General features: G+C 43.4%; 1 protein-coding gene across 1 annotated transcript; it reads right to left on the bottom strand.

The window, feature by feature from the left end:
- Nucleotides 1-770: 770 nt before the first annotated feature.
- nars1 (asparaginyl-tRNA synthetase 1) lies at nucleotides 771-48,919 on the bottom strand. Its single transcript, XM_070867665.1, has 15 exons — nucleotides 48,793-48,919; nucleotides 39,031-39,113; nucleotides 38,869-38,934; nucleotides 36,003-36,095; nucleotides 30,236-30,325; nucleotides 28,104-28,182; nucleotides 26,202-26,272; nucleotides 25,798-25,884; nucleotides 20,971-21,192; nucleotides 19,097-19,296; nucleotides 17,569-17,704; nucleotides 17,205-17,318; nucleotides 11,251-11,382; nucleotides 8,372-8,503; nucleotides 771-1,210 (listed from the first exon to the last, which is right to left on the bottom strand). The coding sequence occupies exons 1-15, from the start codon at nucleotides 48,836-48,838 to the stop codon at nucleotides 1,079-1,081; spliced, it is 1,683 nt and encodes a 560-aa protein (XP_070723766.1). The 5' UTR covers nucleotides 48,839-48,919; the 3' UTR covers nucleotides 771-1,078.
- Nucleotides 48,920-72,089: the final 23,170 nt, after the last annotated feature.

Genomic DNA, 72,089 nt, shown 5'->3' on the forward strand with positions numbered 1-72,089 from the left:
TAAAAATATTTAGGTTAAAAACTTAATGATATAACATTATAGTTAAGATAATTGCTTCAAACCTCTTATGCCTATCAATTAGAAACCCAACATCCAAACACTCCAGGAAAGAGGCAAAACCTGTCTAACTGCCTGGAATGACTTTGTAAATTGAACAGCAGGCCTCACCCCATCCCCCTCACAGGCTTCAACCCTTGCAGGAGTATAGTTCCACCTTGTCCTTAATGTGTGAGCGAGGCAGGGTGTTGGTCGGCTACTCAATCATGGAGGAAATCATAGCCAAGCCAAATGGGGGTCATCAGGCGATGTCCACAGATGCACTTTCTAGCAGGGGCCGGGGGGGGGGGGGGGGCGGGGTTCCACTGGACAGCAATCAGAAAGGGGAATGCTGGCTGAATTTTCTCTGAACTCTAGAATGCGATCAGCTAATCTTGAACTGACCAGGAAGTGAACTTGGGACCTTCTGGTCTGTATGGCTTAGTGTTACACTGGCAATGCCTTAAACTTACCAGTTAAGTTATTGGGATAGCTGCACCTGGTTCTTTCTGAATGACTCCAAAGAAACAAACATGTATATAATGTGCTGAAGAGGGGGACAATTTTCATAGTGCTATAAACAAATCAGTTTTAGGATACTGCAGCAATAAACAGCATCCTTGTAATGCATCCTTTATCTGTTACAAAAATGTCATTAGTAGTTAACTATGCATGCTTTCCAGAGACTATAATGGAAAAGGAAGTTCACAGAAAAATAAAATCCATGGACAGAACATTGTTCAGCATAATTTATTGTTGTTGTAAATCATAAACATGGGTATTCTGAAAATTACAATTACATATAAAGACAAGGGGGCTCACTGGTGACAAACATACATTGTTTTCCAGTGTTTAAGTCATTCTTAAAATACAGATAACCAAAAGCAGGGGTACAGCTGAGCATCTCTACCTGAAATTATAGCCCGTGTCTTCAGATGCAGATGGATCTGCAGTGCATTTTCAACAATTTTGATTTTTTTTTTTAAAAAGAGGCAAAGTACATTAAATTCATTTTATTTTGCAGTGTTGCACCAAGCAGATGTTATGGTTTACAACGTTGAACAAAGCGTGGGTACAAACATACATCCCGAATATGGTGTCTGTTGAGAAGCCATGTTAAGAAACGTTCCAGACCCAAGCCATAACCACCATGAGGACAAGTGCCATATTTACGCTAGGAAGAAGAATATCAATAATGAGTGTAACAGGAAATGCAAAAATCAAAGGTCAACCAAACAGGTTCAACAAGTTATTCATCATGTAGCCACAAGCTTCTACTAGAATTTTGAAGTGCATGTTTCAAAGAACAGTGCTCAAACCCTTTAGTCCAAATTTCATTTATTTTTTAAATCAGTAAATTACATTCATGAATATAAGAACATAAGAAATAAGAGTAGGCCATACAGTCCCTCGAGCCTGCTCCGCCATTTAATACGATCATGGTTGATCTGATCATGGACTCCGGTTGCTGCCCGCTCCCCATAACCCCTTATTCCCTTATTGGTTAAGAAACCTGTCTATCTCCATCTTAAATTTATTCAATGTCCCAGCTTCGCAACTCTGAGGCACCGAATTCCACAGGTTTATAACTTTAAGAAATTTCTCCTCATCTCAGTTTTAAATGGGCAGCCCCTTATTCTAAGATTATGCCCCCTAGTTCTAGTCTCCCCCATCAGTGAAAACATCCTCACTACATCCACCTTGTCAAGCCCCGTCATAATCTTATACGTTTAGATATGATCATCTCTCATTCTTCTGAATTCCAATGAGTAGAGGCACAACTGACTCAACCTTTCCTCATAAGTCAACCCCCTCATCTCCGGAATCAATCTAGTGAACCTTCTCTGAACTGCCTCCAGAGCAAGTATATCTTTTCTTAAATATGGAAACTAAAACTGCACACAGTATTCCAGGTGTGGCCTCACCAATACCCTGTATAACTGTAGCAAGACTGCCCTGCTTTTATACTTCATCCCCTTTGCAATAAAGGCCAAGATTCCATTGGCCTTCCTGATCACTTGCTGCACCTGCATACTATCCTTGTGTTTCATGCACTAGGACCCCCAAGTCCCACTGTACTGCAGCACTTTGCAATTTTTCTCCATTTAAATAATAACTTGCTCTTTGATTTTTTTTTTGCCAAAGTGCATAACCTCACACTTTGCAACCTTATACTCCATCTGCCAAATTTTCACCCACTTAGCCTGTCTATATTCCTTTGCAGGTTTTGTGTGTCCTCCTCACACATTGCTTTTCCTCCCATCTTTGTATTGTCAACAAATTTGGATACGTTACAATGGGTCCCTTCTTCCAAGTCATTAATATAGTTGTAAATAGTTGGGGTCCCAACACTGATCCCTGCGGCACCCCACTAGTTACTGATTGCCAATCCGAGAATGAACCATTTATCCCGACTCTCTGTTTTCTGTTAGTTAGCCAATACTTTAACCATGCTAATATATTACCCCCAACCCAGTGAACTTTTATCTTGTGCAGTAACCTTTTATGTGGCACCTTGTCAAATGCCTTCTGGAAGTCCAAATACACCACATCTACTGGTTACCGTTTATCCACCCTGTTCGTTACATCCTCAAAGAATTCCAGAAAATTTGTCAAACATGACTTTGCCCTTCATAAATCCACGCTGAATCTACCCGACAAATATGCTTTTCCAAATGTTGTGTTACTGCTTCTTTAATAATGGACTCCAGCACGAGCTGCTCCAAGCGTGTGACGTTTTTGAGATGGGCGACTGGGTGACGTTATCAAACCCTGGTCGCCATTTTGGAGTGTGGGCAGGAACATCGGCAGCACCCAGGTACAGAGGAGTGGGAAGTTCGGGCAGATGAGCGGCAAGTGTTTGTGGCGAGATGCGGTGAATGTTTGTGGCAGAGAAGTGGTGAGAGATCATGGCAGAGGTGCGACAGATGAGGGTACGGGGCCCAGAAGAACTGAGGGGCCCAGGAGCAGCACAGGCCAGCCCACACTGCGATATGTGCACGCTCTAGGTCAGTGCAGCAGAGCTGGTCTCCAGTCGTCTTGGTTTACCCTTGCCACTGGACCAAGACCTAGCTCTATCAAGCCTGTGTGGTGGCTGGTGTGCAACGGTCACCACACGTTAAAAAATTCACGCACAGGCATCTTCCATCCCCTCAATTGTAATTCGGGATTGGAACATCGGGTCCTTCATCGAAATACCTGTGAACTCGTGGAAGTAAGTCATCCTCATTCGAGGGACTGCCTATGATGATTATGAATGGACTCCAACATTTTCCCCAACCACAGATGCTAGGCTAACTGGTCTATAGTTTCCTGCTTTTTGTCTGATTGCTTTTTTAAAATAGGGGCATTACAATTGCAGTTTTCCAATCTGCTGGGACCTCCCCAGAATCCAGGGAATTTTGGTAAATTACATCCAATGCATCCACTATCCCAGTCACTACTTCTCTTAAAACCTAGGGTGCAAGCCATCAGGTCCAGGGGATTTATCTGCCTTTAGTCCTATTATCTTACTGAGAACCAGCTCCTTAGGTGATTGTGATTGTGTTAAGTTCCTCCCACCCCCAACACCATAGCCCCCCCGACTATCCACTTTTGGGATATTTTGAGTGTCCTCTAATGTAGACTGATACAAAATATTTGTTCAGAGTTTCTGCCATCTCCATGTTTCCCATCACTAATTCCCCAGTCTCGTCCTCTAAGGGACCAACATTTACTTTAGCCACTTTTTTCCTTTTAATATACCTGTAGAAACTCTTGCTATCTGTTTTTATATTTTGTGCTAGTTTATTTTCATTGTCTATCTTCTCTTTCTCACTCATTTTTTTTTTTAAGTCATTCTTTGCTGGCTTTCCCAATCTTCTGTCCTCCCACTAGTTTTGGCCACTTTGTATACCCTTGTTTTTAAAAATTGGACACCATCCTTTATTTCTTTAGTTAGCCATATTTCTTTGGCTATATTTTCTCTTACACACTTTCCTCCTCACTGGAATATATTTTTCTTGAGTTATCAAATATCTCCTTAAATGTACACCACTGTTCATCAACCGTCCGACACTTTAATCTATTTTTCCATTCCACTTTAGCCAACTCCGCCCTCATACCTTTGTAGTCTCCTTTATGTAAGCTTAGTACAGTGGTTTGAGATCCAACTTTCTCACCCTCCATCTGAATTTGAAATTCAACCATACTATGATCACTCATTCCAAGGGGATCCTTTACTAGGAGATTGTTTATTAACCCTGTCTCATTACACAGGACCAGATCGAAGATAGCCTGCCCCCTGGTTGGTTCCATTACATAATGCTCAAGGAACCCATCCCTTATGCGCTCTATGAACTCTTCCTCAAGGCTATCCTGAGCAATTTGATTTGTCCAATCAATATGAGGTTAAAATCATCCATGATTATTGCTGTTCCCTTTTTACAAGCCCCCACTATTTCTTGGTTTATAATTCGACCAAGAGTTGAAACTGTTCGGGGGCCTATTAGACTTCTCCCACCAGTGACTTTTTCCCCTTATTCCTTATCTCCACCCAAACTGTTTCAACATCCTGATCATTTGAGCCGATATCATTTCTCACTATTGCAGTGATTCCATCCTTTATTAATAGAGCTACCCCACTTCCTTTTCTTTTGTCCTTCCGAATTGTCAAGTATCCCTGAATGTTTAGTTCTGTCTTGGTCACCTTGCAACCACATCTCTGTTATGACTACCAGATCATACCCATTTCTAACTATTTGTGCCGACAGCTCATATAATTTGTTACAAATGCTGCGTGCATTCAGAGAGAATTTTTAAAATGTGTTTTCTTACCATTTTCTCCTGCTATGGCCCCAGTTTCTGATACACTTATGTTTATGGATTCTGTCCCGCTCTGGTTTTCGTTTCCCCCAATACTACCCTGCTTTATTGCCTTCACCTTGTTCTTTGAGCTTTTAGGTTTTTGCTCACCTGAACCCTCCCCCTACGAATTAGTTTAAAGCTCTCGCTGCAGCCCCAGTTATTCAGTTCGCCAAGATCCTAGCCCCAGCACGTTCCAAGTGGAGTCGACGGAACAGCTCCCTCTTAGCCCAGTACTGGTGCCAGTTCCCCAGGAAACAAAACCCATTTCTCCCACACCAGTCTTTGAGCCACGAGTTTAGCTCTCTGATCTTATTTAATCTATGTAAATTTGCTCGTGGCTCGGGTAGTAATCCAGAGATTATTACCTTTGTGGTTCTGCTTTTTAATTTGGCCCCTAGCTACTCATAATCCCTTAGTAGAACCTCCTTGTCTGTCCTATCTATGTCACTGAATCACGACAACTGGATCTACCCCCTCCCACTCCGTTCCTCTCCAGCCCCAAGGAGATGTCCTTAACCCTGGCACCGGGCAGGCAACACAGCCTTCAGGACTCACGCTCACGGCTGTAGAGAACTATAACTATCCCCCTAATGATACTGTCCCCTACTACTAGTTTATTTTTACTCCCCACATTTGAATGGCCTCCTGTACCATGGTGCTGTGGTCAGTTTGCTCATCCTCCCTGCAGTCCCTGCTCTTGTCCACACGGAGTAAGAGCCTCAAACCTGTTGGACAAGAGCAAGGGCCGAGGCTCCTCCATCACTACCTCCTGGATCCCCATACCTTCCTGACTCGTAGTCACACCCTCCTGTCTTTGACCGCTAGCCAAATCTGAGTTAGTTCACCCAAGGGGTGTGACTACCCCCTGGAAGTGTCCAGGTAACTCTTCTCCCTCCCTGATGTGTCGCAGTGTCTGCAGCTCGGACTGCAGCTCATCAATGTGGAATCGAACTTCCTCGAGCTGCAGACACTTACCGCAGACCTCAATGGGATCCACCAGCTCCCATATAGCTCACCAAATTTCTTTAAAGGCTTCAGCTTGCATCTTCCAAAGTCAGAAGGTGGTGGGTTCAAGCCTCATTAGGATGCTTAAACACATAATCTAGGTACAGTTATGCATTGTCGGAGGCACCATCTTTCAGATCAGACATTAAAGCAAGGCAAGTCAGCCTATTCAAGGATACATAAAAGGTCCCATGGCACTTTTCAAAGAACAGCAGGGAGTTCTCCCAGACTCCTGCACAATATTTACACCTTATTTACCACCAAAAAAAATTAACTGAGTCACAGTTAGGGTACAACATATAGGTCTGGTCACATTACAGAAGTTATGATTCCACGAGAGGGTACAGAGGAGATTTACGAGGCAGTTGCCAGGACTGGAGAATTTTAGCTACGAGGAAAAACTGGATAAGCTTGGGTTGTTTTCTTTGGAAGCGGAGGGGAAATTTAATTGAGATGTATAAAATTATGAAGAGCCTAGAGTGTATGGAAAGGACCTAGTTCTCTTCGCGGAGAGATTAACCAGGGGCCATAGATTTAAAGTAGTTGGTAGATTGGAGGGGAGTTGAGGAGCAATCTTTTCACCCAGAAGGTGGTGGGGTCTGGAATTCATTTGAAACGGTGGTGGAGACAGAAACCTTCATCACATGTAAAAAGTACTTGGATATACACTTGAAGTTCCATACAGACCAGGAGCTGGAAAGTGAGATTAGGCAGGATAGCTTCTTTTAGGCTGGCACAGACACAATGGGCCGAATGCCGCCTCTTGTGCTCTAAACTTCTATGATTCATCTCATTGAAGTTTGTAGGAACTTGCTGGCTACAAACAACTTGCATTTATATAGCGCCTTATGGCTGCAATGCTTGCGCACATAACAGCAAATGTACTTCAAAAGTAATTCATTTGCTGTGAAATATTCTGGCATGTTGCAAGAATGTAAAATATGTTAATAAATGCACACGTTCATTTTTTTTAAATTCACACAGATTCAATCCCCACTCTGCTGTGGGGCCGGGGCTAGCTGTTCTACATTTCACCTTTAGCTTCAGTGCTCTTAGGTTGCGGGAGAGGGAAAAAATGTCCAAGGGTCTTGCTTTTGATTGTTGCCCACTGACCAGTTTTGGAAGAGCACAGGAATGAGTGTCAATTGATGACAGGACATGGCTTGGCTGTAATGTCCCGAGAACTGCCAATGATCACTGCACCAAAAAAAAAGGCTTGCACTTGTGTAGCACCTTATCACAACATCTCAAAATGCTTCACAACAATGAATTACTTTGCAGTGATTATGGGATTCTAGGTGTGCAAATTGCCAACTTTTCCTTTGCAACAATAAACAGCAGAGAGACAAACAATCAATTTATTTTTGGTGACAGTGTTGTCCAGGGCATTGAGTGAACTCATTGCTTTAAAAAAAAAAATGCATCTCCCAATTGGACAACTGGAACATGAAGTAGGGACTCATGTAATAGTACAGTGTGCCATCAGTACTGCACTGAAGTTTTACACAAAATTACAAGCTCAAGTCCTTGAGTGGAGCTTGAGCCTGCAACCTCCCTCCTCAATTAGAGGCAAGAGTGTGGTAAAGTGGCCCAAACTGACATGGTGTGTACCTCACACACCAAGATTAGCCACTTTGGTAAAGTACCAAAAAAATAACATACACTCATGAAACTGTGACCTAGTAAGAAATCCACATCTTCAGGAGAGGGGAAGGGACAGTTACCAGGAAAATGAGAAAAATAGACCCACGTAAAATTAAGCCGATCAAATTAATAGTTCACTTTTAGGGAGAAAATTCAATGTTATAAAAATTTCAGAGAAATCTAGAAATTGAAAATGAAGATCCAAATGAATAAAATCAGGACCACAATATTATTACACAGATTTATTTAAATTAGTAGCAAACAATTACAGTTATACCAATTTAAACCTTTCAATCTCAAATTGGTAAAAGATGTCATATACCAAGTTACTGGATTGTATTTTATTCAACTGGGAGAGGGGTGAGGGGAAGAATACACTTTTGTTTTTCATATGAAGGCGGAGGTTGGTAATGTCCTGTCATCAATTGACACTCATTCCTGTGCTCTTCCAAAACTGGTCACTGGGCAACAAAAGCAGGACCCTTGGACATTTTTTTCCCTCCCGCAACCTAAGAGCACTGAAGCTAAAGGTGAAATATAGTACACCTATCACTGGCCCCACAGCAAATGCACCTTATGGTGCAATACTAACCTAAAACAGGCCAAGGAGTTCCCAGGTTTGTTTACTAGCCCCATGTCAAGCAACATAGACATTGGGGCCGGGGGGGGTTTTCACACAAGCAGCACTTGCACATATATCCAGAAAATGGGTGCTCGCAGATGCTCACAAAAAGAGTCAAAAACAAGAAATGTAAAGGATAGTCCCCTAAATCTCCCTGCGAAGAAAAAAGGCTATGGACTTCATTCGATAAGTAGTCTAATAAATATTATTCCAACTTACCTGGTCAGTGTACCAGTAGTACGGAGTGGGATCAATGCCTTCACGTTTGTAACCTTCCAACAGCTCCTCGCTGTCCCAGATACGCATCGACCCTCCCACAATCTCACCGACATTTGGCATTAGCACGTCAACCTCACAAATTAAAAGGAATATTTAATATTAGTACAGCATTTTAAATCTGAAAATTTCCAATATTCACATTTTATTTTACAAGCAGAAAAATCTACTGCAATGCCACTGGCATCTTTAACATAGATCTTTTAACTACAAAATGCAGTTGCTTTCCAACAGAGTTTTTTCCCCCTTCTGTTTCGTAGACACTAGCAACCCACCCGTACTTTATTCAAGTGCCCATTCTTCACACAAGGACCTCAAAGGTGCGTGGTGATAAGCTATTCTGAGTGGGAGGAACTTGGAGACCAATTGGTCCTCATTCCACCTCTATATATGAACGCTTTCCAGCTGGGGTCACTCAGTAGTGATCATCAATGTGAAGCCTGATATTTTTCCTCTCTACTCTAGGGGTGCCAAGACAAATGGTGAAGCCCTTACTGCCAATCTAATTGAAACCAACTCACAAAATAGACTAGGAATCGAATCTGGGACCTTTGTAGTCTGTATGGTGCAGTATCACACCAGATGTATATTTATACTTCAAAATTCACTGACTGCAGTTGAAGTAAGTTGGTGCATAATTAAAAACAAAAATACCTTGTTCTTCTGGAAAAAAAAAAGTATCGTCAGAAAATGCACAAAGATGGTTTCTCCACTGGTTCAGGTATAAATGCACTGCACAGTGCGTTATTAAGCCATACAGAGCAGAAAGGTCACAGGTTCGAACTCGGTTACACACCAGGTGAATTCAACTAGAGGGATAGCAAGAACATTACAATTGGCCTCAGCTAAAGAACATAAAAATCAGTCAGGTTTCCTGCTTCTTTGGTCTAGTGACACCTGCTGGAAAGTGCTCATGTATGTTAAGTGGGTGAGGCCAGGATCATGTCCTCACTGTTGAGTTTCGAATATGAAGAATTGCCACTTAGTTGCGTGAAGGGGGGAGCTGACACCACTCGAGACAAATGCCTTTACGAGGAGAAAATGAAAACAAGAAAATGTGAAGAAAAGCTTTTCAAAAAATGTCACCATTGCATTCAAGCATTCACATGACAGTTTCCACATCCTCTCCTTCAGAGACTGCCTAATTCCACCGTTGCAATGTCATCCATATTTACTGCTATCCGAGTACATCTTTCACCGAAACCCTCACTCATGCCTTGATAACCTCCAGACTCAACTATTCCAGTGCTCTCCGAGCAAGACTCTCATCCCCCACCTTTCATAAACCAGCTCATTCAAAGCTCTGCTACCCATAGCCTCGTCCACACCAAGTCACACTCACCTATTATACCCATCCTTGCATACCCATTCGTTCCTAGTCCCCCAATGGCTTAAATGTAACATTTTCATCCGTGTTCTAAACCCTCCATGACCTTGCTTCTCCCCATCGCTGTAATTTCCTCCAGTCTGCCGACCCTTCGAAAATTCTCCATCCTCTTACTCTGGCCTCATGTGCATTCCACTCCCCCTTTGTCTCACCACTGATGATTGTGCTTTCACCCACTTAAATCCCAGTCTGGAACTCCCATTACAATCACCTCAGCCTCTGTCCTCCTTAAAACCCATCTCTTTGGTCACCCCTCTCAATTTCTTCTTCTTTGGCTTGACTTTGGATTTTTCATACACTTCTGTCAAGCACTTTGAGCTATTTTACCATGTTACACAAGAACGTAAGAAATAGTAGGAGTAGGCCATTTGGTCCCTCAAGCCTGCTCTGCCATTCAATAAGATCATGGCTGATCTGATCTTGGCCTCAACTATACTTTCCTGCCTGCTCCCCATAACCCTTGACTCCCCTAATGATCAAAAATCTGTCCATCTCCACCTTAAATATATTCAATGATCCAATCTCTATAGCTCTCTGGAGTTCCAAAGATTCACAACCCTAAGAAATTATTCCTCCTCATCTCCGTTTTAAATGGGCGACCCCTTATTCTGAAACTATGCCCCCTAGTTAAGGTACTCGGGTACCTTATGCCCGGTAGTTCTAGATTCCCCCATGAGGGGAAAACATCCTCTCTGCATCTACCCTGTCAAGCCCCCTCAGAATCTTATGTTTCAATAAGATCATCTCTCATTCGTCTAAACTCCAATGAGTATAGGCCCAACTTGTTCAACCTTTCTTCACAAGACAACCCCTTCATCACAGGAATCAACCTAGTGAACCTTCTCTGAACTGCTTTCAATGCAAGTATATCCTTCCTTAAATAAGGAGACCAAAACTGTATGCAGTACTCCAGGTGTGGTCTCACCAACACCCTGTATAGTTGTAGCAAGACTTCCGTACTTTTATACTCCATCCCCCTTAGAAGGCCAACATTGCATTCGCCCTCGTAATTACTTGCTGTACCTGCATGCTAACTTTTTGTGTTTCATGTACAAAGACCTCCAGATCCCTCTGTACTGCAGCATTTTGTAATCTCTCTCCATTTAAAATAATAATTTTCTTTTTTATTCTCCTACCAAAGTGGATAACTTCACATCTTTCCACATTATACTCCATCTGCCAAATTTTTGCCCACTCACTTAGCCGGTCTATGTCCCTTTGCAGATTGTGTGTTGTCCTCGCAACTTGCTTTCCCACCGATCTTTGTTGAAGGCATTATATAAATATATTATTGTTGGTTGACATATGATGGCAATGAAGTCAAACATCTCAAATGTAATTTCTTCTTTACATACAATTTGACAACAGTAATTTTAGGATTGGCTTCAAATACACTTCCATGGTCACTTCATAATGCAAAATCTAAAGCACTCACAGATTCGGTAAGCCGGCAATCCTCTGGGCAGCGCTGCATGTAGAAGGATTTGATTTCAGCAGGAAAACGACACAGGAGTATTGGCTCATTGATTGCATCAGTCATCAGTCTCTCTGGAGCCTCTGGGATATCCTGTGACAGAAAGCCATAAGTGTTCATCTGAAGTATTAATACGCTGCTATTAAAGCAACTTGGATATCTGCATACATGTACATAACTGTTTGAACACTATTCTTTGGCCGAGAAGAACTTTTGGGAAAAATATCACGCATTGGGAATTAATTGTGCTTTTGGAGGATCAGATTGGACTTTAGAATCACCCAGATCAATAAGATTACTTGTGAACTACTCAACTGGAGCAGCGTCGAGGAGGTGCGTGGAGAGGCCGATAAAAGGCACAGTAGGGAGTCCGGGGCCCAGCGTCGGGAGCAGCGTCGAGGAGGTGCGTGGAGAGGCCTTTAAAAGGCACAGTAGGGAGTCCGGGGCCCAGCGTCGGCGGCAGTCGGGAGCAGCGTCGAGGAGGTGCGTGGAGGCCTTTAAAAGGCACAGTAGGGAGTCCGGGGCCCAGCGTCGGCGGCAGTCGGGAGCAGCGTCGAGGAGGTGCGTGGAGAGGCCTTTAAAAGGCACAGTAGGGAGTCCGGGGCCCAGCGTCGGGAGCAGCGTCGAGGAGGTGCGTGGAGAGGCCTATAAAAGGCGTACTTGTGCAGCCACAGGGAGAAGGCAAAAAAGAAGTAGAAAGAAATCAAAAGGTGACGTCACAGCCAAGAGGGTGAGTGATTGGCTGGTGATTGGTGAGTAGTTTTTCTTTTTTCTCTTCTATATCAGTGAGTAACTTTTAACATTGTTGTTGCCAATTTAAGTGTATCTAAGGGTTAAGTCATGGCAGGAGAGCTCGGTCGGGTGTTATGCTCCTCCTGTACCATGTGGGAACTCAGGGACGACACCAGTGTCCCTGACGACTATATTTGCAGGAAGTCTGTCCACCTCAAGCTCCTGACGGTCCGCGTTGCGGAGTTGGAGCTGAGGGTGGATTCACTCTGGAGCATCCACGATGCTGAGAATGACGTGAGTATCACGTGTAGCGAGTTGGTCGTACCGCAGGGAAAGGGTCCACAGCCAGATAGGGAATGGAAGACCAACAGGAAGAGCAGTGCAAGGAAGGTAGTGCAGGAGTCTCCTGTGGTCATCCCCCTGCAAAACAGATACACTGCTTTGGGTACTGTTGAGGGGGATGACTCATCAGGGGAGGGCAGCAGCAGCCAAGTTCATGGCACCATGGCTGGCTCTGCTGCACAGGAGGGCAGGAAAAAGAGTGGGAGAGCAATAGTGATTGGGGATTCAATGGTGAGGGGAATAGATAGGCGTTTCTGCGGCCGCAACCGAGACTCCAGGATGGTATGTTGCCTCCCTGGTGCAAGGGTCAAGGATGTCTCGGAGCGGGTGCAGGACATTCTAAAAAGGGAGGGAGAACAGCCAGTTGTCGTGGTGCACATTGGTACCAACGACATAGGTAAAAAAAAGGGATGAGGTCCTACGAAACGAATTTAAGGAGCTAGGAGCTAAATTAAAAAGTAGGACCTCAAAAGTAGTAATCTCGGGATTGCTACCAGTGCCACGTGATAGTCAGAGTAGGAATCGCAGGATAGCGCAGATGAATACGTGGCTTGAGCAGTGGTGCAATAGGGAGGGATTCAAATTCCTGGGGCATTGGAACCGGTTCTGGGGGAGGTGGGACCAGTACAAACGGACGGTCTGCACCTGGGCAGGACCGGAACCAATGTCCTAGGGGGAGTGTTTGCTAGTGCTGTTGGGGAGGATTTAAACTGATATGGCAGGGGGATGGGAACCAATGCAGGGAGACAGAGGGAAACAAAAAGGAGGCAAAAGCAAAAGACAGAAAGGAGATGAGGAAAAGTGGAGGGCAGAGAAACCCAAGGAAAAGAACAAAAAGGGCCACTGTACAGCAAAATTCTAAAAGGACAAAGGGTGTTAAAAGAACAAGCCTGAAGGCTTTGTGTCTTAATGCAAGGAGTATCCGCAATAAAGTGGATGAATTAACTGTGCAAATAGATGTTAACAAATATGATGTGATTGGGATTACGGAGGTGGCTCCAGGATGATCAGGGCTGGGAACTCAACATCCAGGGGTATTCAACATTCAGGAAAGATAGAATAAAAGGAAAAGGAAAAGTAGCATTGCTGGTTAAGGAGCAAATTAAGGCAATAGTTCGGAAGGACATTAGCTTGGATGATGTGGAATCTATATGGGTAGAGCTGCAGAATACCAAAGGACAAAAAACGTTAGTGGGAGTTGTGTACAGACCTCCAAACAGTAGTAGTGATGTTGGGGAGGGCATCAAACATGAAATTAGGGGTGCGTGCAATAAAGGTGCAGCAGTTATAATGGGTGACTTTAATATGCACATAGATTGGGTTAACCAAACTGGAAGCAATACGGTAGAGGAGGATTTCCTGGAGTGCATAAGGGATGGTTTTTTAGACCAATATGTCGAGGAACCAACTAGGGGGGAGGCCATCTTAGACTGGGTGTTGTGTAATGAGAGAGGATTAATTAGCAATCTCGTTGTACGAGGCCCCTTGGGAAAGAGTGACCATAATATGGTGGAATTCTGCATTAGGATGGAGAATGAAACAGTTAATTCAGAGACCATGGTCCAGAACTTAAAGAAGGCTAACTTTGAAGGTATGAGGCGTGAATTGGCTAGGATAGATTGGCGAATGATACTGAAGGGGTTGACTGTGGATGGGCAATGGCAGACATTTAGAGACCGCATGGATGAACTACAACAATTGTACATTCCTGTCTGTCGTAAAAATAAAAAAGGGAAGGTGGCTCAACCGTGGCTATCAAGGGAAATCAGGGATAGCATTAAAGCCAAGGAAGTGGCATACAAATTGGCCAGAAATAGCAGCGAACCCGGGGACTGGGAGAAATTTAGAACTCAGCAGGAGGACAAAGGGTTTGATTAGGGCAGGGAAAATGGAGTACGAGAAGAAGCTTGCAGGGAACATTAAGACGGATTGCAAAAGTTTCGATAGATATGTAAAGAGAAAAAGGTTAGTAAAGACAAATGTAGGTCTCCTGCAGTCAGAATCAGGGGAAGTCATAACGGGGAACAAAGAAATGGCGGACCAATTGAACAAGTACTTTGGTTCGGTATTCACTGAGGAGGACACAAACAACCTTCCGGATATAAAAGGGGTCGGAGGGTCTAGTAAGGAGGAGGAACTGAGGGAAATCCTTATTAGTCGGGAAATTGATGGGATTGAAGGCCGATAAATCCCCAGGGCCTGATGGACTGCATCCCAGAGTACTTAAGGAGGTGGCCTTGGAAATAGTGGATGCATTGACAGTCATTTTCCAACATTCCATTGACTCTGGATCAGTTCCTATGGAGTGGAGGGTAACCAATGTAACCCCACTTTTTAAAAAAGGAGGGAGAGAGAAAACAGGGAATTACAGACCGGTCAGCCTGACATCGGTAGTGGGTAAAATGATGGAATCAATTATTAAGGATGTCATAGCAGTGCATTTGGAAAGAGGTAATATGATAGGTCCAAGTCAGCATGGATTTTTGAAAGGGAAATCATGCTTGACAAATCTTCTGGAATTTTTTGAGGATGTTTCCAGTAGAGTGGACAAGGGAGAACCAGTTGATGTGGTATATTTGGACTTTCAGAAGGCTTTCGACAAGGTCCCACACAAGAGATTAATGTGCAAAGTTAAAGCACATGGGATTGGGGGTAGTGTGCTGACATGGATTGAGAACTGGTTGTCAGACAGGAAGCAAAGAGTAGGAGTAAATGGGGACTTTTCAGAATGGCAGGCAGTGACTAGTGGGGTACCGCAAGTTTTGTGCTGGGGCCCCAGCTGTTTACACTGTACATTAATGATTTAGACGAGGGGATTAAATGTAGTATCTCCAAATTTGCGGATGACACGAAGTTGGGTGGCAGTGTGAGCTGCAAGGAGGATTCTATGAGGCTGCAGAGCGACTTGGATAGGTTAGGTGAGTGGGCAAATGCATGGCAGATGAAGTATAATGTGGATAAATGTGAGGTTATCCACTTTGGTGGTAAAAACAGAGAGACAAACTATTATCTGAATGGTGACAGATTAGGAAAAGGGGAGGTGCAAAGAGACTTGGGTGTCATGGTACATCAGTCATTGAAGGTTGGCATGCAGGTACAGCAGGCGGTTAAGAAAGCAAATGGCATGTTGGCCTTCATAGCAAGGGGATTTGAGTACAAGGGCAGGGAGGTGTTGCTACAATTGTACAGGGCCTTGGTGAGGTCACACCTGGAGTATTGTGTACAGTTTTGGTCTCCTAACCTGAGGAAGGACATTCTTGCTATTGAGGGAGTGCAGCGAAGGTTCACCAGACTGATTCCCGGGATGGCGGGACTGACCTATCAAGAAAGACTGGATCAACTGGGCTTGTATTCACTGGAGTTCAGAAGAATGAGAGGGGACCTCATAGAAACTTTTAAAATTCTGACGGGGTTAGACAGGTTAGATGCAGGAAGAATGTTCCCAATGTTGGGGAAATCCAGAACCAGGGGACACAGTCTAAGGATAAGGGGGAAGCCATTTAGGACCGAGATGAGGAGGAATTTCTTCACCCAGAGAGTGGTGAACCTGTGGAATTCTCTACCACAGAAAGTTGTTGAGGCCAATTCACTAAATATATTCAAAAAGGAGTTAGATGAAGTCCTTACTACTAGGGGAATCAAGGGGTATGGTGAGAAAGCAGGAATGGGGTACTGAAGTTGCATGTTCAGCCATGAACTCATTGAATGGTGGTGCAGGCTAGAAGGGCCGAATGGCCTACTCCTGCACCTATTTTCTATGTTTCTATGTTTCTATAAACTGAATAAAAAAGGGCTCATCAAATCTCATCTGTCTACAGACCATATACTCTCTTTTTTAATTATTTCTTCGAGATGTGGAGGACACTGACAAGGTACCTTTTGCCCTGAGGTCTGTAAGAGTCAACTGAAGTCAATTGTAGGCCAGACTGAGGTGGCAGGTTCCTTCCCTGAAGGACATTATTGAACCAAGTGGGTTTTAACAACAATCTGGTGGCTTTTATGGTCATTTTCTGGTGCTGGCCCACAATTTACCAGATTTATTGAATTCAATTTCACAATGTGTTATGGTGGGCTTTGAACTCATGGGAGGGCGGAAGGGTGTGGGGGGGGGGGGGGGGAAATGATCAGCCGGGGTTCCACTCCCCATTACCATCCAATAACCCTTACAGGAAAATGCACATACGAGGATGAATGTGAGCTCAGCTGTGTTCTCCCCCCAACTCCTCCTGACACTTTGTATAAGTGGATAAATAGAAAATGGTCACTTGGATGAGGGGCTGGAGGCTGCCAGTACTCTGCCAGAGATGCCACTTTCAGGATGGAATAAAATTGCAACAAAAAAATTACTTCAAGGATCTAAAGGTTATTGGCCTCAAAAGACACTATTATTCTGCTTCTTGAATTCCTGTTTGATCCTTCTGTGGTTGATTACAATCTGGTAAATTACATTGTGAACATTAAATGAGCAAAAGGAATGCATTTACAGCAACAATGTAGAGAAATATATTGAAATCAGCACCTAGAAGAGAAAACTCAATCTGCAGGTAACCATATTTGTGAGCCATTTAGCAAAGCTACAAAATTATGTTTTAAACACAAATTTTCTTCATTCATGTGTCCTTCAGAAATAATGAGAAAAAAAAATGCAATTTCAAGCAGAAGCTATCAAATGCATAATACCGTCCCTGAAAGGGAACTGCAATTTCAACACTGCTTCTTGGAAAGGACCCCACAACATGCACAGCAGTGCTTCAGTTATTGTCTAAACACTTTCACCCTATGTAACACTCCCCTGCTCCCTACAATAGCAAAATGGTCAAACCCTAGAAAAAAAATATTACTTCTCCAAATTCATAGAAGGTTCCATCATCTTTCTTAACATCATGCTCTTTGAGCCACGTGATGGCCGCTGTGTAGTTCATTCTTCTGAAAGGGCGTTGGGGAGGCTGGAAATCCTGATTTTAAAAAAAATTACATGAATAAAGGAAATAAATGAATAGAGTCTTCAAGATGGCGTGCAACATTTCAGTTAATCTAAATTTGTTTTTGCAAACACATTAAAATTTATCAGTCAGTTTTGCAAAATTGAGTTAATATGCACTTTTTTTGAAAGCTTACTTTACATAGATGTTACTATATAAAACTCTAATATACAGCTGCATAGGGTGCGTGCAACATCAAATATAATACACATGGTTTACTTACTGGGTGCAATTCACGCACAAGCTCCCCATAGGGTGACTTCAGGATGCGGTCAACCACATCGCAAACAAGGTCCTCCAAACGGTTGAGAAGATCATCGAAAGTAATGAATGGACATTCTGCCTCAACGTGAGCATATCTGGAAATTTTAAACAGAAAATTTTACGCCATTTTGATTAAATTCTCCTGCATTTATAGTTCCCCCAAAAGTTTATCCACTGAGTATATGAGCCACAAACAGCATGAAGATCCCATTTTGATCTCCAGTCTATGCTCAGTTAGCTGGGAAACGTTAGGGGCATTATAAGCTGATCTAGGGGCATTATAAGCTGATCTGGGGGCAGGTGCAGCCTGGGTTTGTAGCAGCTCCTGGTACCTTTGTGTAAATGGCTTGTTTTCCCCATGTAAACCCAGCCTCAGAAAGCTCTTTGACCAAGATACCACAGCTCAGAGATAATCGGCCCCAAAGATCTTCTGCAGCAGTGCCCTCGGGCTGAGATAATTGGTTTCCAATAACCAAACACATCTCCCTTTTGTGCCAGATATGACTCAAGCCACTGGACAGTTTCTCCCCCTCAAACTCCATTAACTTCAGTTTTACTCTGGCTCCTTGGTGCCACACTGGGTCGAATTAAGCCTAGAGTTCAAGGGCAGTCACTCTGACCTCATCTCTGAAATTGAGCTTGCGTCCACATTTGGACAAAGACTGCAATGAGAGATCACAAAATAGTGCTCACTCAGATTTAGTAAAACTAAACAAGACTTGGCCTGTTTTCAGACTGCACATACTGCCCCATTAGTCAGGCTCAGCATTTGGCAGATCTCCAATGTTAACGTTATACCTTGAAAACCCCAGGTAATTGTGTTTGATGAAATAGTCTAGAATAGAGTAAATGGATGTCCTCTTTTTTGACTTTGTACTGCATCAAACAATTTTAATAACATTTCAGTTATTGTTGGATACCAGCCATTGTATTCTTAAAGACATTCTTTTTTGTCCCCGAATGTTAGAATACATTAACTTAACTACATGGTTCAAAAGCTATTTAGGCAAACAATCCAAAGTAGTCCACTTATTACAGTAGGCATTTCATATTCTGGAAAAGACACAATCTGCCTCCATTTGATAGAGCACTCCACTGGACTGAGAGCTCATTCTATTCAAGTCAACAAATAGATTTGAAAAACAAAGTACATTGCTCGTGACTTTCTATAGTCTAATCACAAAATAATCAATAGATTGCTTACAAAACAGATTGTTACATAGAAAATATTGTTTTGTGGCAACATCATTTTCACTTTGAGGTAAGACAATAGTGATAAGTGCGTGCAACGGTGGTAGAAAGATTTATATTTTTTGGGCCATTTAACACCAGCCAGAAGTTCAGTAAGTTTCAGTTTCTAGCTCCAACTTTCCATAAATTATACTCTTATAACTCTGTACTGGTTTTACATCCCACAGTCTCTAATTTAGAATCAGTGCTGGTCCCTGTTAATTTGCTAATGTACATAGTGAAGAAACACTACTGACTCTGCAAGGTGTCTGCGTGTCCGAGACTGTTCGGCGCGGTAGGACTGAGCGATACAGAAAACATCTCCAAGGGAAGGGATGCAGGTCTCCAGATAGAGTTGAGAAGACTGTGTCAGGAAGGCCTCTTCACCAAAATAGTTCAGTTTGAATAGTGTAGAACCTCCCTCAACCTGTGTCTGGACCAGTGTAGGTGGAGTAATCTGCAATCGAAAAATAGGTAGTCAACTAATATAATTTGTATGTAGAAGGGAAAAAAGTGACTGTTTGAAATAATAGCTCACTGCGCCAGATTACATTGGTTATAGGTGACTAACTGATCACAAATCAGAAACATGCACGTTACAAAAGGGCTTGAACTGTGTGTTGGAACATTCCAGTGTTCTGTTAAATGTATTTAATTCTGCTTGATTTGCAATGTCACCAAAAGCCAGTGATTGCATTGTAGCCTGGAACATTTTCAGATGAACAGAACACTACTGGTGCAAGTACATGCTGTTCGAGTGATGGGATGTGAATCTTTCACAATTACCTACAGAGTAGATCCACAAACCGAGTCATCTGTACAAAAGCTAACAGCTGCAAGGCATTTCTTACATATCAATCTATGTTGCTCTATCATCATAGGCAGTCCCTCGGAATCGAGGAAGACTTGCTTCCACTCCTGAAGGGAGTTCTTTGGTAGCTGAATAGTCCAATACGAGAGCCAAAGACTGTCACAGGTGGGACAGATAGTCGTTGAAGGAAAGGGCGAGTGGGATTGATTTGCCGCACACTCTTTCCGCTGCCTGCACTTGATTTCTACATGCTCTCGGCGTAGAGACTCGAGGTGCTCAGCGCCCTCCCGGATGCACTTCCTCAACTTAGGACGGTCTTGGGCCAGGGACTCCCAGGTGTCAGTGGGGATGTCGCACTTTATCAGGGAGGCTTTCAGGGTGTCCTTGTAGCGTTTCCGCTGCCCACCTTTGGCTCGTTTGCCATGAAGGAGCTCCGAGTAGAGCACTTGCTTTGGGAGTCTTGTGTCTGGCATGCGAACTATGTGGCCTGCCCAGCAGAGCTGATCGAGTATGGTCAGTGCTTCAATGCTGGGGGTGTTAGCCTGGATGAGGATGCTGATGGTGCGCCTGTCCTTCCAGGGCATTTGTAGGATCTTGCGGAGACATCATTGGTGATATTGCTCCAGCAACGAGGTGTCTGCTGTACATGGTCCATATCTCTGAGCCATACAGGAGGGCAGATATTACTACAGCCCTGTAGACCATGAGCTTGGTGGCAGTTTTGAGGGCCTGGTCTTCAAACACTCTTCCTCAGGCGGCCGAAGGCTGCACTGGCAGCGGTGTTGGATCTCGTGGTTGATGCCTGCTCTTGTATTTCATTGTACTGATACTGAATCAACTTCGTGACTGATTGATTAAAAAAAAAAACAGCATCTATCTGCCTCAATCAAGAGGCAGTACATGGTGGAAAGCAAAACGAAGCAAAAAAAATGATGCCAATACATACATTTTCAAGTCAAGTCAATCAATTTTCTCAAATTAACACCAGAGACTCTTTCTATTCTTTGGATTATCAGAATTAAGTTGTGATCACATTATAATACTTTCGTTTTTTGACTGTATTAGTGCAAACAAAAACACAAGCCTTGCAACTTACTCTAAACTATTGTATTTTCAGAGTCAATCCCACTTATTACCATGTCCTGCTTTCAATAGTTATTTTCCATGGAGTTTGCAACAGTAGAACAGCATGGAGGTTTTCAACCCAGAGGAGCGACAAGATATTTCAGTATCTCAATACAATATGATTAAAGTCTCTGGTGTTAATTTGAGAAAATTGCAAATACTACAAATAAAGCATGGAAGAAATAAGAAGCATACTTCAAAGTAGCCATTGTCAAAGAAATGGTCCCTGAAGCACTGCACCACAGCAGAGCGCACTTTAAAGATCTTGGACATGTTCTCTCCTCGGAGCATCATGTGACGGTTGTTGAGCTGCACATCCACATCAGATTCTTCATTGATCAAGTTATCTGCACCCCCAGCTGGAGCCAAACCAATCAGTTCCCAGTAATCACAAACCAATTCATGCCCTCCTGGAGCCTGGAAAAGACAAGTGTAGTCAAGCACATCAAATGGGGTAAAAGTGCACAAGTGCTAAATACTGACTCTCTAAAATTCACCATTTCTCAGCCAAGCTATTAGCTTCAATTTGCACTGAGGTTCAGGAGATAGGAGGAAGCATTGATACATCAGGACATCCCAAAGCATTTTGCAACTGTTGGATTACTTTTGAAGTGTACTCACTTATGTCAGCAAAAGTAATTTAATATTCAAAATATTCTGTTCAGAATGAGGATGCAATCAATGGTTGGAACAAGTTACAGGCAAAAACTAAATACTTTATTAAAACATGTTTTTAGTAAAAGATATTAAATGGCAACCTTTCTTTCTCCACCCTTCTCCTTATGGCACAGGCTAAAGCTGGGGACATTTCCACAAATTCGGCCCACCCTTTGGTACCTCATCCAAATGGTCATTCTTTATAAGAGAGCCTCGACAGTGAGCATTAGCAAGGTATTCAACCAAGTGGTGAGGTCATCATTGATTGGACCAATCCATTCCTAACAATGTCCACTAGGAGTCACTAGACAGTGAGAATTCTGGTTCATAGAGAATGTTGACAGCAAAGGAGGAGTCAATTTGGTCTATTGCACCTGTGCAACTTTCTGAACGAGCTATCCATTTATTCCCCTTCCTCGTATACTTCATTTTTACTTTTCTAATTTAAATATATATATTTAAATATTTTTTTTTAAAATCATCATATATTCTGCTTCCACCACTGTTTCGGACAGGGCATTCCAGGTCCCAACAACCCTTTGCATAAAAAAAATTCTCCTAACCTATGTGAAGTGATGGATTTTAGAAGAATGAGAAGAGGCAATAAAAACTAAATGGTACAATTTTAAAAAGGGGTGCAGGAACAGAGACACCTGGGAGTTCACATACTTTGAAGGTGGCAGGACAAGCTGCTAAAAAAGCTTTATAAATACAGAGAGTACAAAAGCAAGGAAACTATGTTAAACCCTTATAAAATCACTGGTTGGACTCAGCTAGAGTATTGTGTCCAATTCTGGACACCACACTTTGGAAAGGTCGTCAAGACATTGGCGCGAGTGTGGAGGACATTTATTAGAATTTTACCAGGGATGAGGGGTTTCAGTTACCTGGGGCCCAAATTTGGCCCTCTGGTTTTTTCCGCGCACCTCTGAGCCCCCCGCCGAAATTTTACCTCAAAAGCAGCGCCGAAAAAACTCCCTGCAATCATGGCCGATTCTCGGGCCATCTGTGGAGCTGGCGTGGCGTACAATGGAGGGGGGGCGGAGCTAGGTCCCGGCGCTGAAAACAGTGCCGGGACCTCTGCACATGCGCGCTAGAGTCTGCACCCGTGTGCAGTAGCTTCTGGCAGGCCATTTCAGCAAACGCAAGCTGCAGGTTCTGTGGGAGAGGCCGAAGCACTCTCTCCCTAGCCCTGGCCGAATGGGCTCCCTTCTTGGGTGAGCATCAAAAGACTTCTGTTGTAGAAATAACAAATGGGAAAACAACATCGGGCGATGAGTTCACAGGTACAACACCAAGAAGAATATTGTGACAAAAACCCTGATAACCTCCTCTTTCTCTTTATATGGTGCAAGCATCAAAATGGAGAATTCCAAATCCGTGAGAGTATATTAAACCATGGGACTGGGTGATCCAGTGGATTGGCACATTGTCCTTTCACCTCTGGGACCAGAGTCAGAATCTAAATGACAACATGAACATTTTCCCTCTCTGCCAGCTGTCAGGAACTATGTGAAATGAGTTTTGCCAGCACCAATCTAGTTCCCAGTGTGGAAAATGTTACTGTTATTGGTGATTTTCTGCAGTTGTGGCCAAGGTACAGTACGAGAGAAAATTACTACTTTGGTCTTGGTGTTTTAGGTGCAGGGTTCCTTCTATTTTATTTGTTAATTAATTGCTTATTACTTTTTGTGCTTTGTTTGGTGCTTGGTGATGCTTTAAATGTAGTTACTTGCACCGATTCCTTAACTGTAAGTAAGGTCTTTCTGTGCAGATAAAAGTGGATACATACGTTGCCCAAAGTTAGTTTAGTACAACTTTTTTCTGGCCAAATTGGCATAAATGGTGCAAGTGGCTGGGAACATCCCCTTTTGAAAAAAAAACTGACCTAACAAAAACCTAAATCACTTACACTGGCGCAAATTAAATAGCCATATTTGCAACTAAAAAGATACACCAGAAAAATCAAGTTACACCAAAAAAAAAGTGCAACTCATGGGGAAATTTGAGCACTTGTAGGGAAGCTGGGGTTGTTCGCCTTAGAGCAGAGAAGGTTAAGGGAAGTTTTAACAGAGGTGTTCAAAATTCTGAGGAGTTTTGATAAGAGTAGATAGGGAGAAACTGTTTCCACTGGCAGGAGGGTCAGTACATCTTGGCATGTCTGGTTTACAACTACACTGGGCCATTGCATACTTTTAGTAAATTCTATTTTTTTTTTCTTTAGTTGCTCCTGCACTTTGCAATATCCCTCATCACAGGCACACCCATACTTGTTAAATACATTATATTTCATACCTGTATAATACAAAAAGAAAAGACTTGCAATAACATAGTAACTTATCACAATTCTCTAAAAACTTATCAGTGCTTCAATAACAATGAACTACTATGAAATGAAGTGATTGCTGTTATCAATCAAACTAGTCAGCCAATTTTCCACATAACAAGATCCTACAAATAGCGATGGCCATTTCACACATTTGTGTGGTGTTGGTTGAGGGTGGACTGTAGGATTGTTCTTCACACAGAATCATGGAATCTTTTAACATCCACTGGAATCACTAGAATAGGCAGATATGCCTTTGGTTTAATATTTCACCCAAAGAATGCCATCTCTGACAATGCAGCACTCACTCAGAACTGTGCCGAGTATCAATCCAGATGTGGTCAAACCAGCTCTTGCCCTCTAGTTATAAAGGCTAACAATCCATTAGCCTGTTGGATTATATTTAGTATTTTACAACTATATTTTAAGTGATGTGCATGCAGGGACCCCGAAATCTCTTTGGACCTCTACTGTTTCTAGCTTTACACCATTTAAAAAGCACTCAGCTATGCCTTTTGGCCTAAAATGGATGATCTCAGACTTATCCGTGTTGAAATCCATCTGGCACAGTTTTGCACACACTTACTTAATCTATCAATTTCTCTTTGTAATTTTATGCTTCCGTCTACACTACTTACTATACTACCAATCTATGAGTCAACTTGGATATATGGCTCTCTATTGCATTATCTAATTCATTAATATAGTGAATAGTTTAGGCCCCAGCAAAGATCCTTGTGGGACACCACTCGTCACTTTCTTCCAATTCAAGTACATACCTATTATCCCTGCTCTCTATCTTCCAATGAATCTCTTAACCAGGTCAATTATTTGCCTTCAATTCCATGAAGACAGTCTCATACCTTACTGAATGCCTCCTGGAAGTCCATATAAACTACATCCATAGATATTCCCATCTACTATATTAGTTACTGCCTCAAAAAATTCAATTAGGTTCGTTAGATATGACCTACCCGTTACATATCCATTTTCTCTAATCAACTCAAATTTCTCTTAAGTGCTCAGTCACTCTGTCTTAATTAGATTCCAATAACTTCCCCACAACAGATGTTAGACCAACGGGTTTATAATTTCCTGGTTTCTCTCTCACCTTTATTAAATAATGGAGTTATATTTGTAAATTTCCAATTTAAAATGAACAATTTCTGAATTGAGAATGTTTTGCAAGATTATGCCTAAAGCACCTGCAATTTCTTTACCCACTTCCTTTAAAACCCTGGGGTAGAAACCATCAGGTGCTGGGATTTGTCAATCTTCAGCACCATTATTTTTTCTAATACGGTTTTCTTGCTTATGTTAACTTTAGTTAAGTTTCCCTTGAATGCCAGGTATATTATTCTCTTCCTCTCCTGTGAATACTGACAGTCATTATCCAACAGGTCTGCCAGTTCCTTACTAGCATTTGTAATATTACTCGTATCTGTTCTTAAAGGGCCCACATTACTTTTGACTACCTGTTTTCCTTTAATATAATTGTAAAAACTTGGTGCTAATCTTGATATCCCTCAAGTTTTTCATATTCCTTTTTGCAGCTCTTAGTATTGTTTTTGTCTTCCTTTGCGGTTCTTTACATCTATCCCAGTTCTACACTATTCATTCCACTTTTGTGTGCTCTTTCCTTTAGTTATTTTATGTTTTGTCCACCATGTGGGACATTGCAGAAAGTGCATACTGATGAAACATTAATTACATATAATGGAGGATATGTGCCTTTATGGACCGTTAAGTGCAATATTTCTTCAGACTGCAGATAAGAGACTGCACCCACAAATGTTTCCAAGTCCATTATTTCTCTAATGTACCTTGTTTATGCCACTTTGTTGGAATTTTCCATTGCCGTAATTTATTCCACCAATATTATAAGGATACTAAATTCAGGTGAGGTTAATCTTTGAACCACTTGAAATGAAACATTGTACACCCACGTTCGGAGGTCGGCTCTGGTTGAGCAAGAAAGACTAAATTGTCTTTTTACATTCCTACATTCTTATGTTCCTATTTATTGAAAATGTCTTTACCATCTTGCCTTCTGGCACAATTTGCAAGGTTCCATAAACTGCAATGGAGCTCTCGGTCGATAGGACTAGTCCATTGTAGCATTGACACTGAAGAGAAAGAGAAAATATTACATTAGAGTATCTAAGACATTAAAATGCCAGAATTTAAGATTTCTCACAATGAAGTTCTTGGAGCAGAGAAAGACAGAAATGGAAATTGCTTAACATTTGTAGCGAATCTGTAAGCTAATTCAACCTCAACACATTAACATTTTGCATTATGCAAACAATGCTTTCAGGGTAAGCACTCATAAGGCCACAGCAGCAAAAAATCTAGATGACCAGTGGGACTCCCACACTTTAAAGAATGATAGAACATTTAGTGAATTGTACTTGAATGTTTTTGAAAATAAAACATTAATTACCAGCTCATCGCTGAAGATACATTGCAGAAATCCTGTGCCATCACGCAGAACAACAAACATCAAGTTCTTTCCTGTTAAGATAAATATATGTTCAGATTTTCACTGAAGAGCTGTCGTTGATGAATGTCGTCAACAGTTATTTTGTCTTGCTTAGTTTAAAAAGGAAATTACATTGAAGTAAAATTAATCATTGATCACTGGCAAAGGAAAGAGATTGTTTTACACAGGAGGTGCCAGTGCTCATATTGCAGACTAAAATGTATGACTATATCAAAACTGAGAAAACACAGCATAAAGTATGCAAGAGTAATAATACTACTGATTTTACTTTCAAAACATAACTTTTCTTTATAGCTATTTGTAGATTTGTATAAAACTACAGAATAATTTTGAAAAACAGAAATGGGAAACATCTGGGTCCTCCTTCCCATAACATTACAGCATGGAACAAACTTCTAGCCCCTTGAAAATACATGTTTACTTTTGATGTTGCATTGGCACAGCACATTGGAGTAATTCCAACATACAGCACCATGGAATATCTCCCCATGTCCAAAGTCCCGATCTTAGATATGCTACTATTGGGAGCTGAGCAAAAGGCCAGAAGCTTCAGACAATAAAAGGGGAGAAAACTGGTTTGAAACAGAGTTATTTTTCAGACCTCTTAAATAATTTCAAAGCAAAAACACAGGCAGAAGTCTTGAATCAGGGCACTCACTTGGCTGCAAGAGGCAACACAGGTAACCAACAGAATGTGCAAAGGGACAAGGGACTCTTGCCATAGGCAAAAAATATATTTTTTACTTTTGAAGCCGACTGTAAATTTGGTTCATTTAATTCTCCAGTTGGTAAGATCTAAGCCATTCTATCGGAGAATTTAGAAAAATGTTTTGTTGACATTGTTAAGAAAATATTTATTGCCCAATGTCTGATTAATCCAAGATGGTGATAGTGGGTCTTCTCCCTGAACCACTGCAGTCCTTATGCCGATGGTGCTCCAATGATGGTGTTAATTGGGAATTCTAAGATACTGACCCAGCATTGATCAAAGACCAGACTGATACCCACCTGATGGGTGGCAAAATCCAAATCATCCTAACCTACTCAGCTTCCTAGAGGGCAGATCAAAACCAACTATACCAGTTTGCCTAACCACCATAGTATACAAATCAATGGGGCATATCATGGGAGAAAAGATCTTCTCCCCCACCCCCAAAACCCCTAGCTGGTAGCAAGAGGGGAACTGAGAAATTTATTAAATTATGTTTCAGAAAAGTAGTAAAAGCTTAATGCTACTTTTTTGGAGTTGAAGAGTAGGTGATCCCCATATAATAGCCAAGACTTCAACCACTGCATACACAATGATACCAAGTTTCAAATCTGCAGTTTAATGAAGATAGCTTTAAAGCCGAAGTAGAACTGGTTGGGGCCCACTTACAAGCTTTCCAGATGGAACACTCAATGAAATCAGATGCCTCTTGGGCTTGAGATATCTAAATATGTTTGGAGTACAGATTCTATCCCCAGTGTACACCAGGGGCTAAAAATTCACCAAACTTGCATCTGTTTTTTTTGCGATATTTCGCTATTTTTGGCAGAAAACGGTGCGGCAGGAAATTCTGAGAAGTCTTGCGGCAGTGCTTTTCAAATACCGTGGGAGAGAAGAGCACTGCCATGCAAGACTCAAAGTATCACTTTTGCCAAAAATTTAGCTCTGAGAGCACCCGTATTTAGGACGAAAAAAAAACACCAAGGAAAAAAAGCTGCATTGCAGCCCTTGGATCAGCGTATGAACACCTGCAAATTTCTAGCCCGAAGTGTGCTTGCAAACGCAATTGTTATGCTGCTAAACATCCCTTTCCTAGGACTAATGTAAATTATTCCAGAAGACAGAACACACACCTTGTCTACGTAACCTGTGGACCCAGCCAAAAAGCTTCACTCGTTTCCCTCTATGCGCTTCTGTGGTTTTGATTTTTATCTATGAACGTAGCAACGAAAGAATAATTAAACATTTCAATGAAGAGAACATATCCAATATTGACCCAAAACACAACTTAATAAAAATTACAAATAATGTAGATACAGTATTACTTACTGCAGGAGAAAATACAGCCAAGAAAAGCTCAGCCTTGGAAGTGAAACAAAAAAACATGCCCTTCAAAAATAGAGACTAAAAATAATTGTTCTGATTTCACTGCATGCTGTTGTCAGGGTTTTTAAGTTTCAGGACAGAGCACCATTAGTGTCATCCAGGGCCTGATTTGTTGTGCTTTTATTTGCTCTGCTTGCTGGGAAAGGAAATTGCAGATAGTTGTAACAATAACTATACATGGCAAACTGGGGCTTCTCTCCCAAAGATAGCAACTTATGCTGGGGTATAGTTCCATGGTTAGTATTTCTTCAATTGTTGTGCCCAGATGTTCTGAAATATCATGATCATTCCTACTTACTAATCTGCATCAAAAGCTGGTGCCCCAAACCAGCCATTTTCTTCCTCCCCACACTGCTGACCCCACTAACTTCTGCACTGCAGAAGTTGCATCTTCAATGTGATCAGGAGTCAGCTTTAAAGTGCTTAAATACTCTACATTTTTACTGTAGTAACAAAGCAAAAGCTCTTAAGTAACTTAAAAGCCAGATGCTGGTCATCACAGGGAAATAGCTTCTGCTTGACAGGGATGTGTTTCCATCGAAGGTGTTTCCATAACTTATTTAAAGTGCAAACAGGAAACACTGTCTAAGGTTTAAACAAGAACAGGTTTCCTCAGCAAAATATGGAAGCCCTTTACCTTTTGTAAAGCCATCTGGGAGAGGAAAGGAATTTATGGCTTGGAGCATTAACCTCTTTCACCGTTCTCTCCTTCCCACCACACAAGTCTGTGCTTTTCTCCCCTTACCGCTTGCCCACCTCAAATTCCAGTAACAACAATTTGTATTTATACAGCGCCTTTAAAACATACCAAGGTGCTTCACAGGATAGCTATCAAACAAAATTTGACACCGAGCCATACGAGATATATATCAGGGCAGATGACCAAAAGCTTGGTGAAAGGTTTTAAAGAGCATGTAAAAGGAGAGGCGGAGAGGTTTAGGGAGGAAATTCCAGAGCTTAAGGTCTAGGCAGCTGAAGGCATGGCCACCAATGGTGGAGCAATTAAAAATCGGGGATGCGCAAGACGACCAAATTGGAGGAGCAGAGATCTCAGAGGGTTGTAGGGCTGGAGGATGTTAGAGATAGGGAACGACTTCCCCAATGCAGTCAGCCCCACACCCCAAGCACCCATACCTTCCACCCGTTGCTGCTCACCGCGCCCACCTGACTGCCAGAATTACTGCCTATCTTTGCTCCCTTCTGCCTCTCCCACATCAAGCACTTGTGCCTTTCTTCTATCCCGAGTAAGTGTTGTAAAGAACTTAGATCCAATTCCACAGTCGCAGCCATGAATGGCTTTTTTCAGTGGCACAGTGCAACCCACAGCCACTGGATGTACCCACCAGGATATTCTTCCCAACACTCCAATACCCAGAAACTACCCCTGCCTAATGTTCCCACATCTTCCCAGCATTACCCTATTCAGAGTGTTCTAAAAATGGGAATTATAACAATCCTTTATGACAATAATAAATTAATTGCTTTATTATTTAAATTGATCATGTGCCACTTGTCTCAATAAGCCCATTAATAAAGTAACAGTTTGGCACTTTACTTTGGTTGACAAGTACTATATTCATTCCTAAATTGTTTTGCTGAATAAACCTTTAAGTTTTCTAATTATAAACATTGATTTGATGTTGAATTAAGCAGCATTGGAGGTCACAATTTCTTTATTATTTACTTTGCTAAGTTGAAATCAGGGGAACCCCACCCCTCCCCCTCAAAAATCAGAAGGTTATCCAATATATAAATATGCAACCACATGGACTAATAGGACATTGCCCAAGGGTACTGCCGAGTTGAAATATTGTATGCAATGTTAATATATCAGCTATAATGTACAATAGTCAATTTCTAATTATGTATTGCCAATTACCTGATGTGGCTCTTCAAGACCAAGATTCAGTTTAATAACTATTTTTTTGGCGTCTTCCAGATTCTTCTCCCGACGCAATGCATCTTCCAGCTGTTAAAAAGAAAACAGATTTTGCAATAAGATCTGTTACTAGAAAAAAGTAAAATGTATACAATTCTCCCCCTCCTTACAAAAAAATTAGCACCATTAATTCCATAGAATATCCAACACACCCTAACCGAAGCCATTGGGTTCTACATAGTACGTAGAATATACATCACAGAAACAGACCATTCGGCCCAAATAGTCTGTGCCGCTGTTTATACTCCACACAAGTCTCCTTCCACTCCAGCTACCTCAACCCAGCCCTTCAACATACTTTCCTATTCCTTTTTTTCCCCTCATGGATCATCTAGTTTCCTTTTGAAAGCATCTAGCCTATTTGCCACAGCCACTTCCTCTGGTGGCGAGTGCCACATCCTGATCACTCTCTATGTAAAGAAATGTCTCCTTATTTCCCTATTAGATTTATTAGTAACTATCTTCTATTTATGGCCCCCGTTTTGGATTCTCCCACAAGGGAAAACATTGGGCTGGAAATTCCCCAACCTTGCACCCGGTTTTTTGGTGGAAAACAGCAGACCAGAAAATTTGGTGAAGTCTTGCTCCGGCGGTTTTTAAGTAATGCTGGGGAGCGGACCGCTGGCATGCAAGACTCGAAAAAGCGCTTTCGCCTAAAATTTGGCTCGCAGCGCATCATAGATAGGACGAGAAAAAACACCCAGGAAAAACCTGCGTTGCAGCCCTTGGAACAGCGGTAGGTATGAAGACCTGCAAAAAGGGCAAGTTAACATTTTTATTTTGCAGCAATTCGATAGTTAACTGTCTTGTGAATGTTCTGACTTGTCATTTTTTTAGGGTGTTTTACCCTCTCCCTGGGCCCAACTCGCAGTGGTATTGGCCTTGGAGAAATGTTGCAGAGAATTTCACGGTTTGCGCCATGAATGCGAGTGCAATGACGATTTTTATACCCAATGTTAGGCTTCGTAGCAGTAGCAGAGTCTTAGCAGTATTTTTGGCAAAAAAATAGCACCATGACCAAAACTGGAATTTCTAGCCCATTCTCTCCACATCTACCCTGTCCAACCCATTCATTATTTTAAAGACCTCTATCCAGTCTCCCCCAAGTCTTCTCTTTTCTAAAGAAAAATGCCCCAACCTGTTCAATCTTTCCTGACAGCTGTAATCTCTCAGTTCTGGTACCAACCTTGTAAATTCTTTTTTTGGCTTTTTCCAGTCTTCTCACCTTTTTATAGTACGAGGACCAAACTGTGCACCTGACCAGGGTCCTAAGTTTAGCATAACTTCATTACTTCTGAATTCTATGGGGTCAAGTTTCGGCCTGAGTTGCTCCTATTTTTTTTGAGCCACTAGTTTAGAATGGAGTATCTTAGAAATTGCAATTCTCGGCATTTAGTTTGCTCCAGTTCTAGTCAGTTAGAACAGTTTTGTTTTTCCCAAAAGGGGGCGTGTCTGGCCACTTCTGCCTGTTTTGCAAGTTTAGGCAGTGAAAACTTACTAGTGTAGATTTTTGCACGCTCAGAAAAACCTGTCAACACTTAGAAATCAGGCGTAAGGAAGAGAAATGGGGGGGGGGGGGGGAGGCGAAGAGGGGTTTACAAACATGAAACCCATCACTTTTACAAATAATAAGCCATTAATAATAAATGCTAAATCAATAAAATCAAAAAAAACATTTTATAAAATTAAAATCAATAAATAAAAAATTAAGTTTCTACTCACCGACTGCAGCACCCAGAGCACCCCAACAGCGTGCAGGGGCGGGGGGTGGGGGAAGAGAGAGAGAGAGAGAGAGAGAGAGAGAGAGAGAGAGAGAGAGAGAAAGAAAGAAAAAAGGTAGGGTGGCGGGGGAGGCGAGAGAGGGGGGGGGTCTGGAACATTCCAACAGCAGGGAGAATACCAAGGTAAGTTTTAAGCGCGGAAATCAGGCGTGGCTCGCAGGGCTGCGCTGTTCTAGGCGCGGCCCAAAACTTGACCCTTATATCACTAGATAGAAATCTCAATGCATTTTTAATTGCTTTGCTAAGCTGCAATGCTGCTGTTAATGATTTGTTCTGCTGCATCCCTAGATTTCTTTGCTCTTCTACCTCATTCAGTTTCTTATTTTGTAAGGTGCCGGTGATATTTCATTTACCTACCAAAGAGACATCAAGCCAAATGTGTACTGCATATATGATGTGGCGCATAATCTATAACGTATGTGATATTGACTATACTTCATTCATGACTGCTAATCAACAGTTATTGAGCCAGCTACTTATGAGATACCAACTACATCAAATGCAGCTGGATCACAGAGTTTGCATATCAGGTTACTAGTTGAAATTATGGTGCCATCTCCTAACAACTGTGACATCATCTTCATGAAAAACCAAAATTATGTTGCAGAAATGTTATAAAATCTTGTTAAACTTTACTCAAAAGAAGAAACTAATTATATAGGAATTTTTAAATGAACGTCATGTTGCAGATTCAAACTACAAAGAAAAAAGCATCACTGAGGCTCTATGGGCCCAAGTTTCGGGCCGGGCCGCGCCACCGACCTGGACGCCGTTTTTCGCGCTCGAAAGTGCGCCGAAAGAAAACTCCAATATTCTCCGGCTCCTCGCAGGTGTTCAGCAGCTTGGCGCGGCGCGCACAGAACAGCGGGAGGCGGAGCCAGACACTCGAGCCGATTCTACAAGTAGTGGGGGGCGGGCCTAATTTAAATAACGCAACATCGTGCAGGCAACCCTGCGCGAGCACGTTGGAGCGTGCGCGCACGTGCAGTGGGAGATAAACATTGGCACTCAGCCATTTTTAAAGGGACGAGAAAAAAAAGTGAAGATTTGTCTCGTGGACCCCTGGAAAGGCTTGTGATTTAATTTTAGTGATTTGTTTTGCATAATACGTGTTGACGACAATGCAGCATCCATTCTGCAAATTTAAGTTTAAAAGTGTCTATGTGGCTGCCTCTCCCTGTCCTAAGGGCCTCAGTCTCCCTTGCAGCTCGAAGGCTGCTTGATTGCTGTGTCTTTGGCTGCCGTCCAGTCACTGACTGTGCCCCTATCCCGTGGCCAAATGGCCTCAGTCCCCCTCACAGTTCGAAGGCTGCTTGATTGCTGTATCTTCGGCTGCCGTCCAGTCACTGACTATGCCCCTATTGCGTGGCCGAATGGCCTCCATCCCCTTCGCAGCTCGAAGGCTGCTTGTTGTTTCTTCGGCTGCCGTTCAGCCACTGATGGAAGGAAGGAAGGCCTGCCTGAAGCACCGCAGCTCGAAGGCTGCTTGCTGCCGTCGAGACACTGACATCACCCTATCTCCAACATGGAAGGCCTGCCTGAAGTACTGCAGCTGCTTCACACAGGTAGGAACATGGAATATTTAATCTTTGCTTTGTTTATAAATTTTTATTCAGATTGAATCTTTATTTGTATAAGTATGACTGTTGAATGATTGTAGAATTTAATTACTCCCCCCCCCCCTCGTTCCCTACGCCTAATTTGTAGCCTACGCCTGATTTTCTAAGTGTAGGCAAGGTTTTTTTGAGAGTACAAAAATCTTCACTTACTCCGGTCTAAGTTAGTTTTGAGTAAGTTTTCACTGCCTAAACTTTGAAAACAGGCGCAAGTGGCCAAACACGCCCTCTTTTGAAAAAAAAATTCTGTTCCAAAGTGAAACTGTTCTAACTGACCAGAACTGGAGCAAACTAAATGCCGAGAATTGCAATTTCTAAGATACTCCATTCTAAACCAGTTGCTCCAAAAAAAAAAAAACAGGAGCAACTCAGGCCAAAACTTGGGCCCTATATTCTGATCCAACAGAAAGGAGGGGGCACTGAAGCTCTCCACCAAAAGCAAAACCATTGTGGCATAAAAATGGCAACCTACCTAGAAAGAGTATGGAAGACAAAATTATAAAGAAAGTCACAGTTCTGATCGAGAGAAGGCCACAAGGTAGAATATTAGAATATTATATTTAAGAAGCATGTACAGCAAAAATAAACCAATGTTAACACAAGAAAACACTAACATTTAGGGTTGGCCAAGGCCTTTCCTGAATCTTATTCTAGGTTTTGCTTTAAACAATAGCTAGCTGAGGCTTACCTTTTCCTCAAAGTATTCTTGCTTACTTAATAGATTCAAGAAATAATACGCTCCACAATTTTCAATAATAAAGCTCTTTACCTTAAAGCACAGATTCTACAGCAAACACAGCTGCTATTTCCACATTATTCTACAGGTATTCACAAACCAAAACTTTAAAGTTGAACTTGACACATTGCAGAAATGTGCTTTGCTAAAACTAGACAACTGAACTCATAGCATCGCATTTCTGGGAACTGCGTTTTTCCAATTTTTCTTACTCCAATCCTCAGGAGTGCAGTATTAATGTGGAGACTAACTTAAACTTCAACAGTAGAAAGGAAAACACCAAGAGATCAAATGATTCATAAAGGTTTATGTGGCGGCTGCAGCAAAATCTTATTAAAAACAAATTCCTTTTGCATGGTCATCTGAAGTGTAGAGAAAACTAATCGCAGAAAAACATTAATTCAATTTTCCTATTTTATCCATCCTTCTGGATGCAGTACTGCCGATTAGTACTTATTTATGAGTTTTGCAGTGTGAACAGGTACCTTTAGGATATCAGTCAGGTTATCCAAATTCACTTCACTTATTGATAGCAATAACTTTCATTCCATCAGTACAAGTTGGATTCAAACTAATCCACCACTGATTAAATATTTCTCCATGCAACAATATTCTGTCTGAATTAAAAGCATTAACCTTGGCTCAGTGGTAGCACTCTCACCTCAGTCAGCAGATCATGGGATCAAGCCCCACTCCAGAGACTCAAGTCCATTATCTAGCCTGACACTTCAGTGCAGTACTGAGTGAGTGCTGCACTTTCGGTGCTGCTGTCTTTCGCATAAGATGTTAAACAAAGGTCTGCCCTCACAAGTGGGCATATAAGATAACGTAGCACTATTTGAAGAGTAGCTGCGTTCAGTATCCCGGACAATATTTTTTTTCCTCAACTATCATTAAAAATTATTTTCTAGTCATTTATCTCATTGCTGTTTATGGACAGCGCTGTGCGCAAACAGTGACTACAATTCAAAAAAGTATTTAATTGGCTGTGAAACACGGAGATGTCCTGCAGTCATGAATGCAAGTTATTTTTTTAAGAAATTAGGTTAAATTCTACAAGCTATCCTGGCCACAAGTTTCATCCTCAACCAATTATCACCAAAATAAGCATCAACCTCATTTGGAATATTTTGGGAAACAGTACACAAGTAACTTGAGAAATGGGATAAGGTAAATGTAGCTCATTTGGGAGGAACAGGTGACTTTGAGCGTATGGTTACCAAAGCTTTCCACTTCTAGGGGCTTTCCTTACCTCATGTCTGGGTCTGATGTAGATTAATTGATAAAAGATTTAATACGATGATTGTCAACAACTTGATTAATGTATCATGCGACTGTCAGGATGGGAGAAAGCGACGTAGATGGACTGTTTTCATCTAGCAATTCTTGTGTTATTTGCTGAATGTACAGAACAGCTGTTATACTGCCTATACAACAATCATTACATTTCAAAAGCACCTTCATATAGTAAGGCAATATACAAAGGCAAGTACTGAACTAATTTAAATTCTGGACATCCAGTGCAGGAAAGGTGTAAATGGGGAGAGTACAAAATGAATAAAGATTTTTTTTACCTCCTTTTTTTCTTTTGATTCGTTCTTCATTTGATCCCGATGCCAGAGCTTTTTAATGCTTTTCATCTGCGATTTTGATATGACTTCCCAGCGCTTAAAAATAAATTAAAATGTTAAGTGCAGTCTTGTGATTATGTACCATAGTAGTATAGCAATGTCACCAAATGTTAAATGTAGTCTTGTGATTATGTACCACTAATAGTACAACGATGTCATCAAAAGTAAAAGGACAAATTTCTAGCAGTGCAACCATTCCTTATTCTCATCTTCTCAACCTGCAACTTGTGTGACTTAACAATTCTCTTCCAAGCAAACTAAACAAATAAACTAAGACTTCCAATATGAAGAGATTCCTTGTCAGATTTTCTTTTTGGAAGTGGATGACCAAATCTGCAAGCCATATTCCAGAATTGATCTGTACAATTGGCAATTCCATGACCTTCAGATGCATGGCAGTACCCAGTTTGCCTTATAACTGCATCACAATAACTAGCTGATTTCAGGGCTATAATCAAGTTGTCATCAATGATCAGCCATGATCTTATTGAATGGTGGTGCAGGCTCAAAGGGCCGAATGGCCTACTCCTGCACCTATTTTCTATGTTTCTATCCCCAATCATTTCAGACTTTACACCTCCAGTGGGAATGGCATGGAATCTTTGCTTTGATTTCTGTACCGTTCACTCTTGACATAAATTTTATATTAGTTACTTTAGTTGTAAATTTTAATGGTGTCACCTCTTTAAAGGAAGTAACACATTGGGCTCAAGTTGCTCCTATTTTTTTGGAGCAACTAGTTTAGTATGGAGCATCTTAGAAATTGCAATTCTTGGCATTTAGTTTGCTCTATTTCTATTTAGTTAGAATAGTTTCGTTTTAGTACAGTTTTTTTGCAAAAGGAGGAGTTACCAGCGACTTACACCTGTTTTGCAAGTTTAAGCAGCGAGAAGTTACTCCAAACTAACTTAGAACAGAGTAAGTGTCGATTTTTGTAAAATCTTGCCTACACTTTATAAATTAGGCGCAGGTAGCGAGAGATGGGGGTGGCGGGAAGTTAGGGGATTTTACAAAACATTAAACACTTCACTTTTACCAATAAAGAGCCATCATCAATAATAAATCAACCAATTAAAAAAAAATTAAAATAAAAAAATAAATTAAAAAATTAAAAGTTTCTACTCACCTACTGCAGCACCAGGAGCCCTCCAACAGCCTGCTGAAGAGCTGGTCGGGCGGGCCCCACCAACGAGATATTTGGACGGGGACCGCCCCTGTCGAGCTGCCGGTCGGGCGGACCCTGCCAACGACAAGGAGTTCGGGCGGGGCCCGCCCCCGAGATGCTGGTCGGGCAGGCCCCGTCGCCAAAGAGGAGTTTGGGCGGGGCCCGCCGGCAAAGAGGTAAGGGCAGGCAGGCCACTCCGCCCGGGATAGGGCCGACGTCCCTTCAGCCAGGGATAGGATCGTCGCCTGCAGACAGGATGTGCTGAGAGGGCCAGGAGCTACTGCGCATGTGCGCAGCTGCCGGCACTCTTTTTGTCGGAGGGCTGTAGCTCCACTCCCAGCAGCTCCTGCTGCACCGTGCTGAGCTGCAAACGGGCCTAAAGATATCGGAGAATCGCGAGGCAAGTATTTGGCGCTTTTTCAGTTCTAGAAATTAGGCGGGCCTCTCCAAGGTGCGCCGTTCTACCGGGGATCCGAAACTTGGGCCCGATTGTGTCCAAGTGGGACTCGGCTTAATTGGCTCTACATTACACATGGACCATCACAAAAGAAGGGTATCTTCTTATGTTCCCTCCTCAGAAATTTTAGAGGTGTTGTCCCTGTAAGGGGAGGCACTTGTTTGTGCCCCATGGTTTGCCTAAGTTTACCTAAATCAGAAAGTTTTCAACCAGGGTTAGAAGGTTTTAAAACGTGGGTTAGAAAGCTCAAGGCGACTTTCAGAAATTCAAGAATCTATTTAGGTTTAAGAAAGTAAAGCTATTTTAGAACCAAGTGCTGAATGCAATAAGTGCATGCCAATAGTTAATTCAATAGCCCAAGTTTCTAAGCAGAGAAAGTACAGAATAGTAGCCGACAAAAACATAGAAGTACGTAGATGATAAATCTGGGAAGATGACAACTAAAGAAAGGCAACAAATCACCACAAACATATCTCAAAAGGTGAAACAAGAGCATCACTGAGGAAGGCAAAACATCCAAAGCCACATTCAGTTTGCCACCAAAACAGAGGAATAATCCTAACACTGTAAGCCGACCAGTGATGTGTTGCAAATAGACCATGAATTTAACTTGACTGTAATCTTGGATTGTTAATGTTAATTTGTTATATTGTAATTAAGCAATCCCAACAAGTGCAAAGATATTCTGATACTCTTGAAGTCTACAATTGTAGGCAAGATTATTTAGATTCTATTGACACATCAAGTATCAGTTCATTTTGAATGCAATCACCAATACTGAACCTCGCAATGTCCTAAAGCGTATTATCATAGTTTTAGTCAAATAAAGTAGTGTTAGTAATGGCATCTCAGGCTTAAGACTCTAAAGTCCCTGGAAAGGAAGAATTAAGTTGAACTTCACTCAGCACTTGGAATCATTTGGTCCTGTTGTTAATAGATCTCGCTTGGCCAATTGCATTACTTTTCCAGACTTTCCGACAGGTCAACTGCACCACCAACTCCTGCTCCCAACAAGATCATAGAATAGAAAACAAACCTGGAACTTTATGGTGTTTGTTTCCAGGATAGTAAGCTACCATTTGATCCAGCCTCAATACCTTGCATATCCAAATAGATCATTTTGATTTTAAATATTAAGATGCAAAAAAGCACATTTATTAAAAAAATGTGCAAAGACTTGGATTTACCTCATTTTCCTTTTGGGAATCCACATAAATAGTTGGGAATGGCTCCTTCCCTACTGCATGCAAGGCCTACAAATGTGCAGAAACAGAATCAATTCATAAGCTACATATATTTTCATGAAAACAAAAGTTTATTTTAATAGCCATCACTGCCTGAAAGTTTACCCGAAGAGCTGTTTTGAATGGTTTGTCCTTTGTTCCTGTTCCAGTTGCATCATCTCCTTCACGATCAGAGGCATATAATTCACCTGTAAAATATGAAAGTTAAAAATCCTACTTAGGTAGACAGAAAAGCATTTTTGTACCAGAGGCCTATTCCTTTGTGAACACGTACCTGAAAAAAAGACTTGCATTTATATTGTGCTTTATCGCATCCTCAAAAATCTCAAAGTGCTTCATTTCCTAGGAATCACTGAGCTGCAGTGAGTGTTTTTATCCAAATGTGGCAACAATATTGTATACGATCATCACACAAACAGCAATGAGACGAATGACCAATTAATCAATTTCTGGTGATGTTGATTGAGGGAGAAATGATTATTCTCCAGTGTCCTGGCACTCAGCTTTTCTTCTGAGAGAAGAGATCGTTAACATCCACTTAAAACACCAAAATGGGCAGTCATTCCTTGGTTTAAGCATGTACCTCCAATAATGCAGCATTCCCTCAGTTCTACACTAAAATCAGTCTGGATTATGTGCTCAATTTCTAGAGTGGGCTTCAATCTATGATCATAGACAGGCTAGGTGAGTGGGCAAAAATTTGGCAGATGGAATATAATGTTGGAAAGTGTGAGGTCATGCACTTTGGCAGAAAAAAAATCAAAGCGCAAGTTATTATTTAAATGGAGAAAGATTGCAAAGTGCTGCAGTACAGCGGGACCTTGGGGTACTTGTGCATGAAACACAAAAGGTTAGTATGCAGGTACAGCAAGTGATCAGGAAGGCCAATGGAATCTTGGCCTTTATTGCAAAGGGGATGCAGTATAAAAGCAGGGAAGTCTTGCTATAGCTATACAGGGTATTGGTGAGGCCACAACTGGATTACTGCATATTGTTTTGGTTTCCATATTTACAAAAGGATATACTTGCTTTGGAGGCAGTTTAGAGAAGGTTCACTAGGTTGATTCTGGAGATGAGGAGGTTGACTTATGAGGAAAGGTGGAAGAGGTTGGGCCTATTCTCACTGGAATTCAGAAGAATGAGAGGTGATCTTATAAAAACATGCAAGATTACGAGGGGGCTTGACAAGGTGGATGCAGAGAGGATGTTTCCACTGATAGGTGAGATTAGATCGAGGGGGTATAATCTTAGAATAAGGGGCCGCCCATTTAAAACTGAGATGAGGAGGAATTTCCTCTGAGGGTTGTAAATCTGTGAAATTTGCTGTCTGAGAGCTGTGGAAGCCGGGACATTAAATAAATTTAAGACAGAGATAGACAGTTTCTTAAACGATAAGGGATTAAGGGGTTATGGGGAGCGGGCAGGGAAGTGAACATCGGAACAGCCATGATCTATTAAATGTCGGAGCAGGCTCGAGCGCTGTATGGCCTACTCCTGCTATTTCTTACGTTCTTATGTTCTGACTCTGAGGCAGAAGTGCTACCAACAGAGCCAATCTAACAATAATTTTGATAAACTTGACCTTGGTTGTTTCTCTTCCTACCACAGGTCAATTTGTGTGAAGTGGAGGAAGAGGGGATAGTTTTGCTTGAAATAAACATAAATGACTGTTAGCTGTAACCAAAATATAGATCTATTGTGATAAGCATAGTCAATACACTAGCAAATCTCCTTGTTTACTTTCTAAAAATACATGCTCTTCACATTGCATATTATCAGAGATGGGTGTTTCAGCAAAAATTCATTTGAATGTCTGCAGTTCCAGACCTGTTAAATATAGGTGTGTAACTTGATGCTGTATTTCACTATGTAGCATTTCTGCTGATTAAAACAAACTTTCATTGAAATATAATTTTGATAGTAACAGAGAAATAGCAACATTGAGGTAGAAATTGCGGTCGGGGGCTTCCCACGGGCAGATGCCTCCGACCTGCAAATAATCTACGAATTTACTTGGTGGTCCGGGTGGTTCGTAGTTTCGCCGCCCTTAAATTACAATGCCATTTAATTAAATATTTTAAATAAAAATTAAATTTTTTGAAAATAAAATTATCTGGTTTAACGGGTTAAAAATAAGCTTATCGTAGAGGGTTTTTAACTAATAAATGATAACATTATTTTTCTATTTTTTTTTTAAAAACTCTTATGCCTGCTTTTACCAGGGGTCACAATTTCAAGGGCATACACAAGACAGATGTGCTCTCCGCCCAAGGAGGCTCTTTTCTTTCGGATTTGTACGATCGGTCAAGAGAATTCTTCAGATTGCAAGTTCCGAGTTTCAGCGCATGCGCAGTGCACATGGGCATGTGTGCACCTCCTACGCGCCCTCAAGGGTCGCAAATTCAGCCCCATTATGAATCATCAGAGACATGCTGTTGTTCAACAGCAATTCAAAATTGAAGACAATAACAGTCACATCAGTTTGAAAAGTATTATTTTTCTAAATTACCGGCTTAGTAGGTAAAAGGTCATAAGAACATAATAAGAGCTGGATTAGGCCATTTGGCTTCTCAAGCCTGCTCCGCCATTTAATAAGATCATGGCTGATCTGATCATGGACTCAGCTCCACTTCCTTGCCCGCTCCCCATAATCCTTTACTCCCTTCACACTCAAAAATCTGTCTATCTCCGCCTTAAATATATTCACTGACTCAGCCTCCACAGCTCTGTAGGGCAGAGAATTTCACAGATTTACAACCCTCAGAAGAAATTCCTCCTCATCTCAGTTTTAAATGGGTGGCCCCTTATTCTCAGACTATGTCCCCTAGTTTTAGTGTCCCCTATAGGTGAAATATCCTCTGCATCCACCTTGTCGAGCCCCCTCATTACCTTATATAGGTTTCGATAAGATCACCCCTCATTCTTCTGAACTCCAATGAGTATAGGCCCAACCTACTCAATCTATCTTCATAAGTCAACCCCCTCTTCTCTAGAATCAACCTAGTGAACCTTCTCTGAACAGCCTCCAATGCAAGTATATCCTTCCTTAAATATGGAGATGAAAACCGTACACAGTACTCCAGGTTTGGCCTCATCAATACCCTATAGCGTTGTAACAGGACATATCTGATTTTATACTCTATCCCCCTTGCAATAAAGGCCAACATTCCATTTGCCTTCCTGATTACTTGCTGTACTTGCAAGTACTTGTGTGTTTCATGCACAAGGACCCCTGATCCCTCTGTACTGCAGCACTTTGCAATTTCTCTATTTAAATTATAATTTGTTTTTCCACTTTTTCTGCCAAAGTGGATAATCTCACATTTTCCCACATTATACTCCATCTGCCAAATTTGTGCCCACTCACTTAGCCTGTCTATATCTCTGCAGATTTCTTGTGTCCTCCTCACAATTTGCTCTCCCACCCATCTTTGTATCATCAGCAAATTTAGTTACATTACACTCAGTCCCTTCATCCAAGTCATTCATATAGATTGTAAATAGTTGAGGCCCCAGCACCAATCCCTGTGTCACCCCACTAGTTACTGTTTGCCAACTGGAAAATGACCCATTTATCCCAACTCTCTGTTTTCTGTTAGTTAGCCAATCTTCTATCCATGCTAATATATTACCCCCAACCCCGTGAATTTTTAGCTTGTGCAGTAACCTTTTATGTGGCACCTTATTGAGTGCTTTCTGGAAATGCAAATACACATCTATTGGTTCCCCTTTATCCACCCTGCTCGTTACACCCTCAAAAGAACTCCAGCAAATTTGTCAAACATGATTTCCCTTTCATAAAACCATGCTAACTCTGCTTGATTGAATTATGCTTTTCCAAATGTCCTGTTACTGCTTCCTTAATAATGGGTTCCAGCATTTTCCCCAACGACAGATATTAGGCTAACTGGTCTATGGTTTCCTGCTTTCTGTCTGCCTCCTTTTTTTTTTTTAAAAAGGAGGCATTACATTTGCGGTTTTCAAATCTGCTGGAATCTCGCCAGAATCCAGGGAATTTTGGTAGATTACTCCTCCCCTCATCTGCCAGAGGCATGTATTTTCCACAGGTACTTATGATTTGGTATTTTGTTCAACAAGCCATTTCTCATGTGCAAACCAAGACAACTACAGAGCTTTATTGCCACCCTTGCTGGGACCAGCTAATCCAAATAGATTGAGGATTGATTCCAAGACCTTCTAATATGGCTCAGTTACACACTGCCTTTACTAACTGAGCCTTCAAGAGAACGATTACTGAACACTCGTAAACCACTGTGAAATGTCTTTTGAGTCTCCAAGACCACAGCTGAATCCACTGTACCAATCTAACATTTCATATATTCTATACAGTATGATTCCACCAACTGGATCTATTGCACAGATGATATTCCCAGTCTCAACAATAAAGGGAACATGCTTCATTCCTCTCTTTTACACTTCAGTTTTCAATCCAATGTTTAATCACATAGGGCCCAAGTTTGCCCCCACGCTTAGAATGGCGCAACTCTGAGCTGCACCGTCTTTTTAGAACAAAAAGCACGCCTAAAACTTACCTTGCAATTCTCCCTTCAGCTGGAACTATTAAAGGCCTCGGCATGGCGCAGCACAAGGGGCAGAGGGTGAAGCCAGGAGCCGCTGCTGAAAACAGTGCTGGGACCTCTGCAAATGTGTGCTCCTCGCCCCCTGAATCTGTGCAGGCGGCGTGGGTGTCAATCATTTGAACGCTCCTAAATGCCAGGTTTAAAAGTGTACAATGTTTTTTAAACCGAAAATCTCGGAGTGATTTTAGCGAGATCTGAGAATGTGTATATAATATTTTAATATTTAGGATTATCTAGCTATTTTAAGACTAGTCTTTGCTGTGTACCCAGCTTACTTGAATATAAATGCATCTTCCTATTCGAAGTAGAGTTCTAACTAGCTGAAAACTCGCCAGAGGGAAGTCACAATGTCTACTTATTTGAAGAACAAGATCTCCTGTGGCTACAAGTGCAGACGTCAAAGTTTGAGTGACGGGTGCTGTAATTGCCCGAAGAACGCCGTCCCTAGCCCTGGCCGAATGGGCTCCCCGCCGCGACCTGTTGTGATTCGGCATATCAACAGTTAACTAGCAAATTTACTACGTCAAAAAATAACTATGGTGTGGGATTGTGTAAGCATTTTCAAAACATTATAGTGAACGGTTTATTGGTTGATTTATTGATTTATTTATCACTCATTATTGATGATGGCTCTTTATTTGTAAAAGAAGTGTTTAATGCTTGTAAACTTCCCTTTCCTCCCACCCATCTCTCGTTCCCTACACCTGTTTTCTAAAGTGTCGGCAAAGTTTTTCTGAACGTACAAAAATCTACACTTACTCCATTCTAAGTTAGTTTGGAGTAAGTTTTTACTGCCTAAACTTGCAAAACAGGCGTAAGTGGCCAGACACGCCCCCTTTTGAAAATAAATCTGTTCCAAAATGAAACTGTTCTAACTCACTAGAACTGGAACAAACTAAATGCTGAGAATTGCAATTCCTAAGATCCTACATTAAAAATAGGAGCAACTCAGGCCGAAACTTGACCCCCTTGTCACCAAGCACCTTTTTTTTTTAAAAAAAAGGGGTCAGCTGAGAGAGCGCTATTTCTGGCAATGGCCCATTCCATATAATTGCTGCATTTTAATTTGATAAAATGATCTATTTTCAGTTCAGATGAGGTTTGTGAAGTTAACACATGTGTCCTCGACTTCTGAGATATCTTAATAAATAATCTACTTCCATCCATATTATCCATGCATCTCGCCATGTCGAAGGCCTAGCTCACGGTCTTGCTGTTTTTTCTTCCCTCTCAGGGAATAACATTATAATTTTAATCAGCCCCTTTGCAGATTATAACGCAGAATCATTTTAATTATGCTTTTCTGAATGTTCTCCAACATAAATATTCGCTGAAGGAAGGGTATTCAAATTTGAAGCCTTATCAAGTTGTTTTACAGGGCTAAAATAACTTGTACTGAGTTATAATAAAATGCCCTTGAGATGGTTCCCCAGACTTGATTAACTAAGTTGCTTCCCGAATCACACTAAATAATTTAAGTCGTTATTGGCCTGAAAATTGCGGTCAGAGGTTTCCTGTGGGCTGACGCCTCCAACCAAAATTTATTTTTAAACAAAAGTACCTGGTGGTCCCGTAGGAACGTAGAATTGAGCTCCGAGGCCTTTTGACAAGGTCCCACAAGGCAGACTGGATAAAATAGTAAAAGCCTATGGGATCCAAGGGAAAGTGACACGTTGTGTCCGTCTTCACAAAAGAGACAATGCAGACATTGCAGCTAAGGAGGAGGTGTGTGAAGTATTAGATGTGACAAACAAAATGAGAGAGGAAGTTTAGCGTCTTTGAAAGTAGATAAATCGCCTGGCCTAGACAAAATGTTTCACACACTTGAGAAGCAAAAGAGGAAATAGCAGTCTGACCATCATTTTCTAATCCTCTTTGGCTACATGTGTGGTGCCAGAGGACTAATAACGTTGTACCATTGTTTAAAAAAGAAGAAAGGGATAGACCAAGTAATTACAGGCCAGTCAGCCTAATATGGTGGTGGGAAAATTATTGGAAAAAATTCTGACGGACAGGATAAATCTTAATTTAGAAAGTCACGGATTAATCAAGGACAGTCAGCACGGATTTGCTAAGGGAAGATTGTGTCTGGCTAGCTTGATGAATTTTTTTGAGGTGGTAACAAGGAGGGTCAATGAGGGTAGCACATTTGATGCAGTCTACATGGATTTTAGTATGCCTTTTGACAAGGTCCCACATAGCAGACTGGATAGAAAAGTAAAAGCCTATGGGATCCAAGGGAAAGTGGCAAGTTGGATCCAAAATTGGCTCAATGGCAGGAAGCAAAGGGCAATGGTTAATGGGTGTCTTTGTGACTGGAAGGCTGTTTCCAGTGGGTTCCATACAGCTAGATCAATGATTTAGACTTTAATGCAGGAGGCATTCCACCAAGAGCGTATGTGTATCCTGGGATCACGTGTGTCTGGACATAAAAACATAAGAAATAGGAGCAACGATAGGCCACTTGGCCCCTCGAGCCAATAAGATCATGGTTGATCTGATCTTGGCTTCAACTCCACTTCCCTGCCCGCTCCCTATATCCCTTGACTCCCTTAGCATTCAAAAATCTGTCTATATCCGCCAAACATATTCAATGACCCAGCTTCCACAGCTCTCGGAGGTGGAGAATTCCAAAGATTCACGACCCTCAGAAGAAATTCCTCCTCATTTCTGTTTTAAAATAGTCGACCCCTTATTCTCAAACTATGTCCCCTAGTTCTAGATTCCCCCATGAGGGGAACATCCTCTCTGCATCTATCCTATCAAGCCCCCTCAGAATCTTATACGGTTCAATAAGATTACCTCTCATTCTTCTAAACTCCAATGAGTATGGGCCCAACCTTTCTTCATAAAACAACCCCTTCATCTCAGGAAGCAACCTCGTGAACCTTCTCTGAACTGCCTCCAATGCAAGTATATCCCTCCGTAAATAAGGAAACCAAAACTGTATGCAGTACTCCAGGTGTGGGTCTCACTAATACCCTGTACAGTTGTAGGACTTTTTCCTTGCAATAAAGGCCAACATTCCATGTGCCTTCTTAATTCCTCGCTGTATCTGCATGCTAATATTTTATGTACAAGGACCCCCCACCCCCCGATCCCCCTGTACTGCAGCATTTTGTAATCTCTCCCCATTTAAATAATAATTTGCTTTTTTATTTTTCCTACTAAAGTGGATAACCTCATAAATTATACTCCATCTACCAATTTTTTGCCCACTCACTTAACCTATCTATATCCCTTTGCAGATTCTTTGCATCCTCCTTACAAATTGCTTTCTCACCTATATCCCCCAATTATGATCAGCAAATTTAGCTACATTACACTCAGTCCCTTCCTCCAAGTCATTAATATAGATTGGACCACAAATCACAATGTAGTACAGGTTGAACCTGCCTTATCCGGAAACATCACTCGTCTGGAATCATTCCCGGCAACGCGGTGGCGCATGCACAGAACTCCGACATAAACTGAAGTCCTTCCTCGCTGCCGACTCCTGCAACCGCTGACTTGACCCCGCGACCTACCACCCCTTCCTCCCCCCATGATCTCTGCCGCACTCTCAGCCCCAATATCCCCTTGCTCAGTACCTGTACCTTCCAATTTAATGTAACCACCCCTCGTCTGGAACAGACCAGGTCCTGAGGGTTCCAGATAAGGGAGGTTCAACCTGTATTCTCATTCATAGTACTGAGAGCTCCATTACTATGATCAAATAAAACACTAACATAATTTTTTTTTTTTAAAAAACACTTCATTTTAAAAAAATTAATAGATGATTAACTGAGAAAAATTTATAAATGTTTTAATAGTCTTAAAAATAAACTTGCCTTCATAGACAGGGTTCTAAATATAAAAATAAGTAATAACATTTAATTTTTCTATGTTTTAAAACTCTTACGCTGATAAAAGTAGGCTATATGCCAAATCTCCGCCTGCGAATGTCCTTCTCCTGGGGATGTGTGAAATCTGACGAGACATTTTGACAGATGTAAAAGCTGGTTCTCAGCGCATGGGCATTGCACGCCGAGAACCGACATTTGCTAGGCATCTTCGGGTGGGTGCTTGTGCGCACCCAGATAGGCTGCAATTTTCAGGCCATTAGTTTTAAAATAGGTAAATAAAATTTCATAAGATAAGTAATTTCTCCATTTGCAATTTTCAGGCAAAAAGGAACACATTGAAATGAGTCAGTTCAAGAGCCACTGATTAGCTCAAAAATCTAAGAATACAGAAATGAACCAGCACCAGTTTAAGAAACCTGAAATCAGCTGTTGTAGATCAGCTGTCAGGGAGATAAATTATATGAAAAAAAAGTGAAATGCTTCAAGTAGTTGGAGCTAAGTACCTACCCAGCAGTTCAGAAGGAATCCAGGTCGTTTAGATTACAAACAAGAGTGAGAGCCGTGGCTCAGTTGGTAGCACCCTCGCCTGAGTCAGAAGGTCTTGTCCCACTCCAGAGGCTTGAGCACAAAAATCTAGGCTGACATTCCACTGCAGTACTGAGGGAATGCTGCACTATCTTTCGGATGAGACATTAAACCAAGGCACTGTCTGCTCTCTCAGGTAGACATAAAAGATCCTACAGCACTATTTCTAAGAGCAGGGACATTACCCAGGTGTCCTAGCCAATATTTATCCCTCAATCAACATAACAGAAACAGATTATCTGGTCATGACAACACTGCTGTTTGTGAGAGCTTGCTGTGCACAAATTGGCTGTCGCGTTTCCTACATTATAACGTCAGAAAGTACTGCACTTGCTGTAACGCACTTTGGGACGTCCAGTGGTCGTGAAAGGCGGTATATAAATGCAAGTCTTTTCTGATAGATTCAACCACTGGTTTGTACAGGATTAGACAATCTCAACAAGCAAGGGTGGCACTGGTCTTAGTCCCTTTGGGCTGCAGAGAGGAAGATGAGACATGGCGGTTAACTTCACCCCATGAGACTAATGTCACTGGGATGAAGTACCGCAGGACGACCAGCAGCGGCTGAACGCAAACACGGACTGGAAAGTACCTCGGTTAATTTCGGTTTCCCCCGCGCGCCCTCTCTCCATCCAAGCAGCCCAGCTTCGCACGTCCGACTGGGCGTGGGGCCGCCCGAATCACCACCAGCCGCACCAGAGGGAATGGAGAAGTCGGGGTCTGGGCGACAAGCTGGGACTTAAATCGTTTGCCCAGCACACCAACCCAGCAGGGCTGTGTCGCCCTGGCAACGGCAAGGCCCAAATCCTCGGGCCACACCGCGAAACAACCCTTACCCAGCGAAACTGCCGCCGTCTCCTGAATGATATCCCCGGAAGACATGTTCCAGCTCCCCCTTTCACAGCAGCTCCCAATCTGTACTACCGGCTCACTGGGGTGTGGGACGGGGAAAGGGATGCTGCGGCCCCGCCCCTGTCTTCGCTTTCCCAGTCTCTGATTGGACGGCGCAAGCCCGGTGGCTGACGTAGCGCTTTCAATCAACCTCCCCCCACCTCCCCGCGCCTGTGCAGCTGCCGATTGCATCAGGCAGGTGAGCGTGCCTCTGGGTGTTGCGTCAGGTTTACACAGGATATACGGCACAGAAGCAGGCCATTCGACCCAACCACTCCATGCCGGCGTTTATACTCCACTCGAGCCTCCTCCCGTCATTCCTCGTCTAAATCTATCAGTGTAACCCTCTATTCCCTTCTCCCTCATATGCTTGACCAGCCTCCCCTAAACTGCATCCATACCACCAAGCTCATGGTCGATAGGGCTGTAGTAATACCTGCCTTCCTATATGGCTCAGAGCCATGGACCATGTACAGTAGCTACCTCAAGTCGCTGGAGAAATACCACCAACGATGCCGCCGCAAGATCCTACAAATCCCCTGGGAGGACAGACGCACCAACATCAGCGTCCTCGTCCAGGCAAACATCCCCAGCATTGAAGCACTGACCACACTTGATCAGCTCCGCTGGGCAGACCACACTTGATCAGCTCCGCTGTACAGGCCACATAGTTCGCATGCCAGACACAAGACTCCCAAAGCAAGCGCTCTACTCGGAACTCCTTCATGGCAAACGAGCCAAAGGTGGGCAGAGGAAACGTTGCAGAGGGACTGTGGCTCTCATATTAGACTGTTCAGCCACCTAAGAACTCATTCTAAAAGTGGAAGCAAGTCTTCCTCGATTTCGAGGGACTGCCTATGATGTTGATGATACTATTCACTTCAACCATTTTCTGCGGTAGCGAGTTCCACATTTTCACCACCTAAGGACTCATTTTTAGAGTGGAAGCAAGTCTTCCTCGATTCCGAGGGACTCTGAGGGCCTATGATGATGACTCTCTGGGTAAAGAATTTCCTACTGAATTCCCTATTTGATTTCTAGGTGATTATCTTATATTGATGGACTCTGGTTTTGCTCTTCCCACAAGTAGAAATATTCTGTATCTACTCGATCAAAACCTTTCATCATTTTAAAGACCTCAATTAGGTCACCCCTCAGCCTTCTCGTTTCATTGGAAAAGAGACCCATCCTTTCCTGATATGTATACCCTCGCACCGACCCTTGTCCATATGATAGGCAAAGCTTTAACTCTGGGTCAGTGGGAGAATTACATAGAAATTACAACATGGAAACATGCCATTCGGTCCAACCATTCTGCTGGTCTTTATTCTCGACATGCGCTGCAATATCATGCCCCATGTGCTTTGTCTAAATGGTCCTTCACTGGAGTACACGAAGCCATCCTTCATCATCAGCACTGTCACCTCTTGAGTCAAAGGTTCGTCAGTCCCACTCCAGCGACGTGAGCACATAATCTCATCTCTAATAGGATCTATTAAAGACAAAAAAGGTATCCTGTGTTACATCTTTAACACTCTTATGAATGACTCCACGAGGTCTAGTATTGTACTTGAGCTGTTGTGACCTTAGTCCCATTTATTGTAACTCCAGAGTGAGGCACAAGCATGGTGGGCAGCCTTTTATACTGGGCCCTGCACACCTATGCAGGTGACTCTCAGGTCTCCCACCATAGTGCCCTCTGGTGGCACACCTTATGTGACAATACAGTTAGTATACATGGTCTACATACATGACACTGTGTGTGGAGGCAGAAGACATGGGAATGCTTGTTAGTGAATACTTTGTGTCAGTCTTCACAAAAGAGAGAGACAATGCTGACATTGCAGCTAAGGAGGAGGTGTGTGAAGTATTAGATGTGATAAACAAAGTGAGAGAGGAAGAGGAAGTGAGAGAGGAAGTTTAGCATCTTTGAAAGTAGATAAATCACCAGGCCTGGATAAAATGTTTTACACACTGTTAAGAGAAGCAAGGGAGGAAATAGCGGAGTCTCTGACCATCATTTTCCAATCCTCTCTGGCTACCGGAGTGGTACCGGAGGACTGCTAATGTTGTACCATTGTTTAAAAAAGCAGAAAGGAATAGACCAAGTAATTACATCGGTGTTGGGCAAATTATTGGAAAAAATTCTGAGGGACAGGATAAATCTTCATTTAGAATGGCATGAATTAATCAAGGACAGTCAACACGGATTTGCTAAGGGAAGGTTGTGTCTGGCTAGCGTGATGAATTTTTTGAGGAGGTAACAAAGAGGGTCCGTGAGGGTAGCACATTTGATGCAGTCTACATGGATTTTAGTAAGGCTTTTGACAATGGTAGATTGGCTAGAAAAGTAAAGGCCCATGGGATCCAAGGGAAACTGGCAAGTTGGATCCAAAATTGGCTCAATGGCAGGAAGCAAAAGGTAATGGTCAATGGATGGTTTTGTGACTGGAAGGCTGTTTTGAGTGGGGTTCCACACGGCTAGATCAATGATTTAGACTTTAATGCAGGCGCATGATTAAGAAGTTTACAGAGGATACAAAAATTTGCTGTGTGGTTGACAGTAAGGAAGAAAGCTGTAGACTGTTGGAAGATATCAATGGGCTGGTTAGGTGGACAGAAAAGGGGCAAATGGAATGCAATCCGAAGAAGTGTGAGGTAATGCATTTGGGGAAGGCTGACAAGGCAAGGGAATACACAATAATGGAAGGACACTGAGAAATGTAGAGGAACAGGGAAACCTTGGAGTGCATGTATGCAGATCCTTGAAGGTAACAGAGCAACAATTTGTATTCAGATAGCACCTTTAACGAAGTGAAATGTCCCAAGGCACTTCACAAGAGTATTACGAGATAAAACATTTGACACCGAGCCACATAAGAAGAAATTAGGGCAGGTGACCAAAAGCTTGGTAAAAGAGGTAGGTTTTAAGGAGTGTCTTGAAGGAGGAAAGAGAGGCGGAGAGATTTAGGGAAGGAATTCCAGTGCTTCGGGCCTAGGCAACAGAAGGCATGGCCACCAATGGTTATAATCAAGGATGCTCAAGAAGGCAGAATTAGAGGAGCACAGACAAGCAAAGGCTATGGGCCCCAACACCATCCCGGCTGTCGTGCTGAAGTCTTGTGCTTCAGAACTAGCCGCACCTCTCGCCAAGCTGTTCCAGTGCGGCTCCAACACTGGCATTTATCTGACAACATGGAAAACTGCCCAGGTATGTCAGTGTCAGCTGTGGCTCAGTGGCTAGCATACTCGCTTCTGGGCCTGAAGGTTGTGGGTTCAAGTCCCACTCCAGGGACTTGAGCACATAAAATCTAGGCTGACATTCCAGTGCAGTGCTAAGGGAGAGCTCCACCGTCGGAGGTGCTGTCTTTCGGATAAGACGTTAAAACCAAGGCCCTGCCTGCTCCCTCTGGTGGACATATAAAATTCATGGTACTATTTTGAAGAAGAGCAGGGGAGTTATCCCTGGTGTCCTAGCCAATATTTATCAATCAACATAAGAAATACAAATTATCTGGTCTTTATCAATTGTTGTTTCTGGAAGCTTGCTGTGCACAAATTGGCTGCTGTGTTTCCCACATTACAACAGTGACTATACTCCAAAAGTACTTAATTGGCTGTAAAGCGCTTTCAGACATCCGGTGGTTGTGAAAGGTGCTATATAAATGCAAGTCTTTCCTTTTTTTAAGATATGTCCTGTCCACAAAAACCAGGACAAATCAAATCCGGCCAATTACCGCCCCATCAGTCTACTCTCAATCATCAGCAAAGTGATGGAAGGTGTCGTTGACAGTGCTATCAAGTGCATTTACTCACCAATAACCTGCTCACCAATGCCCAGTTTGGGTTCCAGACCACATTGCAGCCTTGGTCCAAACATGGATAAAAGAGTTGAATTCCAGAGGTGAGGTGAGAGTGACTGCCTTTGATATCAAGGCAACATTTGACCAAGTGTGGCATCAAGGAGCCCTAGTAAGACTGAAGTCAATGGCAATTGGCAAAACTCTCCACTGGCTGGAGTCATACCTAGCACAAAGGAAGATGGTTGTGATGGTTCGAGGTCAATCATCTCAGCCACAGGACATGATCTCAGGGCAGTGTCCGAGGACCAACCATCTTCATCTACTTCATCAATGATCGTGCCTCAATCATAAGATCAGAAGTGGGATGTTCTCGAATGAACTTCAACAATTGTACATCCCTGTCTGGCGGACGGGGAAGGTGGCTCAACCGTGGCAAACAAGGGAAATTAGGGATAGTGTTAAATCCAAGGAAGAGGCATATAAATTGGCCAGAAAAAGCAGCAAACCTGAGGACTGGGAGAATTCTAGAATTCAGCAGAGGAGGACAAAGGGTTTAATTAGGAGGGGGAAAATAGAGTATGAGAGTAAGCTTGCAGGGAACATAAAAACTGACTGCAAAAGCTTCTATAGATATGCGAAGAGAAAAAGATTAGTGAAGACAAATGTAGGTCCCTTGCAGTCAGAATCAGGTGAATTTATAATGGGGAACAAAGAAATGGCAGACCAATTAAACAAATACTTTGGTTCTGTCTTCATTAAGGAAGACACAAATAACCTTCCGCAAATACGAGGAGACCGAGAGTCTAGCGAGAAAGAGGAACTGAGGGAAATCCTTATTAGTCAGGAAATTGTGTTAGGGAAATTGATTGGACTGAAGGCCGATAAATCCCCAGGGCCTGATAGTCTGCATCCCAGAGTACTTAAGGAAGTGGCCCTTGAAATAATGGGTGAATTGGTGGTCATTTTCCAACATTCTATAGACTCTGGATCAGTCCCTATGGATTGGAGGGTAGCTAATGTAACCCCATTTTTTAAAAAAGGAGGGAGATAGAAAACAGTGAGTTATAGACCGGTTAGCCTGACATCGGTAGTGGGGAAAATGTTGGAATCAATTATTAAAGATGTATTAGCAGCGCATTTGGAAAGCAGTGACAAGATCAGTCCAAGTCAGCATGGATTTATCAAAGAGAAATCATGCTTGACATATCTTCTAGAATTTTTTGAGGATGTAACTAGTAGAGTGGACAAGGAAGAACCAGTGGATGTGGTGCATTTGGACTTTCAACAGGCTTTTGACAAGGTCCCACACAAGAGATTGGTGTGCAAAATTAAAGCACATGGTATTGGGGGTAATGTATTGACATGGATAGAGAACTGGTTGGCATACAGGAAGCAAAGAGTAGTAATAAACAGGTCCTTTTCAGAATGGCAGGCAGTAACTAGTGGGGTACTGCAAGGTTCAGTGCTGGGCCCCCAGCTATTTACAATATACACAAATGATTTAGATGAAGGAATTGAATGTAATATCTCCAAGTTTGCAGATGACACTAAGCTGGGTGGCAGTGTGAGCTGTGAGGAGGATGCTACATAATAAGAACATAAGAATTAGGAACAGGAGTAGGCCATCTAGCCCCTCGAGCCTGCTCCGCCATTCAATAAGATCATGGCTGATCTGGCCGTGGACTCAGCTCCACTTACCTGCCCTCTCCCCGTAACCCTTAATTCCCTTATTGGTTAAAAATCTATCTATCTGTGACTTGAATACATTCAATGAGCTAGCCTCAACTGCTTCCTTGGGCAGAGAATTCCACAGATTCACAACCCTCTGGGAGAAGAAATTCCTTCTCAACTCGATTTTAAATTGGCTCCCCCGTATTTTGAGGCTGTGCCCCCTAGTTCTAGCCTCCCCTACCAGTGGAAACAACCTCTCTGCCTCTATCTTGTCTATCCCTTTCATGATTTTAAATGTTTCTATAAGATCACCCCTCATCCTTCTGAACTCCAACGAGTAAAGACCCAGTCTACTCAATCTATCATCATAAGGTAACCCCCTCATCTCCGGAATCAGCCTAGTGAATCATCTCTGTACCCTCTCCAAAGCCAACATATCCTTCCTTAAGTAAGGTGACCAAAACTGCACGCAGTACTCCAGGTGCAGCCTTACCAATACCCTATACAGTTGCAGCAGGACCTCCCTGCTTTTGTACTCCATCCCTCTCGCAATGAGGCTGCAGGGTGACTTGGACAGGTTAGGTGAGTGGGACAATGCATGGCAAATACAGTATAATGTAGATGAATGTGAGGTTATCCACTTTGGTGACAAAAACAGGAAGGCAGAATATTATCTGAATGGCGGCAGATTAGGAAAAGGGGAGGTGCAACGAGACCTGGGTGTCATGGTACATCAGTCATTGAAAGTTGGCATGCAGGTACAGCAGGCGGTGAAGAAGGCAAATGGTATGTTGGCCTTCATAGCCAGGGGATTTGAGTATAGGAGCAGGGAGATCTTACTGCAGTTGTACAGGGCCTTGATGAGGCCACACCATGAATATGGTGTACAGTTTTGGTCATTTAATCTGAGGAAGGACATTTTTGCTATTGAGGGAGTGCAGCAAAGGTTCACCAGACTGATTCTCGGGATGGTAGGACTGACATATGAAGAAAGACTGGATCGACTAGGCTTATATTCACTGGAATTTAGAAGAATGAGGGGATCTCATAGAAACATATAAAATTCTGATGGAATTGGACAGATTAGATGCAGGAAGAATGTTCTCGATGTTGGGGAAGTCCAGAACCAGGGGTCACAGTCTAATGGTAAGGGGTAAGCCATTTAGGACCGATATGAGGAGAAACCTCTTCACGCAGAGAATTGTGAACCTGTGGAATTCTCCACCACAGAAAGTTGTTGATGCCAGTTCATTAGAAATATTCAAAAGGGAGTTAGATGTGGCCCATACGGCTAAAGGGATCAAGGGGTATGGAGAGAAAGCAGGAATGGAGTACTAAAGTTGCAAAAATGATCAGCCTTGATCATATTGAATGGTGGTGCAGGCTCAAAGGGCCTACTCCTGCACCTATTTTCTACGTTTCTATGTTTCTGCAGTATTTGGTGCCATTCGCAACTCCTCAGATAATGAAGCAGTCCATGCCCACATGCATTAAGACCTGGACGACATTCAGGCTTGGGCTGATTAGTGGCAAGCAAATTTTGCACACACAAGTGCGAGGCAATGACTATCTCCAACAAGCCAGTGTCTAACCACCGCTCCTTGACATTGCATGGCATTACCATCGCTGAATCCCCCACCATGAACATCCTCAGGATCACCACTGACCAGAAACTTAACTGGACCAGCTACATAAATACTGTGGCAACAAGAGCAGGTCAGAGGCTGGTATTCTGTGGCAAGTGCCTCACCTCCTAACTCCCCAAGTCTTTCCCCTACGAATACTTGCCACTTGCCTGGAGGAGTAAAGCTCGAACAACATTCAAGAAGCTCAAAACTATCCAAGACAAAAGCAAAATACTACGGATGTTGGAATCTGAATTAAAAACAGAAAATGCTGGAAATCTCAGGCAGCATCAGTGGAGAGAATTAATGTTTCGGGTCGATGACCTTTCATCAGAACCATCCAGGACAATTCAGCCCACTTGATTGGCACCCCATTCACCACGTTAAACATTCACTCCCTCCACCACCGGCGTACCACGGCTTGTGTGTGTACCAACTACAAGATGCACTGCAGCAACTCACCAAGGTTTCTTCGGCAGCACCTCCAATAACTGTGACTCTATCGTCTCTTCATCTTCTTAGGCAGTTCCTCGGAGTCAAGGATAACTTGCTTCCACACTAACACAAGTTCTAAGGTGGCTGATGCAGGATCTACAGACCCTGTTACAGGAGGGGCAGGTGGTGGTTGAAGGGACGGGTGGGTGGGGTGCTTGATTTGTCAGATGTTCCTTCCGCTGTTTGTACTTGACTTCCGTGTGCTCCCGATGAAGAGACTCAAAGTGTTCGGCACCTTCCCGAATGCTTCTTCTCCATTATGAGCGGCCATGGACCAGGGATTCCCAAGAGTCAGTGGGGGTGTTGCATTTTTTCAAGGAGGCTTTGAGGATGTCCTTGAAGCATTTTCTCTGCCCTTCTGGGGCTCGCTTGCCGTGATATATCTCGGAGTAGAGTGCCTGTTTCGGGAGTCTTGTATCAGGCATGCCCATTGGATTAATTGAGCGTGGTCAATGCTTCAATGCTGGGGATGTTGGCCTGAGAGAGAACGCTGACGTTGGTATGCTTATTGTGCCAATGGATTTGCAGGATTTTGCAGCGTTGGTGGTACTTCTCCAGTGCTTTGAGGTGCCTAATGTACATTGTCCATGTCTCTGAAGCATAAAGGAGGGCGGGAATCACTACTGCTCTGTAGACCATGAGCTTGGTGCCGGGTTTGAGATCTTGGTCTTCAAACACGCTTTTCCTAATCGGCAATCGAAGGCTGCACTGGCACACTGAAGGCGGTGTTGGGTTTAGCCATCAATGTCTGCCCTCACTGACAGGAGGCTCCTAAGGTATGGAAGGTGGTCCACACTGTGGACTTGTCATGGATCTTGATGATTGGGGGGGCAGTACTGTGAGGCGGGGCAGGTTGGTTGGTTGAGAACCTTTGTCTTACGGATGTTTAATGTAAGGCCCAGAGTCTCGTACTCTTTAGTGAAGGTGTCAACGATGGTTTGGAGGTCGGCCTCTTGAGTGTGCGCAATCGCAAGCGTCGTCTGCATACTGTAATTCAATAATAGAGGTTAGGACAACCTTGGTACTCGATTGGAGGCGCGGAAGTTGAACAATTGCCCGTTTGTCATGTAGATTAGCTCCACTCCAGCGGGGGAGGTTAGATGAAGCATTGAAGAGAGAACGATTGAGAAGAGCATTGGTGCAATGACACAGCCCTGCTTGACCGTGCACTTGTATTGGGTCTGTGGTGGATCCGTTGGTAAAGATCACGGCTTGCATGTCATCGTGAAGCAGGTGGCGGATGGTGAAAAATTTTTGAGGACAGCCGAATTTGAGGAGGACACTCCATAATCCCTCTCTGTTGACAGAGTCGAAGACCTTTGTGAGGTCAAAGAAGGCTATGTACAGAGGTTGGTGCTGCTCCCTACATTTTTCTTGGATTTGTTGCGCAGTGAAAATCATGTCCGTTGTGCCTCTCTAAATGGGTGGAATCCGTATTGCGACTCTGGGGGGGAACTCTTCAGCCACTGGGAGCAGACGATTGAGGAGGGTTCTTGCTATAATTTTCCCTGTGGCAGACAGCAGGGAGACTCCTCTGTAATTATCGCAATCGGTCTCGTCACCTTTCTTGAAAATGGTCATGATTACGCTGTGGCTGCAGTGTGTACCAACTACATGATGTACTGCAGCAACTCACCGATGTTTCTTCGGCAGCACCTCCCATATCTGCGACCTTACCAGACAAGGGCAGCAGGCACATGGGAACACCATCACCTGCAAGTTCCCCTCCAAGTTACACACCATGCTGACTTGGAAATATATCGCTGTTCCTTCGTCGCTGGGTCAAAATCATGGAACCCCCTACGTAACAGCAGTGTGGGAGTACTTTCACCACACAGACTGCAGCGGTTCTATAGATATGTGAAGAGAAAAAGGTTAGTGAAGACAAACGTAGGTCCCTTGCAGTCTCATTCAGGTGAAATTATAATGGGGAACAAAGAAATGACAGACCAATTGAACAAATACTTTGGTTCTGTCTTCACGAAGGAAAACACAAATAACCTTCCGGAAGTACAAGGGGACCGAGGGTCTAGTGAGAAGGAGGAACTGAAGGATATCCTTATTAGGCGGGAAATTGTGTTTGGGAAATTGATGGGATTGAAGGCCGATAAATCCCCGGGGCCTGATAATCTGCATCCCAGAGTACTTAAGAAAGTGGCCCTAGAAATAGTGAATGCATTGGTGATCATTTTCCAACAGTCTGTCGATTCTGGATCAGTTCCTATGGACTGGAGGGTAGCTAATGTAACACCACTTTTTAAAAAGGGAGGGGGAGAGAAAGCAGGGAATTATAGACCGGTTAGCCTGACATCAGTAGTGGGGAAAATGTTGGAATCAATTATTAAGGATGAAATAGCAGCGCATTTGGAAAGCAGTGACAAGATCTGTCCAAATCAGCATGGATTTATGAAGGGGAAATCATGCTTGACAAATCTTCTGGAATTTTTTGAGATGGACAAGGGAGAACCAGTGGATGTGGCGTATTTGGACTTTCAAAGGCTTTTGACAAGGTCCCACACAAGAGATTGGTGTGCAAAATCAAAGCACATGGTATTGGGAGTAATATACTGACATGAATAGGGAACTGGTTGGCAGACAGGAAGCAGAGAATCGGGATAAATGGGTCCTTTTCAGAATAGCAGGCAGTGACTAGCGGAGTGCCACAGGGCTCAGTGCTGGGATCCCAGCTCTTTACAAGATACATAAATGATTTGGATGAAGGAATTGAGTGTAATATCTCCAAGTTTGCAGCTGACACTAAACTGGGTGGCGGTGTGAGCTGTGATGGGGATGCTAGGAGGCTGCAGGGTGACTTGGACAGGTTAGGTGAGTGGGCAAATGCATGGCAAATGCAGTATAATGTGGATAAATGTGAGGTTATCCGCTTTGGGGGCAAAAACACAAAGTCAGAATATTATCTGAATGGCGGCAGATTAGGAAAAGGGGAAGTGCAACGAAACCTGGGTGCCATGGTTCATCAGTCATTGAAAGTTGGCAGACAGGTACAGCAGGCGGTGAAGGCGGCAAATGGCATGTTGGCCTTCATAGCTGGGGGATTTGCGTATAGGAGCAGGGAGGTCTTACTACAGTTGCACAGGGCCTTGGTGAGCCCTCACCTGGAATATTGTGTTCAGTTTTGATCTCCTAATCTGAGGAAGGACGTTCTTGCTATTGAGGGAGTGCAGCGAAGGTTCACCAGACTGATTCCCGGGATGCCAGGACTGACATATGAGGAGAGACTGGATCAACTGGGCTTTATACACTGGAGTTTAGAAGGATGAGAGGGGACCTCATAGAAACATTTAAGATTCTGACGGGACGGGTCAGGTTAGATGCGGGTAAAATGTTCCCGATGTTGGGGAAGTCCAGAACCAGGGGACATAGTCTTAGGATAAGGGGTAGGCCATTTAGGACTGAGATGAGGAGAAACTTCTTCACTCAGAGAGTTGTTAACCTGTGGAATTCCCTGCCGCAGAGAGTTGTTGATGTCAGTTCATTGGATATATTCAAGAGGGAGTTGGATATGGCCCTTACAGCTAAAGGGATCAAGGGGTATGGAGAGAAACCAGGAAAGGAGTACTAAAAAAATGATCAGCCATGATCTTATTGAATGGTGGTGCAGGCTCGAATGGCTGAATGGCCTACTCCTGCACCTATTTTCTATGTTTCTATGTATGTATCTATCTTCCTAAGGCGATGGCTCACCACCAGCTTCTCAAGAGCAATTAGGAATGGGCCTTGCCAGCCACACACTACAACCACATATTTATTGTGCAGCTCGGTTCAAAACTTAGCTCCACTTTCAGTTCCATTCTTACTTTTAACAATGCCACAAGTGTAACATGTTCAGTTCAAATTGTGGACTCTCCTGACAGTAAACAGGTCCATTTACTGGAAATGATCATTTTCAATTTTTGATTTCAAAGTGTGAGCTAGGTATCAACATACAGCTAGCTCTGTGTCTACTATACAGGTAAAGGCTTTTGAAAGCAGCGTGCATAGCTGGTCAGCAGTAACTGCAGGTCCAGCAGAATCATTGCCATGTGTCACTGCAGGACAAAAGTATCCTTTTTTAATTGTTCCTCTTCTACTTTTTGCTGCTCTTGCTCTATTCTGTCCTTCAAGTTCTATTATTTTGATCTATGATCAGCTTGTCACCTTGGCTCAGTGGTAGCATTTTGACTGGGTCAAAATGTCATGGGTTTGAGCCCCATTGCAGGATTTTGAGCACTTCATTGAGGGTGCCACTTAATGTTCACTTTAAGTTGCGCAGCCCCGCAGCGTTCTAGGGGTTTCGTGTACCTGGTGAACTGGCTTTTAAATCAAAAAAGACTCTGCATGCGCAGAATTTTGAATGGGCATTACAGGGAACATTGATGACGCTTCAGTGCAGTACTGATGGAGTGAAGAAGAATTGGAAGTGCAGCCTTTCAGACAAGATGTTACACCGAGGCCCCACCTGCCTGTAGCACTATTTCAAGAAGAGCATTGGAGTACAGTGCAGTACTAAGAGAGTGCTGCACTGTCTTTCGGATGGGACATTAAACCAAGGTCATATCTGTCCACCACGTGCACGCATGAAATCCCATGGCATTATTTGAAGAAGAGCAGGGAGATTATCCCTGATGTCCTGGCCAACATTTATCCCTCAATTATCCCACAACTAAAATGGATTATTTGGTCATTATTACATTGATGTTTCATGGAATCATAGAATTTTACAGCACGGAAGGAGGCCATTTCGGCCCATCGTGTCCATGCCGGCCGACCAAGAGCTATCCAGCCTAATCCCACTTTCCAGCTCTTGGTCCGTAGCCCTGCAGGTTATGGCACTTTAAGTGCACATCCAAGTATCTTTTAAATGGAGTTAGGGTTTCAGCCTCTACCACCCTTTCAGGCAATGAGTTCCAGACCCCCACCACCCTCTGGGTGAAGAAACTTTTCCTCATATCTCCTCTAAACTTCCCCCCAATTACTTTAAATCTATGCCCCCTGGTTTTGACCCCTCCGCCAAGGGAAACAGGTCCTTCCTATCCACTCTATCTAGGCCCCTCATAATTTTATACACTCAATCAGGTCTCCCCTTGGCCTCCTCTGTTCCAAATAAAACAGACCCAGCATCTCCAATCTTTCCTCATAGCCAAAATTCTCCAGTACAGGCAATATTCTTATAAATCTCCTCTGCACCCTTTCCAGTGCAATTACATCTTTCCTGTAATATGGTGACCAAAACTGCACACAGTACTCCAGCTGCAGCCTCAGCAGACAGTTCAAGCATAACCTCTTTGCTCTTGTATTCCATGCCTCATTTTATAAAGGCAATTATTCCAAATGCCTTCTCAACCACCTTATCTACCTGGCCTGCTGCCTTCAGCGATCTGTGAACCTGCACTCCAAGGTCCATTTGTTCCTCTACACTTCTCAGTGTCGTACCATTTAATGTGTATTCCCTTGCCTTGCTAGACTTCCCCAAATGCATTGCCTCACACTTATCTGGATTACATAAGAACATAAGAATTAGGAACAGGAGTAGGCCATCTAGCCCCTCGAGCCTGTTCCACCATTCAACAAGATCATGGCTGATCTGGCCGTGGACTCAACTCCACTTACCCGCCCGCTCCCCGTAACCCTTATTCCCTTATTGGTTAAAAATCTATCGATCTGTGATTTGAATATATTCAATGAGCTAGCCTCAACTGCTTCCTTGGGCAGAGAATTCCACAGATTCACAACCCTCTGGGAGAAGAAATTCCTTCTCAACTCGGTTTTAAATTGTCTCCCCCGTATTTTGAGGCTGTGCCCCCTCGTTCTAGTCTCCCCGACCAATGGAAACAACCTCTCTGCCTCTATCTTGTCTATCCCTTTCATTATTTTAAATGTTTCTATAAGATCACCCCTCATCCTTCTGAACTCCAACGAGTAAAGACCCAGTCTACTCAATCTATCATCATAAGGTAACCCCCTCATCTCCGGAATCAGCCAAGTGAATCGTCTCTGTACCCCCTCCAAAGCTAGTATATCCTTCCTTAAGAAAGGTGACCAAAACTGCACGCAGTACTCCAGGTGCGGCCTCACCAATACCCTATACAGTTGTAGCAGGACCTCCCCGCTTTTGTACTCCATCCCTCTCGCAATGAAGGCCAACATTCCATTCGCCTTCCTGATTACCTGCTGCACCTGCAAACTAACTTTTTGGGATTCATGCACAAGGACCCCCAGGTCCCTCTGCACCTCAGCATGTTGTAATTTCTCCCCATTCAAATAATATTCCATTTTACTGTTTTTTTTTCCACGGTGGATGACCTCACATTTTCCGACATTGTATTCCATCTGCCAAACCTTAGCCCATTCGCTTAACCTATCCAAATCTCTTTGCAGCCTCTCTGTGTCCTCTACACAACTTGCTTTCCCACTAATCTTTTTGTCATCTGCAAATTTTGTTACACTACACTCTGTCCCCTCTTCCAGGTCATCTATGTATATTGTAAACAGTTGTGGTCCCAGCACCGATCCCTGTGGCACACCACTAACCACCGATTTCCAACCCGAAAAGGACCCATTTATCCCGACTCTCTGCTTTCTGTTAGCTAGCCAATTCTCGATCCATGCTAATACATTTCCTCTGACTCCGTGTAGCTCTATCTTCTGCAGTAACCTTTTGTGTGGCACCTTATCGAATGCCTTTTGGAAATCTAAAGACACCACATCCATCGGTACACCTCTCTCCACCATGCTCGTTATATCCTCAAAGAATTCCAGTAAATTAGTTAAACATGATTTCCCCTTCATGAATCCATGCTGCATCTGCCTGGTTGCACTATTCCTATCTAGATGTCCTGCTATTTCTTCCTTAATGATAGTTTCAAGCATTTTCCCCACTACAGATGTTAAAATAACCGGCCTTTTGTCTGCCCCCTTTTTTAAACAGAGGCATTACATTAGCTGCTTTCCAATCCGCTGGTACCTCCCCAGAGTCCAGAGAATTTTGGTAGATTATAACGAGATTGTCCCGGGCGATGGCCCCACACTGCTTGGAAGGAGCTGGCTGGGCAAAACCCGCTGGACCTGGGATGATATCTGAGCACTATCACATGTCGATGAGGCCTCATGTACCCAGGTTCTTAATAAATTTCCTTCCCTTTTTGAGTCAGGCATTGGAAACTTTTCCGGGGTGAAGGTATGGATCCACTTGGTCCTAGAGGCACGACCCATTCACCACAAGGCGCGAGCGGTACCTCACATGATGAGGGAGAGAGTGGAAATCGAGCTGGACAGACTGCAACACGAGGGCATCATCTCCCCAGTGGAATTCAGCGAGTGGGCCAGCCCGATTGTTCCAGTACTCAAAAGTGATGGCACGGTCAGGATTTGCGGCGATTATAAAGTAACTATTAATCGTTTCTCATTACAGGACCAATACCTGCTACCTAAGGCAGATGACCTATTTGCGACGCTGGCAGGAGGCAAGACATTCACCAAGCTCGACCTGACCTCGGCCTACATGACGCAGGAGCTGGATGAGTCTTCGAAGGGCCTCACCTGCATCAACACGCACAAGGGACTGTTCATCTACAACAGATGCCCGTTTGGAATTTGGCCGGCTGCAGCGCTCTTCCAGAGAAACATGGAAAGCCTACTCAAGTCGGTACCATGCACGGTGGTTTTTCAGGACGACATATTGCTCATGGGTCGCGACACTGTCGGGCACCTACAAAACCTGGAGGAGGTCCTCCAGCGATTGGATCACATAGGGCTGCGGCTGAAGAGGTCAAAATGCGTCTTCATGGCAACAGAGGTGGAGTTTTTGGGGAGAAAGATCGCGACGGACGGCATTCGGCCCACAGACGCCAAGACAGAGGCTATCAGGAACGGGCCCAGGCCACAGAATGTCATGGAGCTGTGGTCGTTCCTGGGACTCCTCAACTATTTTGGTAACTTCCTACCAGGGTTAAGCACCCTCTTAGAGCCCCTACATGTGTTATTGCGTAAAGGTGAGAACTGGGTATGGGGAAAAAAAACAAGTAATTGCTTTTGAGAAAGCCAGAAACATTTTATGCTCCAACAAGCTGCTTGTATTGTATAACCCATGTAAAAGACTTGTGCTAGCGTGTGACGCGTCGTCGTACGGAGTCGGGTGTTTAGTACAACAAGCTAACGTTGCGGGGAAGTTGCAACCTGTTGCCTCCAGGAGCTTGTCTAAGGCCGAGAGGGGCTACAGCATGATTGAGAAAGAGGCATTAGCGTGTGTGTTCGGGGTAAAGAAAATGCATCAGTACCTGTTTGGCCTCAAATTTGAGATGGAAACCAATCACAAGCCCCTCATATCCCTGTTTGCTCAAAACACGGGGATAAATACTAATGTCTCAGCCCGCATACAAAGGTGGGCCCTCGCGCTATCAGCGTATAACTATACCATCCGCCACAGGCCAGGCACCGAAAACTGTGCGGATACTCTCAGTCGGCTACCATTGCCCACCATGAGGGTGGAAATGGCGCAGCCTGCAAACTTGTTGATGGTGGCGCAGCCCGCAGACTTGTTGATGGTCATGGAAGCATTTGAAAATTATGAATCACCTGTCACGACCCGCTAGATTAGGACTTGGACCAGCCAAGATCCTCTGCTGTCCCTAGTAAAAAACTGTGTACTGCATGGGAGCTGGGCCAGCATCCCCCTTGAAATGCAAGAGCTGATCAAGCCGTTCCAGCGGCGAAAGGACGAGCTGTCCATTCAGGCAGACTGCCTGTTGTGCAGTAACCGCGTAGTGCTACCCAAAAAGGGCAGGGAGACGTTCATCTCAGATCTCCACAGCACACACCCGGGTACAGTAATGATGAAAGCGATAGCCAGATCCCACGTGTGGTGGCCCGGTATCGACTCTGACTTAGAGTCCTGTGTACGGCAATGCAGCGTGTGTGCTCAGTTGAGCAACGCGCCCAGAGAGGCACCACTAAGTTTGTGGTCCTGGCCCTCCAGACCATGGTCAAGGATCCATGTCGACTTTGCGGGCCCGTTTCTCGGTAAAATGTTCCTGGTGGTGGTGGATGCTTTTTCAAAATGGATTGAATGTGAAATAATGTCGGGAACACCACCACCGCCACCATTGAAAGCCTGAGGGCCATGTTTGCCACCCACGGCCTGCCTGACATACTGGTCAGTGGCAACGGGCCATGTTTCACCAGTGCCTAATTTAAAGAATTCATGACCTGCAATGGGATCAAACCTGTCACCTCAGCCCCATTTAAACCAGCCTCCAATGAGCAGGCAGAGCGGGCAGTACAAACAAACAGAGCCTTAAACGAGTCACAGAAGGCTCACTCCAAACCCTCCTGTCCCGAGTACTGCTTAGCTACCGCACGAGACCCCACTCACTCACAGGGATGCCCCCAGCTGAGCTACTCATGAAAAGGACACTTAAAACCAGACTCTCGCTGGTTCACCCCAACCTGCATGATCAGGTCGAGAGCAGGCGGCAGCAACAAAATGTAACCGATGGTCGCGCCACTGTGTCACGGGAAATTGATCTGAATGACCCTGTGTATGTGCTAAACTATGGACATGGTCCCAAGTGGATCGTGGGCACGGTGATAGCTAAAGAAGGGAATAGGGTGTTTGTAGTCAAACTAGACAATGGACAAATTTTCAGAAAGTACCTGGACCAAACGAAAGTACCTGGACCAACTCCAATAAGTTAATGAGTCGGGTAAACTTCAACCAGTCGCATATGCTTCAAATAGTTTGTCTAAAGCGGAAAGAGCCTACAGCATGGTAGAGAAAGAAGCACTAGCCTGTGTGTATGGGTTAAAAAGATGCATCAGTACCTGTTTGGTCTTTGGTTTGAACTGGAAACAGATCACAAGCCGCTCATTTCACGGTTCTCTGAAAAAAAGGTATCAATACCAATGTTTCATCCCGTATCCGCTTATGATAATGTCATTCGCCATAGACCTGGCACTGAGAATTATGCCGATGCTGGCGAATGATACTTAAAGGGTTGATGGTGGAGAGGCAATGGCAGACATTTAAATATCACATGGATGAACTTCAACAATTGTACATCCCTGTCTGGAGTAAAAATAAAACAGGGAAGGTGGCTCAACCGTGGCTAACAAGGGAAATTAGGGATAGTGTTAAATCCAAGGAAGAGGCATATAAATTGGCCAGAAAAAGCAGTAAACCTGAGGACTGGGAGAAATTTAGAATCCAGCAGAGGAGGACAAAGGGTTTAATTAGGAGGGGGAAAATAGATTATGAGAGGAAGCTTGATGGGAACATAAAAACTGACTGCAAAAGCTTCTATAGATGTGTGAAGAGAAAGAGATTAGTGAAGACAAACGTACTTCCCTTGCAGTCAGAATCAGGTGAATTTATAATGGGGAACAGAGAAATGGCAGACCAATTGAACAAATACTTTGATTCTGTCTTCACGAAGGAAGACACAAATAACCTTCCGGAACTACTAGGGGACCGAGGATCTAGCAGAAGGAAGAACGGAAGGAAATCCTTATTCATCAGGAAATTGTGTTAGGGAAATTGATGGGATTGAAGGCCGATAAAACCCCAGGAACTGATAGTCTGCATCCCAGAGTAATAAGCAAGTGGCCCTAGAAATAGTGGATGCATTGGTGATCATTTTCCAACAGTCTATCGACTCTGGATCAGTTCCTATGGACTGGAGGGTAGCTAATGTAACACCACTTTTTTAAAAAGGAGGGAGAGAGAAAATGGGTAATTATAGACTGGTTAGCCTGACATCAGTAGTGGAGAAAATGTTGGAATCAGTTATTAAAGATGAAATAGCAGCTCATTTGGAAAGCAGTAACAGGATCAGTCCAAGTCAGCATGGATTTATGAAAGGGAAATCATGCTTGACAAATCTTCTAGAATTTTTTGAGGATGTAACTAGTAGAGTGGACAAGGGAGAACCAGTGGATGTGGTGTATTTGGACTTTCAAAAAGCTTTTGACAAGGTCCCACAGAAGAGATTGTTGTGCAAAATTAAAGCACATGGTATTGGGGGTAATGTACTGACGTGGATAGAGAACTTGTTGGCAGACAGGAAGCAGAGAGTTGGGATAAACGGGTCCTTTTCAGAATGGCAGGCAGTGACTAGTGGGGTGCCGCGGGGCTCAATGCTATTTACAATATACATCAATGATTTAGATGAAGGAATTGAGTGTCATATCTCCAAGTTTGCAGGTAACACTAAGCTGGGTGGCGGTGTGAGCTGTGAGGAGGATGCTAAGAGGCTGCAGGGTGACTTGGACAGGTTAGGTGAGTGGGCAAGTGCATGGCAGATGCAATATAATGTGGATAAATGTGAGGTTATCCACTTTGGTGGCAAAAACGTGAAAGCAGAATATTATCTGAATGGCAGCAGATTCGGAAAAGGGGAGGTGCAACGAGACCTGGATGTCATAGTACATCAGTCATTGAAAGTTGGCATGCAGGTACAGCAGGCGATGAAGAAGGCAGATGGCTTGTTGGCCTTCATAGCTCAGGGATTTGAGTGTAGGAGCATTGAGGTCTTACTGCAGTTGTACAGGGCCTTGGTGAGGCCTCACCTGGAACATTGTGTTCAGTTTTGGTCTCCTAGTCTGAGGAAGGACATTTTTGCTATTGAGGGAGTGCAGCGAAGGTTCACCAGACTGATTCCCAGGATGGCAGGACTGACATATGAGGAGAGACTTACATAAGAACATAAGAACATAAGACTGGATCGACTGGGCCTGTATTCACTGGAGTTTAGAAGAATGAGAGTGGATGTCATAGAAACATATAAAATTCTGATGGGACTGGACAGATTAGATGCAGGAAGAATGTTCCCAATGTTGGGGAAGTCTAGAATGAGGGTCACAGTCTAAGGATAAGGAGTAAGCCATTTAGGACCGAGATGAGGACAAACTTCTTCACTCAGAGAATTGTGAACCTGTGGAATTCTCTACCATAGAGAGTTGTTGATGCCAGTTCGTTACATATATTCAAGAGGGAGTTAGATATGGTCCTTACGGCTAAGGGGATCAAGGGGTATGGAGAGAAAGCAGGAAAGGGGTACTGAGGTGAATGATCAGCCATGATCTTATTGAATGGTGGTGTAGGCTCGAAGGGCCGAATGGCTGACTCCTGCACCTATTTTCTATGTTTCTATGTTTCTCTCTGTTGAACCGTCTGCTGTTGCCCACACTGGAGGTGGAAACTCCACAACCAGCGGACCTATTATTAGTTATGGATATTTTTAAGAGTGAAGGAACCCCTGTCACGGCTCAACAAGACCTGGACCTGCCAGCACCCGATTTTATCGGTGGTGAAGAGTTGCATCCTCAAAGGTGATTGGTCTGCCATACCCAAGCAACTGTGCGAGGAGACCAAATCTTACATTCGTCGCAAAGACGAAATGTCTATTCAGTCGGATAGTATACCGTGGGGCAATCGTGTTGTTATGCCCAAGAAAGGGAGAGAGAAATTTGTACATGAGCTACATAGCACACATCCCGGCATTGTAATGATGAAAGCCATCGCCAGGTCTCATGTATGGTGGCCGGGAATTGACTCTGATCTGGAATCATGTGTGCATCAGTGCAACACTTGCATGCAGCTCAGCAAAGCACCAGCGGAATCGCCGCTGAGTCTGTGGTCGTGGCCGTCCAAACCATGGTCCAGGATCCACATAGACTTTGCAGGTCCCTTCCTGGGGAAGATATTTTTAGTTGTGGTGGATGCATATTCAAAGTGGATAGAGTGTATAATCATGTCATCCAGCACATCCACAGCTACCATTGAGAATCTCAGTGTCATGTTCGTGACACATAGTCTTCCTGACATCGTTGTTAGCAACAACGGATCGTACTTCACCAGTCAGGAGTTTCAAGAGTTCATGAAACTCAATGGTATCAAACATGTAAGGTCAGCACCATTCAAACCTGCATCCAATGGGCAAGCAGAACGTGCTGTCCAAATCATAAAGCAGAGTATGAAGCGAGTAATCCAAGGATCACTGCAGACCTGCCTGTCATGCATACAGCTTAGTTACAGGACAAGATCACTCACGCTTACCGGGGTCTCACCTGCTGAACTAATGATGAAGAGAGATCTTAAGACCAAGCTATCTCTTGTACACCCTGACTTGAATAATCATGTTGAATATAGAAGACAAAGTCAGCAAGGGTATCACGATCGCACAGCTGTGTCACGTGATATTTCTGTAAATGATCCTGTATATGTTCTGAATTATGGTCAGGGTCCCAAGTGGATTGCTGGTACTGTCATGGCCAAGGAGGGCAACAGAGTATTTATTGTCAAGCTCAAAAATGGGCAAACATGCAGGAAACATATGGATCAGACAAAGCTGCGGCACACAGACGAACCGGAACACGTCGGAGGAAGAGACAATCGACAACCAACCAACCTACCCCCAGTCATCAGAGGACTCAAGTGGTCATCAGTGAATCATACTTTCAATCACTGACATGTTCAATGAAAATGGACTTTCAATCCCTGACATGGCCATTGCCACTCCCACCAGGTCAGCCACCCAGCCACCAGTCACAACAAACTCTGAACACTCACCCAAGGCTGGAGTTGAACTGAGATGGTCAACCTGGGAGCGTAAAACACTGGACCGTCTCAATTTGTAAAAGACATTAATATCTCAGAGTGGGGTATTGTCAGATATGTACTGTTGGGATCACTAGCCACTAGATGGCGTCACTGTTGGAGGCCATTGGGTTACACGTACGTGTGCAGCCCAAGTATAAAAGGCCAGCCATTTTGTATATTAGTCACTTTGAGTCTTAATAAAGCAGAGCCAAGGTCATACCTCTTGTGGAGTTAAACAGTACTCAGTCTAACAGTTATTACATACACAACAGCCACGTATGGTCCAAACTCCCAAGACTCCATCCAACTCCTGGCCAAGAACAGGGAAACAGTCATCAAGGTCACCAAGGCTGTCAGGACCTCAGGAAGGAGCACTTCGAAGATCTCCTCAATCGAGACTCTGCCTTTGACTCGCTGTTCTCAACTCCAACCCGCAGCATGCGACCCGCCACCACCTCAGTGAAACCCCAACGTTGCATGAGGTAGGCAAAGCTCAAGAATAAAACAGCTCAAGAATAACAAGGGTACGGGTGCGGATGGAATCCCTGCTGAGGCGCTAAAGTATGGTGGAGAGGCGCTGTTGGCATGGATACACGACCTCATCTCTCTCATCTGGAGGGAGGAGAGCATGCCAGGAGATCTCAGAGATGCAGTGATCGTGACCATCTTTAAAAAAGGGGACAAGTCCAACTGTGGCAACTACAGGGGAATCTCCCTGCTATCAGCCACTGGGAAAGTTGTCGCTAGAGTTCTCCTCAACTATCTTCTTAACCGATAAGGGAATAAGGGGTTATGGGGAATGGGCAGGAAAATCTATGATTGGATCAGCCAAGATGGTATAAAATGGCGAAGCAGGCTCGAGGGGCCGCATGGCCTACTCCTGTTCCTATTTCTTATGTTCTTATGTTCTTATGGATGGTGAGCAGTTTAGTGGGAATAGCGTCAAGGGAGCAGGAAGTGCGTCTCATAGACAAGATGACGCGGAGAGGGCATGAGTTGAGATTAAACTGAATTGTATCTTTCTTAAAATATTTCTGACACAGGACTTATTATTGAAAGTTTTTTGCCCAAATAAGTATGACCATACACGTTTACGTAGGGTAGAACAGTTATTTTTTGATTCTAAGATTAAAGCAAGTTGGTAATTCATAAAACTGGCAACTGAGCTTCTGCTGAATCCTTGACCAGGTTGCAATCAAAATAAACAATCTTCAAATCTTTGATCAAAATGTTCAAAATCAGTCCGTAAAATAGGGAGAGGAAATAAAGTAAAAGACAAATTGATCAAACGAATATTGGCAGAGCGGAGATAGTGAACAGAATTTGCTATCCAACCCGACTGGTCGAGTAGCCTCATCTGTTCTGTAAAATACCAAGGGCAAGACTTTCCACTTTCAGGCTAAGGCCGAAAAAAATGGGCCTTGTTCCAGCGATGCGGGACCTATCGCCTGTGCTGATCGCCGGCTCAAGGCCCATTTTTTTTTTGCGATTTTCCACTCGGCCTTATCCCAGCGATGTCAAATGGGCGATGTCATTTCTTGGTGATCTCCTGATCGCCCAAAGAAAACGGAAGTGAATGAAAAAAAAAGCTTCCCTAGCAACGCATTACTGCGCATGTGCAGGTTGATTTTTTTTTCAGGTTGATGCTTCTTCCCGCGTTTTGAGAGGTCAAGGGTCTTCACATATGCTCAGAAGCTCTGGGTGGGTCTGAGAGAGAGAGAGAGAGAGAGAGAGAGAGAGAAGAAAGGAAGGTCAGAAAGTCTTATCCAAATTACAGATAAATTTAAAGAATGGAGGGAGCTGCAGGAAAGAGAAGGGCCAAACCCTTCAGCGAAGAGGCAAATGAGGCCCTCGTAAATGCTGTCAGCTCCAGGTGGGAGGATCTGACACGGGGTGGGCAGGGGAGACCTCCACCCCGTGCATATCGCAGGAATTGGTCCGAGATAGCCGACGTAGTCACATCGGCCTCCAATGAAACGCACACACTGGACCTGTGCCGCAAACGGTAGAACAGCCTACTGGCAGCTGCGAGAGTAGTTGAAATTTATATTTAT

The sequence above is a fragment of the Pristiophorus japonicus genome, chromosome 2 (assembly GCF_044704955.1).
Source record: "Pristiophorus japonicus isolate sPriJap1 chromosome 2, sPriJap1.hap1, whole genome shotgun sequence".
Lineage (NCBI taxonomy): Eukaryota > Metazoa > Chordata > Chondrichthyes > Pristiophoridae > Pristiophorus > Pristiophorus japonicus.

Coding starts and splice junctions, on each gene's coding strand:
- nars1 (XM_070867665.1), bottom strand. CDS start 48,838: ATGTCTTCCGGGGATATCATTCAGGAGACGGCGGCAGTTTCGCTGG. Junction 26,273..28,103: donor CCACAGGTTACGTAGACAAG/GTGTGTGTTCTG, acceptor TTATCTTAACAG/GAAAGAACTTGATGTTTGTT. Junction 1,211..8,371: donor ACTACTGGTACACTGACCAG/GTAAGTTGGAAT, acceptor TCTTCTTCCTAG/CGTAAATATGGCACTTGTCC.